This window comes from Anolis carolinensis, chromosome 1, assembly GCF_035594765.1.
Source record: "Anolis carolinensis isolate JA03-04 chromosome 1, rAnoCar3.1.pri, whole genome shotgun sequence".
Lineage (NCBI taxonomy): Eukaryota > Metazoa > Chordata > Lepidosauria > Squamata > Dactyloidae > Anolis > Anolis carolinensis.
In genome coordinates, this window is record NC_085841.1 from 329,181,592 (window position 1) to 329,253,680 (window position 72,089).

Sequence of the window (72,089 nt, forward strand, 5' to 3'; positions counted from 1 at the left end):
CCCATCTACACTGTCATATAATTCAGTTTCTGAATCCAGATTATCTGCTTTGAACTAGATTATATGGCAGTGTAGACTCATATAATTCAATTCAAAGCAAATAATCTGGATTCAGAAACTGGATTATATGGCAGTGTAGATTCAGCCTATGTTAGGGGCTGCAGTAGCGCAGTGGGTTAAACCTCTAGCTGCAGGAAATCTGTCGACCAGAGGGTTGGCAGTTCAAAGCCGCAAGTCAGGGTGAGCTCCTGACTATCAGCCCTAGCTTCTGCCAACCCAGCAGTTTGAAAGCATGCAATGCAAGTAGATCAATAGGACCACCTCAGCAGGAAGGTAATAGAGCGCCCTGTGCAGATATGCAAAACATGCCGTCAACAGATTGGAGATATATCTACAGATAACAGGCTCCTAGGCATGGAAAAATGGAACAAGAGCACCTCCCCATGGTCAGAAGTTGAGCATCGCCTCCAGACACCAGAGATGAAAAAGGGGAAAGACCTTTACCTCTGTTTGTGTATTGTATGTCGCTGTGTAAAAGGCATTGAATGTTTACCTCATATGTGTTCTGTAATCCCCTCTGAGTCCCTCTGGGGAGATAGAGCAGAATATAAATAAAGTGTATTATTATTATTATTATTATTATTATTATTATTATTATTAGGCACATAAATAAGTTGAATGTTATAAAATTTAGGGAATAGGAGAAGAAAGAAAGTTCACCACTTTTTGTTAGACTGTCATCTTTAAATGCTACTGTGAGTTGTCATCATCATCATTTATTTATATAGCATTAGAAAATATACATGAGGCTTTTTAGTAATACAGCCAAAAACAGTGGGTTCTGCCAAACGCATATAATCTAAAAATTGCATTTGCTGATCGCACAAACTACTTAATTTAAATTCCTATTCAAGTTGTTTTTTTTATTCCCTGTACCAGTTGACTTTTGTTTTTTTAAAAATTTCCTATACCAGTTGACATACTTCTTTGGAATAAATAACACACTGGTAGATATCTAATTGTGAATTGTCCTTTTCACACATCTGCTGGCCCCAAGGTTTATAGGACAAGGTAATGGACTCTCCTGCCTCTTCAGTTCAAGCACACCATAGCTGCATCTGTTTTGCCAGGAGACACTCCAGAAGTACCCTACGGATAAAGATAACATTGGAAGGCCTACCAGACAAGGTTTATATGCCTTATCTCCTCTCCCCAGAATGGGGCTATTATTTTACAATTCCACAGCATGTATGTCAGATTTGCCTGTAGGGATCCACACAGCCGGCAAAGCAGACAGGCCATTATCCTGTTAGTGTCAAGCATACTCGGGTTTGGTAAGCTCCAGCAGGCAAGAGAGATGTTACCACTTGTTGCCCATGAAAACATGATCCATTTTTGAAAAATGAAATAAAGAGTAAAGAAAATGCCCAGAGATTATTGATGAGGAGTGGGAATCTTGTGCCATCCAGGAGTTGTTGAATTGCAAATCCCAGCAGATCTAGCTAGTAGCCATTGGTATGAATTACTGGGAGTTGTAGTACAACACCTGTAGTTTAACAGTCCCTATTGTAAAATCTTTTGCATATTGGAAATTCCATAACCTATTGGAAAATAACGGCACCCAGTCTATGAGCACATATCCTTTTGGCAAATGTGAGTCTCCATGAATATGTGGAGACCACCTTTTGAAAACCACTAGTTAAGAAAAGCATGACCTTGTTAGTCAACTCTTTGAACAAGTGATATTCATAAGCATTCATGTAATGGCACACAAGTAACTTAGCTGTTAAACTGAAGAACCATGTCTTTAAACTGCCAAGGATAAAGACATGCCACTACAAAATATATTTGGTTAGCAGAGTTTTAAAGATTTTTTTTTGCAGTTGTATTTACCCAAAAGATGTACATTCCCTTTAAACCTCTTAGTTAAAATATGCACTGAGATTAAAAAAACAAAGTCTTCTTTGAAAAATAACGTATCTTGTTTACTCATAAATATCTTGCATTAATTCACCATACAGGGACATTTCTTATTGAAGTTATAGATAGGATGTAGCTTCTCTCTGTGTTAAGTACACAGGATATAATTCTTAATCAATAGTCCATAGTCTTGAGCATAGTTGTACTCACTGAAGACCATAAAGATACTTGCATCTGTTTGCATTGAAGGTCAAAACACATACATGCATCCACCTCCACTGAGGTCTGATGCAACACTAAATAGAAAATGGAGTCTTGAGTTTGAACATGCTCAGTACAATCACATGTCTATAGCTCCTCCCACAGCAAAGAGGTGCAAACTGGCAAATCAACAACACATCGAATACAGGTTAGCAAATATTCTTCTTCTTCTTCTTCATTCACTCAGTCGTTTCTGACTCCTTGTGACCTCACGGACCAGTCCACACCAGAGTTCCCTGTCAGCCGTCGCCACCCCCAGCTCCTTCAAGGTCAAGCTAGTCACTTCAAGGATACCATCCATCCATCTTGCCCTTGGTCGGCCTCTCTTCCTTTTTCCTTCCATTTTCCCCAGCAACATGATCTTTTTCAAGCTTTCCTGTCTTCTCATTATGTGGCCAAAATACTTCATCTTTGCCTCTAATATCCTTCCCTCCAGTGAGCAGCCGGGCATTATTTCCTGGAGGATGGACTGGTTGGATCTTCTTGCGGTCCAAGGCACTCTCAGGATTTTCCTCCAGCACGAAAGTTCAAAAGCATCTATCTTCCTTCGCTCAGCCTTCCTTATGGTCAAGCTCTCGCAACCAGAGGTTACTATGGGGAATACAATTGCTTTAACTGTGCGGGCCTTCGTTGATTGTGTGATGTCCCTCTTTTCACTATTTTATCGAGGTTGGCCATTGCTCTTCTCCCAAGAAGCAGACGTCTTCTGATTTCCTGGCTGCAGTCTGCATCTGCAGTGATCTTCGTGCCTAGAAATATAAAGTCTGTCACTGCCTCCACGTCAGGCCCGTAGCCAGGATTTTGATTCGGGGGGTTGCTGGGATTTTGCTTCGGGGGGGGGGGCGCTGAGTCTGGGTGGGAGAGGATCTACCCTAGCAAACCTTTTGTATCATTATCCCAATACCCCATGCATATGGGATATATTGAGCATGGTGATCAGATCATGATATGAATAAACATTAACAGTTTAAATAATAAATGTAAGGCCTTCTCGCGGACCACTCTGAGAATTTCGGGCTACATGCCTGCTCCACGTTTTCTCCCTCTATTTGCCAGTTATCAATCAGTCTGGTTTCCATGATCTTGGTTTTCTTGATGTTTAACTGCAGCCCGACTTTTGCGCTTTCTTCTTTCACCTTGGTGATAAGGCTCCTCAGCTCCTCCTCACTTTCAGCCATCAGAGTGGTATCATCTGCATACCTAAGGTTGTTAATGTTTCTTCCAGCAATTTTAACTCCAGCCTTGGATTTGTCAAGCCCCGCACGTCGCATGATGTGTTCTGCAAATACATACATTAACAAATAAATAGTGAGAGGCTTGGGAGGTTGCTATTTCCAACATTGCAACCTAAAGAATTGGCAGATCACCCACTCTTTGGCATACATATTTTCTCCCTCGTTTTCTTTTAGCTACTACATGATAAACAACTCAGTAGTATTCACCTCTTGAAAATTTTCTCTTTTCTCACAGTCCCAGGGTCTCTCATTCTTAAGGCACATCATTAGCCTATTAAAAGAATTCACATTCTGGACATAGCTTTCATTGGCCCTTGCAGGTGACTTTGTGTTGTTATAAGCTAAGCTTCTAACATGCAAAAAATGCAATGCTGATAATAAGTTTGCTATGCATGAAAAATGTAATTGGCAATATTGCATTAAAGGGAGAAATCTGCCATACTCCTGGAATGGTAAAGCTCTTTCATTCATTTTAATCATTCTAACTGGTGGCAGAGACCTTTATCAAATGATACACACCCATTTATAACCCCCCTTCCCTTCAACCTGGGAGTGCAGGACAAATTAAGCAAATATCCCTCTAACATTTGATCGGCCACTGAGAACCAGAGCTGGCAGCTCCGTGGCAACTTACAGCATAATGAACATGGCTAAAGGAAGCAGGGCTGTCACTGATAACACCAATATGCTGTAAGATTTCTAATGCTAGCTGTCTCCTTGTAAGCTCAATTCATGAGTACACCTTAAGGGAGCCGGATTAAGAGAAGAAACACACTTGAAAGACTCCAGAGGCAAGATAGCCCAGGGGGCAACCTGGTAACAATACAAGAGCTTTGGGACACGGAGTGGAGTAAGAGTCACATTGATATATGACAAATTGGCCATTTGGGTTTCTTGGCGACACTCAGAACTGATTCAGTACTGGAGAGGTGCCAATTACACAGCATTGGGGAGTGCGTGGGTAACAGCTTCTTTCACAGCAACAGAGAGGTAAGCCAAGGCTATTGTGAAGAGGTTATTCTAAGGAGAGCTTGCCAGGGGATTGGTTTCCCTTCAGATATTCAGCAACCACAGGCAGCAAGCCAACCATGAAGTCTATTAAACCGTCTGCATTTGCGATCTATTCTTGAAGCTATAATTTAAGTTCTATCGTTAACTACCCCAGCTTGATAATAATGGTTACAGAAGAGATATCATTTTAATTACTAATATACCAGAGTAGTCAGGACTGAATCAGAAGGGACGTGTTATTGCATTTCTCTTCAGGGTCAACCCCAGTTAATAGTTGGATGCGAGACCACCAAGGAATGTCAAGTACTGTCGGCTATATTTCAGAGGAAGGCAAGGGCAAACTTACCTAAGGTAACTTTATGAAATACATGGAGTTACTGTGAATCAACAGATGAGTTGAAGTTACATTAAAGGCACATGCATATATACATCTCCCCTCAAAGCAACCTCAGGTGGTTGTACAGTGAAGTGGAAGAATGAGAGAAGAGAGGCTACCTGACCCTTTCCTTTCTTGCAATTTCATTCCTTTACTTTGTTAGATGCAGAGGGAAATGTAAGAGAATCCCAGATATTCTCCAAAGAGAGAAAAACCACTGGCAATTTTGAGCTGGAATATGAGAAGTTAATCAGTCCGCTGTTGCTTTTCCAGTTGTTGTTGGAAGTTGTTGTTTTGTTCCTCATGAAATGAGGTCCTTGGTGAACCAGTAAATCTGGTGCAATGCAGACAAAATAAAATTTATATCTTTCCCACATAAATAAATTATTTTAAAAATTGAGAGTATTACAGACCACAATGGTGTTAACATGAGATCCATCCTCACTTTAACATTCAGGATGTCTTTAGTGCAGCTGTCTTTTACTACCTAACTGTCAGGTCAGCTCCTAATGATCTAGCCTAGGAAATATATTTTCACAAAAAAGAGATGACTGCAAATATGTGTATTCCTCTTCATACACATATGGTGGAGGCTCATATTCATGCCAAATTCATTATGTCCACCCTCTTAAGGCATGCGCACATGCCAGCTCATCACAAATGGGGGATATCTCTGGAGGAGAAATTTGTCAAGTGTAAAGAGGCTTTGATCAGCTTTGCAAGCACTGAGCTTTCACAGTAGGGCACCCAACTGGATTTCCAATCCAAGTCACTGCACCATGCCGAACATTGCTAATAGTGAGAAAGCAGAGCAGAAAATATCTCAGACTGTGCCTCCAAATCAAGAATGGCAGCATTGAAGGCATCTCTGGTTCCACATAATTGGGTAACAGTATTATTGGACCTGCAGGGACAGAGGAACAAAAAGCTCCAGCAACAGAATTTATCTCGGGCTTAATTCAAATATCCTTGTTCATACAATGCGTGAATGGATGTTCCATCACTTTTAAACACTGCCTTGCAAATGTACTGAATGTTCCCTTGTTCAGGTATTATTGGTGAGCCTAATTTACCTTCTCTTTGCCATGCTATTTATCATTTTGTATATCCTCTCTCATGTTCAGTTTACTCCCTCCCTCCATAAACAATCTCATTCTGCCTCCCCCACACAATTTATCCACATACACACAAAATGCTCATTCTCATTTCCAGGTCTGGTGCTCCTTTTGTTCTTCCACCAAATCCTTTTAGAGATAACGTGATTAACCTTGAATGCAGTATTCAGATGGCTATCAGCATTTTATTAATCTTTTTTTGGTCTCCTTTCTGACAGAAAGCGCTCCACAAAGCACTAATTAAAAAAAACCAAACAACCCTCTTATCTCAAATGTAGCTGGACCAAAAGACAATGTTATGTGGAACCCGGAGAACAAGTACTCAGCTTAATGTCTCTTCCACTTTACATATAGATCAAAACAGATAAACACTGAAGGGCCTTTAGGTAACCAGAAATATAACACCACCTAACAAAGCTGTGTCTGCTTTAGCTGTAAAATTAGTCTGCAGAAACATAGAGGCTGCAGAGGGAAAGGAGTTATTTTATTAGCTAGGTCACCTGGCGGCAAAACAGCAATGCAATTTCATTACAATCTGTAAATTAAAGAGGGCAAGTTTAGCTGCTCTGATTAATGCATAAACAGACAAGAAAAGCAGAAACAAACAAAAAGACCTCCTGTAAGAGAAAGTATCTGCTGGAAATGTATAGCCTGAGGGTGTAAGATGAAAGATTACCACAGTGAACAATAAATTGTTTCTGCTGATCTGTAGTGACTGCTATAAATCTAAATCACCTTGGGAATTTGGCAACTTGATATAAAGTACTACCAGCAATTATATTTATGTCACCATTGCCCCCTGCTGGAGAGGAAGTTAGATGTTCCCAAGACCACACATAAAGAGCCTTTCTAAAACAGTGGCTGAAGGAATGGCACACCTTTGCAACACCAGGGCAATTGGAAGAAATTTGTTCACCTTCAGCCCATGTAGCAGGTGGAATGAGATATCTTGGGGTTCCCTTTTGAAGGGCCCGAATTAGAACCACCTAGGGTTCTGTTTAATGAGGCATCTCTTGAAGAAAGTTCAGTTCAGGGACACTGAAAGCTCTGAGAAATAATTCAGCAACCATACAAGCCAAAGTGAGACTTGCATAACCATGAGTAATCATTTTGCAATGGTCAAAAAAAGTTTAATCCCATGTATACATGACATACATGACATCCTCTACTCCTGTAGAAAATATCAAAGGCAGGACAATTCATCTGGAGCCCTCACATTGGCTCCTGATTGCTGAGAACCTAAGGAACCACACAGTCAATGGAATAAGTAGAAAGAAAATATGGCTTGACAATGTATCTGTATCTGTTCTTCACCCATTTTAGCTTCAAAACTGAGGAGAGGCTTATCCACCCCCTTGGTTGTCTTTAGAGACCACTTTCGTATTCACTCCACTTGAACAGGCAAGGAATTCTCCTGCATCATTTGACATATTATCTTAGAGTCCATGCCTCCCAACCTTCTTTATGTCTCCAGGGAACTTCTAGGAATGTGGTCAGAAGAACTTTAAGTCCAGTCCTTATTTTCAGCAATCAGTTCATTGCAGGATAAAAAGCCAGACACAATTCCTTGGTTCCCCTTAACTTTTACCCTGCCAGCAATTCCTTTTGAGTTGTAATAGCTGTAAATAATTATGATTCTAACTTGTAAAATACTATGTGATTCAAATGTACTCATAAAGTTCTTTATGTGCATAAATAAAACCATCGTTTCTGCACATGATGAATGTGTGTCTTCACCTTGTATATCATAAACAATATGTGCTTAGGAAGGGAATTAACTGTAACTCCACGAGTCTTGCTGCAGGTATATATGGTGGCAACCGCGTATTGGTACAATGTATAGTACATGGGAATCAAATGGACCGATGGAGGAACTCCATGTACTATTTTGGATTATGATATTCCCTGTCCAGTCAATGAGCTTCTACATTATTGTTTATTTATTTAATAAATATTCTGTCTTTTTCCCAGCAAGGGAACTAAGGCAGTATAATGGTATAATGTATGTGTATCCCATTGAACACAGTAAATGATGAAGTAGGGACTGAAGAGATACATCTGTAACCACATGGAGGCAAATGCTTAAATACTACAGAAATGCAACTAGCTACAGTACCACAATGATGCCAAGTTGTCTGTATTTTTACAACATCCCTGCCATGCCTAGCGTCTGTATAGTGTAAAACCTATGTAACTCTGGAATCCATATCCACAACTTCACTCATGCCCAAGAGAAAATGATCTTTCCAGGAATTTGCTAGGTTCTCCAGCATGATTCTATAATAGGCTTCCCCCAGAAGTTACCATAGAGTCCTTCAGTGCAGCTCTATGGCATTCTGGGGCCAGAGATAACATAATCCACATGGATAGAATCATAGAATTGGAAGGGACTCAAGGGCCATCATGTAGAAACACCCAATAAAGGCACTCCTGGCAGATGGCCATCCAGCCACTATACTTATGAACTTTCAGAGAAGAAGTCTCCACCATACTCCGAAGCAGCATATTCCTCTGTCGAAAAGCTCTTATTGTCAGGAAGTTCCCCTTAACGTTTAGCTGGAATCTCTTACATGCAATTTGAATCTATATCCTAGTCTCCAGGACAGCAGAAATTGCCCCCCTTTGTGTCACCTCTTTCAAATAGTTAAACATGGCTACCATGTCCCTTTTCAATCTCCTCTTCTGCAAGCAAAACATACCCAGTTCCCCAAGCCACTCCTCACAGGGCTTGGGGTGTTACTGTATATGACCTACATGGACATTGCTGATTGAATTGTAACCTGTTTGAAAGAGAAAGAATTCCCACAAGAGGAAAGGGCTAAATTGCTCTTTGAAAGGAAATCTCTTCCTTGTCCACAGATAAGCTCTCAGTGAAAATAATTGAAACATCACTCTTAAATAATATTAACTGTTCCATATTGACTACTTCCAGGATGTAGGAGGCAATCAGTCATTAAGTACAAAAATCTTCAAGCAGAAATGTTTTGCCCACAGCTGGACATCCTGCATCTTGGCAACAGCAGTATTGATATGATTACTTCAGGTGGGTAATTGTCAAGTACGTTATTCCACGTTGTTGTTGTTGTTGTTGTTGTTGTTGTTGTTGTTGTTGTTGTTATTATTATTATTATTATTATTATTATTATTATTATTATTATTATATAAATATGTAAACAATTTATGTAGTAATAGAAAATGTATGGTCTCCCTTATAGTCAGTATTCAGACTTGCTGGGAATTCCTTTATCTTAAAAAACATGGCTTGAATGTTGAAGGGGCTTTCTCCACCTGAAAGCTTATTTTTAAACCTTTCGGATCAGTGAGCTGATTCATTCTGGACTTGTCTCCTTGCTGACTTTATCTCTGTTTTAATGGAATCCGAGTCCTAGGGCCCTTCAACACAGCCATATAACCCAGAATATCAAGGCAGATAATCCACAATATTTGCTTTGAACTTGATTATCTGAGTCCACACTGCCATATAACCCAGTTCAATGTGGATTTTATACAGCTGTGTGAAAGGGGCCCTAGTTGCAACCATGCTAAAGCATTACTGAAAATGTTAGCTAGAGGTCTTGCGTAGTTTCCTCCTAAGCTGAAATCACTGAAGTCTGAAAAGCATAAAAGGCTTAAATGAAACCTTGCTCAGTCTCTCCTTATCACCCTCTCCTCCAAATCCCAAATTTAGCCAGAAAATTCTGTTCACTTATTTTCTCTCTTAGATTCCTGGTTCTAGCCCAGAGGACCTTGATAAGTTTGTTCTTCTTTAAGTTTCAGCCAAGATCACAAACAGAATTACAATATTCCTCACCAGCTCCTTTGAACAATTTAATATGGAGAAGTGATCTTTATCTTCGGCAAATCTATTTTAAGGACTTTTTTGCACCGTGGATGCTTCCTCATCTTTTCCCCATTTTTTCCTTGATGAGTGTTCCCAAAATACCTTTACCGTCTTCCCTTTTTATGAGCCTTTCTTTCTCCCTTCACTTGTTAGCAGCTCCTGAATCTGATTGCTCAGTCCAAATTGTTGTATCTTGGATCTGAATCCAACTCTCTGTTTTACCCCATTTCCATGCTTTAACAACTTTGTTGTATTTGCTAGTGGTCTATGTCAATCATTCATTTTTTTGTCATTTATGAAGCTCTACCACAATATTTGCCATCGCCCAATGCAATATTTCTATATATTGTGATTCTTGCATGTTCACTTGTCTTTTTTTGGTCAGACCTCAAATGGGATACTGTGTCTGCTTTTGGATACCACGGTCCAAAAAGGATGTTAACAAGCTGGAACATTTACAGAGGAAAGTGACCAAGATGATGACAGGTATGGAAATCAAGCACTATGAGAAATGGCTTAGGGAGATATGTATGTTAGCTTGGAGGAGATTGAGAGGTGATATAATATAATAGCCATATTTAGACACCTGGGAAGATGTCATGTAGGGGTGGAACTAGCTTGTTTTCTGATGCTTCAGAGACTGGAACACAAACCAATGGATTGAAATTGCAAGAAATGTGATTTCATTTAAACATTAGGAACATTTCTGAAGCTGGTTAAAACCCCTTTGGAGGGAGAGAGGCAGGGTACAAATTTAGACTGCCTCAGAGCAGTGGCAAACTGGCCAGGGTGTCATCATGCCCAATAGCAAGTGGGCCCCTTTAGACATTAGACAATATATTAAGAATGTTAATGGCTTCTGAGTAGCTTATAAATATAATAGGAGTTCCAATATTATTACTGTATGCAACTAAAATGTACATTGTATTTGTTGCACCCCTAGGCTGCAGAGACACCTTAAAACCACACTGGAGCCCCAGGCTATAAGTAATGCAAGCTGTTTATTGAAGATAATATGTAAGCATTAGCAAAACAAAGTTCAAAGTCACTAAAACAAGGTTATAGTCCACAAAGTACGAGGCACTTAGAAATCTTGAAGCAAGGATCCATAGAAATCCAAACATAAGAATAAACTTCAATCAAGGTAGTCAAAATTAGCCCAAGGAACAGAGTCATGAACTGGAACAAAGAACAGGTTCATGAACTGGAATAGGAGATTCAAAATGCAAGGATTTTAGGAACATGACATGATAATCCAAAATACCCAGGAACAGGAACAAGAACTGGAACAAGGCTCAAGGCTTACAAGGCTTACAGGAACTTGGCATGAAAGTCCAAAGGAAACATGAAACAAGAGTCCATGAAGCAGGATCAAACCTCGCTATGAGCAAAGTTACCATCTCTGAACTCTCAGAAGTGGTTCCTTTTAAAGCTCAAGGTCCCTTTCCGTGGGAAATTTCTTTAAAACCCTTCTCAAAACCTCCCTTTCTTTTCTTTGTTGACATACTGCTTTCTTTCTGTCAACCTCATTACTCTTATCAAGACTGGAATGCCCATCTGCCAAGGGATAACTCAACCTTGACTCTCCCAAGGAACGCGGTTCAAGCTGCCGTTGGATGCCTGCTCCCAGAATCCTCAGGAACAGCAGACTCGTCTAACTCTGGCTGTACAGAATCGTCTACCTCTGGCTGCATGGGAATCCTAGGCCCCAACCCAGATTCATCTGACAGGTCAGGTGCAGGTACAATCACAGGCTGAACAGGCCCAATGCCAGGCTCACCTGACAACTCAGATGCAGGCTGGAATACAACAGTATTACTATTTCAATAATTTTAATTGTGCCTTTTTCCTACCTATGTATTTTAATTTTTTATTTCTTATACAAATTAAATATAGTTATATTTAAAATTAAACATAGTCTTATAGTTGTGGGTGGGCTTCCTTTGTCTCCTGGCAAACAACATTTTTAGACCAGTTCGCCACTGCCTCAGAAGATAGTAGTGTCTTCTTGGATGACCATCTCTGAGCACTGCTTTAGTTGTATGTTTAGTTTGTATGGTATGACCCCTATATCTATAGGGCAATGGTTCTAAACCTGTAGGTCTCCAGGTCTTTTGTCCTACAACTCCCAAAAATCCCAGCCAGTTTGCCAGCTGTTAGGATTTCTGGGAGTTGAAGACCAAAAACATCTGGGGACCCACAGGTTGAGAACCACTGCTATAGGGGATGTGTTCCTAGACTTTGTGTGGATATGAAAAAGTACAGATAATAGCAAACCCTATTAAGACGAAGAACTTCTGACCCAAAATACCACGGAGTTGTACTGGTGGATCTAGGAAATGCTTAGAGGGGACATATTTTGTTAGATGTGGATAAATGAAACCACAGGTACTGTTTCCATGAACATGGGCATTGTACTGAATATTTATCTGGGCAGCTGGACTAGATGGCTCTTCCGGTCCCTCCCACAATCTGTGATCCCTCTGAACACAATTTGTTTTATCACCCACAGGCATTGAAAGGATAGGACAGAATAGGTGATTATTTGGCTTTCCTCTACAGTACTGTTTGCACAGGCTTTGCCCTTATTTACAGCATCGCAAATGACCTTGTAAGAGTACCATAGGCCCACGTGACCATACGACTTGGCTTGATTATTGTAATTTTACTCAGCTGGTTATTCTATCACTCTCAACTTGTTCAGAAACAAGCAGCATGTTCACCCTCCAGCTTTAGCTACACTGATCGTATTAGCTTCACCCCAGCTGCCTATAAAGCATTGAATTGACTAAGCTGACCCTGTCATTCTTGAAAGCTCTTCACTGTGCAAGCCCAGGCTGTGCTTGAGAGACTCGGGAGTGCAGCAGCCAGATCCTGGTAGGAATGCCCTTTCAAAATCTATTTGTCAAGCTGCTCCTCACTCTTTGTTCAGATCATTCTTCCAAATTCACTCCTACTGCACAATAGATGAAGAATGTGTAGGTGTGAGCTTTCAAAACAAAGAAAAGTGGAACCTCCAACACATATTTTCTTAAGGTACCTGGGATAACCTTGACACGCTTGTACCAACCTAGCTCTTATGCTGAGCAAGGTCCTGGGGCTGCCAACAAATGTTTGACATTCCAGAGAGATTGTTAGTTAAATACCCTTCTATGCTTGCTGAAGTTGATTTTCAGACCCACTGTAATAGGTACTTTCCTTACCATTGGTACTTCTGTCAACACAGAGGAATTAGCACCAGCTTGCACAGCACAGGAAAAGATGCCAAAGGCCAGAGAGCAATGTCAAGTCAAAACTGGAGACCACAAATGGCTCATTCATTCATTCTTGCTGTGGCACAGGTTGGTGAGCAGTCAACTGCAAGAACTCACTCTGACCAAGAGGCCATGAGTTCGAGGCCAGCTCGGAGCTTGCGTTTGTCTCTGTCTCTGTTCTATGTTAAGGCATTGAATGTTTGCCTTATATGTGTGCAATGTGATCCGCCCTGAGTCCCCTTCGGGATGAGAAGGGCAGAATATAAATACTGTAAATAAATTCAAAAATTTTTTGTTCTTTTCTATATACAAATTGTTAGCGCAACATACAATAAAATCCATTTAGATATATTTAGAACAGCAGGAATAGCTTTAAAATATTAAAAGCATGGCAAAACATTTAACATTTGAAACAAGGCAATTTCAAACCAGTTAAAACGATTTTAAATAATGCAAACCAGAGCACACATGCAAATTGGATAAAACCAACTAGGCTGGAAAGGCTTTAATAAAAAAAAACATACTTTGACTTGGTGCTGGAAAAACACCATCATTGGCACCAGTTGGCCCTTGCTGGATTCCCTTTGCCAGAACTGTGTGCCCTGTCTTGTTGTGCAAGATAAATGCATAATGACATCATTTCTTCACATTCTGCAAAAAAAGAAGAACACCAAAAGAAGAAAAAATAGAGGGGCAAAGGATAATTTGACATTTCAGACAATAGGTAGCTATGTAATCAAAGTACAATTGTTACTCCATTGTCACTATGTCTTGTATTTTGGTTGCTTTGCGCTGATTGTTCAGCTTATGGTACCTCTAGATTTTGTAATATGAATCCAGCATTTTCATAAAGGTGCAGCTTTTAATTATCTGAAAAGGCGAGCAAATTGTATTAGATTCACAAAAGCAGAATGAAGAATTTTCAATAAGCCTTTAACAATTAATATAACAAATTAGCAATATTGCCAAGAAGGGAACATTGCTTTATTTTGATAAGAGATGATATATGCAGTGATTAGGTGGTATGTTTTGGAAGATGAGCACTCATACTGCCAGTCCCAAGGACCAGACCCAAAGGAAAGCCCCCCAAATGCTGGCAGGTCTTTTGATCCTTATCAGCAAGCCAGTTCTAGCTGTGTTTCATCCCATCAGGAAATTTTATAAAAGGTTTTTATTTGGCAACTGAAGAGCATGCTACGTCAAAATACTTGGAAACAAAATAGAAATAGCTTGGAGGAATCAGTGTCTGATTTAGGAGAAATGAGGCTCTGTGCTAGTTAAGTGATGAGACCCCTTCCTTGGGCCCTGAAGGAGGTACACCCGGTAGGCCTACACTGCCTGTTTTGTGGCGCATCCCATAGACTATCGTTTTGGCTGGAAACACGCCGAAACAGAACGCGTTCAAATTTAGAATTGCACCATATAAGCAAAATCAATCGTGTGTGTGTGTGTGTGTGTGTGTGTGTGTGTGTGTGTGTGTATATATATATATATATATAGCAAGAAGATAGGCTCCCCTGGCCAAGGAGACTTTGTTCTTAAGCACACCTAAGCAGAATGTGAAATCTGACACTGGGAAGAATACATTATTGTTGAGCAAATTCATGCATTCATCCATGACCACTACCACTCTACTACTGTAAATATATAAATCATAGATACTTGATAGATAGATAGCTTTACTGTAAGGAATGCAGATACATTAGGTGGAAATGAGGAATTTTAGCAGGAACAACAGGTAATAATTCCTGCTAATGAAAAAATCCTGGTGCTTTAACCCTGTGAAATCTGATGCTGGTGTGAACACCTTCAGCTTGCTACAATGCTGGATGCACTGATCTGCCTGTGAATCCGACAAATGAATTAAGACTGACATATACAGTAAAGACTTATATTAATAATCAAAGCTCCACATACTGTTTCATACACTGGATCAGGATCCAGTGCCAAAAACCATCTGGATACAATCTTTTAGATGTGTTCCATATAAATCACTCAATGATATCGAAGGATAAGCACCTTTAACCCTATTTTATTATGCCCATGGATACATCTCAAATTAACCTGAGCACTCCTTGACAAACTCTAAGAACCTATCAAATTCTACCAGGTCCTATAAAGACAGACAAGCTCAGGGACAAAGTGGGCATTAAATGTGCCTTTGCATCTAACTTCATTTTTTTTCAACTGCAGACTGTATCAGATGTGGGAGCGGAAGCTGAAAATTAACCTAAGCATGTTGTGAGAATTTAATCATTTCCTCCATGGCTGCAATTCAGACAATGCTGGTAGAATCACTTCTCCAAAGCACTGGTAGCAAATCATAGAATAGTAGAGTTGGAAGAGACCACATGGGCCATCCAGTCCAACCCCCTGCTAAGAAGCAGGAAATCGCATTCAAAGCACCCCTGACAGATGGCCATCCAGCCTCTGCTTAAAAGCCTCCAAAGAAGGAGCCTCCACCACGGCCCCGGGGAGAGAGTTCCACTGTCGAACAGCTCTCACAGTGAGGAAGTTCTTCCTGATGTTCAGGTGGAATCTCCTTTCCTGTAGTTTGAAGCCATTGTTCCGTGTCCTAGTCTGCAGGGCAGCAGAAAACAATCTTGCTCCCTCCTCCCTATGACTTCCCTTCACGTATTTGTACATGGCTATCATGTCTCCTCTCAGCCTTCTCTTCTGCAGGCTAAACATGCCCAGCTCTTTAAGCCGCTCCTCATAGGGCTTGTTCTCCAGACCCTTAATCATTTTAGTCGCCCTCCTCTGGACGCTTTCCAGCTTGTCAACATCTCCCTTCAACTGTGGTGCCCAAAATTGGACACAGTATTCCAGGTGTGGTCTGACCAAGGCAGAATAGAGGGGGAGCATAACTTCCCTGGATCTAGACGCTATTCCCCTATTGATGCAGGCCAGAATCCCATTGGCTTTTTTAGCAGCCGCATCACATTGTTGGCTCATGTTTAACTTGTTGTCCAAGAGGACTCCAAGGTCTTTTTCGCACACACTGCTGTCAAGCCAGGCGTCCCCCATTCTGTATCTTTGATTTCCATTTTTTCTGCCGAAGTGAAGTATCTTGCATTTGTCCCTGTTGAACTTCATTTTGTTAGTTTTGGCCCATCTCTCTAGCCTGTCAAGATCAATATAAATATCCCATTGACCCCAAACCACTGCATACTGGCAGACTATTAGGTTACTCAAATATTATATGCCTACAGCTAAAGACTAAAAATTTGAAATGCTCTGATGGTGGCTAATGTCAGCTTCTTCAAAGAAGCCTATTTTTTGTGACTATGTATTTAAGAAATGTACATGTGCCCCCTTGAGGAACTACCAGACAGACAGGTACACTGTTCACATATTTCATTATTTCTCTCCTTGCTGAATTGTCTGCAGAAACAATGATTGGCTGGAACATATGGAAGGGCTACATGTCTGGAATCATCTTGGGACATAGATGAATGTATGTCCTTTTAAGTTCATTGGACAAGGCAGTATCTAATGCTTGCTCATGCGATGCCAACTCTGCCCAAGCAAGCTTCTTTCAGAGGGAAAGTGTGTGCTACTTCAACCATTTAGTAGCTGTGAGGGATGATACATTCTCCCTGGCTGAAGATAAGTTGGGGAAAGTAACCATCCTTTTGGATGTCTGACACACAAATGCAGAAATGCAGCTGGAGCCTTGCCAGGTGCTCAATTTTTATTGGCAGGCCTGATTTCTCAGAAGTAAAACTATAGGTTCATCAAAGATTAAGATGTTGTTGTTTTTTCCCTGTTTAAGGGCCAATTGTTCTCTCCTTCCCAGATATATAATAGACTAGGATGAACTGCTTACTTCCAGGGCATTCCAACAATCCTAGCCCGATTCAAGAAATGGATCTACTGCAAATGGATCTACACCACACTCTCCTCTGCCCATATTTATTTATCGTCTCAGAAGCAAACCGAGAGTACAGTTGTAATGTAAAAACATAAAGTTTAAAAAAACTTGGCTTTATACTAAATGTCCTTTGACTAGTGCCTCTGTTGCTATAAGAAGGTCCTCCATTGTTCATGTGGCAGGGCTCAGACTACACTGTAACAGGTGGTCTGTGGTTTGCTCTTCTCCACACTCACAGGTCGTGAACTCCACTTTGTGGCCCCATTTCTTAAAATTGGCTCTGCATCTTGTCATGCCATAGTGCAATCTGTTCAGTGCCTTCCAAGTTGCCCAGTCTTCTGTGTGTCCAGGAGGGAATCTCTCATTCAGTATCAGCCAAGGCTTGAGGTTTTGGATTTTAGCCTGCCTCTTTTGGACTCTCTCTTGCTGAGCTGTTCCTGTGAGTATCTCTGTAGATCTTAGAAAACTATTTCTTGATTTAAGGCGTTGGCATGCTGGCTGATATCCGAACGGGGGATGGGCCGGAGATGTCACTGCCTTGGCCCTTTCATTGTTGGCTGCTACTTTCTGGCAGATGTCAGGTGGTACAATACCGGCTAAACAGTATAATTTCTCCAGTGGTATGGGGTGTAGACATCCTGTGATAATGTGAGATGTCTCATTAGTAGCCACGTCCTCTGTTTTAACATGGTGTACTGTAATGCTCCAGTGGGATTCCTTCACAGGTAATCCATGGTGCTTGTCTGTTCTTAAGGTGAAAAGCATTTGTGTTTTAGATGGATTAGGAATCAGCTGGTTTTCCCTGTAATAGGCAGTAAGGGCACCTAAAGCTTCAGAGAGCTTATGTTCAACCATTTCAAAGCTCCCTGCTTGGGTGGTGATGGCATGATCGTCAGCATAGATGAAACTCTCTGTCCCTTCTGGCAGTGGCTGATCATTTGTGTAAATGTTAAACATTGATGGAGTAAGCACGCTCCACTGAGGCAGGCCATTCTTCAGTTTCTGCCCATGTCATTAGTTCTCTGCCCATGAAATGGCTGGAGATAGTAAGCTAATGTTGGGCAGTACTGTATCTTTTGCATGGGGCAGAACTATGCTATTAAGGCAATACAATTCCTGTGGATTCTCTGCCATTATCATCTGGAACCTGCATAATATTCCATCAAAGGAACGGGATAAACAAAATAAAACCCTCTTCCAATAATACTTATAGTTTTTTATTATAGAAAACAATGGAATGTAATTAACAAATAGAGAAAATGTCACAACATGAACCAGCAATGTTTTTTGTTGAAATGTTCACTTCAGGTCACATTCACAGGGGTGGGATAGGGATGGGGAAAATAATTCTTTATTCCTTCAGAATGTTTTGTTTCTTGTGGTGTTGGATAAAAGGTTTTGCTGGAATCCTTCCAGGTACTCCCAGCCAAGCCAAATAATTTATATCATTTGAAAAAAGCAACTCTGAATCTCAGGGAAACAGCAAGGCAAGTCCGTGGTTTGGATTAACTACAAACTTGTCAGTTTGGGGAAGCAAATAAAAACAAGTATATCGGTATCAGGGCTTAGCTGAATTCATGTTATACCCATCTGTCCCTGAGCCTAGAGAACAACATGATGGCATTCTGTAAGAAAAGAATAGTACCTGTAATGCAAAGAAAATGGGTGTTAATAAACTGGGTGATCTTGCATATGTTCAACCTTAAAAAGGCAAACCAGAGAATCTGATATGAAGTACATAGGAACTCTGGGGAACTGTGATGAGTTTCTCATGTACAATGGAAGGACCTTCACGGAATGGCAGAACACATATTTTGCATGCAAAGGTTTCAGGTTCAATCCATTACACCTCTCAGTATGCTGAAAAAGACACTCACCTGAAATCCTGAAGAGATTTTTCCAGAGTCACTGTAGGTAGAAGGACTGAGCTACCAATAATCCAACTCAATGTAAACTAGCTTGCTAAAGGTAAAGGTTTTCCCCTGATGTTAAATCTAGTCGTGTCCAACTCTGTAGGTTGGTGCTCATCTCCATTTCTAAGCCAAAGAGCCAGCATTGTAGACACCTCCAAGGTCATATGGCCGGCATGACTGCATGAAGCCGGTGTGGTACCTATTGATCTATTCACATTTGCTTGTTTTCAAACTGCTAAGATTCAAACCACTGACCTTTTAGACCGCAAGTTCATCAATTCAGCAGTTTAACCCACTGCGCCATCGGGGGCTCCACAAACTGGATTGTTACAATACTATAAAATAAATAAACAGAGTTCCAGGCATTACAGCCACATAGAGGAGGCGTCATAAAAGATGTAATCAAGAAATCAGAGAAAGACTAAAAGGTACTAGCTATACATGAACTAAATATGGTCCTCAAGTGAAAGATTTGACCAATATTCATGTCATTCCTCTATACCATAGTAATTTCAATTTCTATGCATGACTGTGAAAACTGGACAGTACAGAAAGCTGGCAGGAAGAGAATAAATTCATTTAAAATGCAATTGTGAAGTCTGCCTTTTCCTCTCCTTTGTTTTAGTTCCTCCTGTTTATAGGTTTTCCCAATAGTGTAGATACCTCACTTTGTATTAGTTTTGGGTGAAGCATAAAATCTCACTACAGGCCAGCTTTAGTTGGTCTATTCCATTCACCTGTATAGAGCTCTGTGACTAGACTCCTTTTTTTCTGCAGTAGAGCTAGAGAGACCTGAGGCCTGGTCATTGTCTAGAACCCTAGGCCCAGGCAATCCAAAATAGGCATCCTTAGCAGTGTTAGCACGAAACACTGCATTCAGCAGTATTTATATACCACCAGTCCCAGAGACAACAGAAGCTTTTGGTCAGCCTAAGTTTTACAAAGAAGATCGAGACATCTTACAAGTACCAGCGTGTAAACCATCGCTTTGCATCAGAGGCAAAATACTTTCAAGAATTCCAGAGAAATTACTGCAACCAGCAAAATCTCCCTTCGTAATGTATTGTTCTAAGCTATCTTTATCCATCTTGTTTTCAGTAAACTCATTTTGGTTATCTTTTCACTTTGCCTAAAGTGCCTCTTTATGTTAAGGGTCTTGATCTTAACAGAAGGTATACAGATAGCCCACGAGTAAAGCCAGACACTACAGTTTTCCCAAAGGCTCGGGTGTGCCATCACAGCAGTGCTGGAGAAGGGTTCTATGATACCACGGACCACTAAAAAGTCAAATGAATGGGTCCTAGAACAAATCAAGCCTGAATTCTCAGCAGATGACTGGAATCATAAAATCGTAGCATTGGGACACACAAGCCGTTGAGTCCAACCCCCTGCTCAATACAGAATTGTCAGTTAAAGCACTTCCATCCCATTGCATCCTAGCCTTTTTAAAAGACAGCCAAAGAACCCCCTCTCTAGGGAACTGGTTCCATTGTTGAACTGTTCTTTATTTTCACAATAAGATATCATTTTGAAGTTAGTCATGTTGCATGTTTTTTTGATTGTATTCCTTTCTAATCTGTTTGATGACAATATGACAGGATACTAGGTCTTACCTTTAAGCTGTGGCTCTAGAGCAGGCATGGGCAAACTTGGGCCCTCCAGGTGTTTTGGACTCCAACTCCCACAATTCCTAACAGCCTCAGGCCCTTTCCTTTCCCCCCTCAGCCGCCTAAGTCCAAAACACCTGGAGGGCCGAAGTTTGTCCATGCCTGCTCTAGTCCATTGAACATGATCAGCACTCCTTCCCGTGATATGTCTTTAACAAAAGGCAGCAGAATTCAACATTCTTCAGGAGTGCTCTGCTAGAAGCCTATAGAGGAAGACAGGAGAAAAAGAAGATTGCATTACAGGTGCCTTAATTCAATGAAGGAAACCTCGGACCTTAATTTCCAAAACCTTAGCAGGGCAATTGATGATCAGCAGACTTGGAGCACTTTCGCTCATAACGGTGCCACAAATAAAATATATTGATGGTAAATAACAACTCCAATGAGGAGGTATTATCTGTAATAGAATAAAAGCAGAGACTGGACAAGTTCCTTTATTAAACTATAATTCCCAGAATTCTCCAACCTATATGAAAATGATGCCTGAGGGAAACTTTTCCAAGTCTAGATATGGCTTGTTTATTGTGAGTATGGTGTTGTCTGTAATGCTCACCAATCATTTTTGTTGGCACCCTTCCTGCTGTTGGCACAAGATTAGAAGAATATAAATATAAGCCGATGTAAATTAATGCATTTTAAATAATATAGAGAGCACATTTTTAGTGCTCATTGCTCCTTCACATTCACTCTCTCTCTCATGCACACACATTCTGTACTATTAACATAAACAAAGGGCATTCTCAGCACACAGTCTATCAGCCAACCAAGGCTACAATAGTGACGCTTGCCCCTTTCTCTGCTGAACCATCCCATTCCCCCACAGCACATTGCACCATCTGTCCTTGCACCTTGTGTGCTGGCAGTCTTTAATCTTAAATAACAGCAAACAACAATGGAACATTCACAAACATTTCACAGCACTTCACTAACTGAGCCAACAGCTATAGAAGACCAAAACCGCAGGCTGCCTTTCCTTTCCATTCCCCTGCCCCTGCTGTTGCGTTTTCCTGGTTTCGTGCGTAAATTAGCAAAATGATTGTTTTTCTATCTGGAGCTCTGAGAATTATTTTTGCATCACAACAGAGCTTTCCAACTTGAGTGACACATTAGTGTGTCACCTGCTGTGTGTAGGTGTGTCATAAGAATGTAATGAGACACTTCTGAGTCTATGTGAAATAAGCAATAAATCATATGTTTTTAAAAATATAAATGACAGGTTTTCATGAGATGTGTTGTGTCTCTATACATTTTTTATTACAGTGTATGCTACTCCCCCCCCGATATTTATCCTCTAGACTGGTTCACTATCTGATGTCCCGTCCCTCGAGGTTTTATTCTGATCCCTTTCTCACCCAGAGTTTTAATTTTTAATCTAGTTTTTAAATGTAGTATTCATGCGGCCCGCTCGTGTTATATTGCTGTTTTGATCTTATGTTGTACTGTTTATTTTATGTAATGTATTATTTAATTGTATTATGTTATGGTTTATTGTATTGTCTTGGGCATGGCCCCATGTAAGCCGCCCCGAGTCCCCGTTGGGGAGATGGTGGCGGGGTATAAATAAAGTTTTTTTATTATTATTATTATTATTATTATTATCATGTGTCCATATCTCTTATAAGGGGTTGGTTAAAATAGTTTGCCAGTAAAACTGGATCACTGTGTTGCAAAATGATGCATATCTAAAAAGTGTGTGACTAAGATGAAATATTTGGAAAGCTCTGCATAACAACCTCCACTATAAGCCATTTTGCTTTAAACTCCAGAAAGCGAAATTGTTCTGCTATATTTCTGCATAACTTATTAATTTTTGCTACTTTTTGTAATTTTAAAAAATTATTAGAACTAAAGAGATGGATGTAAAACTTGAAAATTCTGCTCAAAGCACTTGTAAAATACCTAAAATACCCAAGCATACTTTTTATATACTTGTGCATAGGTCTAGAAATTTTAGCAAAAAAATAGACCCAAAAACCTGATGGATCCATGTAAGTACTATAAAGGTAATGGTTTCCCCTGATGTTAAGATGAGCACCAACCCCCAGAGTCAGACATGACTAGACTTAACGTCAGGGGAAACCTTTACCTTATATATAGTAATAACAGAAAAGAGTACCACGGTCCATATCAGGAAATGTATGCCATTCCACTCATCACATTACATTTGAAATATAATCTTACTTCACCTTGTTACCCCTATTAAAAAGAAATGAGTTACCTGTAACAACATTCCTTGAAACGGATTCATTCCACACTCCAGAAATCTATGCATTCTAAACTTCAAATTAATATTTATAAGGCTGATTGACAGCTTTGACTTCACAAATTGATATGCAGCTATCCAGTTTCAGTATTCTATTGTTCTGAGACAACAACAACAACAAAAACACCACCATTTGCTTTCTTAACTTTAGATGCCTATGTATAAATATTAATTTTATGGATAGTCATTAAACCTGCTATCAAATACGTTTTTTCACATTTTCCTAGTTATGTCTCATAACAAAAAGTATTGCAACTCATAACTCATGTCATGTAATAAAAAGTATTGCAGCTAATGAATTTCTATAAAATATTCCTCAAAGATAGAAAGTGGACAACAAGGGAAGAAAAGGAGCTCAGGATATAAAATAGTAACAGCTTTCCTTTCACCCACAGGGAATGGTTGCGATAAGTGATTAGCAAGTTTTCTTTTCACAGATATTTTTTATAATATGAAATGTAGGCAAATATGCAGCACCACAAATTTAAGTATTATAACAGTGAACAGAAGTGGTACTATAAAATGCTATTTTGAAACTGGAACAATTTTCAATGAACTACAATGCATTACACCGACTCCAGATAACAAAACTTATGAGAAGAGGTTGAAGAAGTTGTGCATGTTCCGCTTGGTGAAGAGAAGATTGAGAGGTGGCATGGTTACAGTCTTTAAATTCCTCAAAGCTTGCCACGAGAAGTGGGGTTCAAACATTTTCTCTGTTGTCCTAGATTTAATGATTTTTATGATACAGGAGGCTAGATTTAAATTGAGCATTAAAGGGATTTAAACAGAGGCTGGATGGCCATCTGTGGGGTTCTATGAATGCAATTTTCCTGCTTCTTGGAAGGGGGTTGGACTGGATGGCCCACGAGGTCTCTTTCAACTCTATGATTTTATGATTCTAATAAACTTCTTGACAGTGAGAGCAGTTTGGCAATGGAGTCACTTTCCTAGAGAGCTGGTGAAGTCTCCTTTTCTGGACATCTTCAAAAGAAGGCAGGATATAGCTACCTGCTGGGGATACTTCAGGTGGAGATCCTGCATTGAGAAGGGAGTGAGACATAATGGCCTATGGGACCTCTTTCAACTCTATGATTCTGTGTTGTTTTTCCAATAAGTTGTATTGAGTGAATTGAATCAGAAGTACCCTATATACTCCTGTATATGTCTAGAAATTACATTTTAAAAAATCAACCCCAAAAACCTAGGTCCACCTATTCAGGATCAATATGGGTACTGTATCTTAACTCCTATATATATAAAAAGGAACCATCCCTATCACTGAGTTGAGGGGTGAAATTTAGTCCATCTGGCACTAATCACTTCTACTGTTTTCCACCTTGGTGCCACTTCTGAACGTTTTGAATGGGTGAGGAAATGGCTCTGGAGGACATGGGCAGCTCCCCCCCCCCCCCCCCCGAGATGACATTGATGCTTTCTCCTCTCTAAGGAATGGCCCTTGACATATCCATGAGTCATATCAAAATCCACATTGTTGGCTACAAAATCTTCCCTTGGCTTATACATGAGGTCTGTTTATCGATGTGTACAGTAACTTAATTAATGCAGCAAACTACTAATGTAAAAAAGCAGAAATATTCTACTTCAGTGTTTAAAGAAACAAGGCTTTCCTTTTGCAGACAAAACAGACGGAGAATTGGAAAAACCTGACAAAACACAAGCATAAATAAAATTACACTTTTTTTATTGAGATGCCTTCTATTTATAAGTTTTTGAATTACACACCACACTCTGATGAATTGAAAATTTGAATATGCGTTTACCATCAAAGAGTGTTAAAAAAGAAAATATCAATCAGTCCCAAGGTTTGAAAGATTAAAGAGGGAAAAAAGTTCAGTTAAACACTCTTGGAATAATTTGTGCTGCTGCTTCACAAGCCCATGAATTATGAATGATCAAACAAGGTGACAACAGCAACCTGCTATTTTGCTCAACGAGGGAAAGAGAGCTGAAAGGTAGAAGCATCATTGCCAATTTGAACAGATAAGTAGCAAAAACTTTCAGTCACTGATATTTCCTAAAGACATATCTGTCATTAGCCTTTCCATAGTCTCAAAGAAGACATACTTACAGCAATGAGGAGAAAGCACTGACATTGCCATTAACTTTTGGCATTAAAAGTGAAGCTTTCTACAAGGAAATATTTTAAGATGGATATATATATATACAAATTGGCAGTTTTGGTAAGCTATGGTTCTTGCATGGTATTCCCATAGATTTTGAGCTTTTTTATTCAAAATTATTTGGACCAGAAATGCTCTGGATTTCTTTTTTTATTTTTGAATACCTTTCATTTGCATATATGTATATAATGCAATATCTCAGAGATGGGACCTAATTCTAAAGACAAAATTCAGCCTGGAGGTGATTTTATACCATATTTTAAATAATTTTGGCCATAAAACAAAATTTGCATACATTCAACCACCAGAAAGCAAAGGTGTCATGATCTCAGCCATCCATGTGGACAATTTTGGCTTTTGAAGTATTTCAGATTTTGGAATTTTGGATAAGAGATGCTCATACTATATTCTCTCTATATAGCTCTCTGGAGCCCCCGGTGGTGCAGTGTGTTAAAGTGCTGAACTGCTGAACTTGCAGACTGAAAGGTTCAAATCCGGGGAGCAGAGTGAGAGCCCGCTGTTAGCTCCAGCTTCTGCCAACCTAGCAGTTTGAAAACATGCAAATGTGAGTAGATCAATAGGTACCGCTCCGGCGGGAAGGTAACGGTGCTCCATGCAGTCATGCCAGCCACATGACCTTGGAGGTATCTACGGACAACACCTGCTCTTCAGCTTAGAAATGGAGATGAGCACCAACCCCCAGAGTCAGACATGACTGGACTTAACATCAGGGGAAACCTTTACCTTTTACTATAGCTCTCTAGTTAGGGATGAAGGAGTTAGTCTAGTGTTCCAGTGAGAAATTTGTTAACTCCTATAAATTGTCTCAACAAGGCAACTTTTTTGCTGGTGCTGGAGCTCTTCGTTTGTGTATTGATTTGTTCTTAACTAACGGCCCAGGGCAGCATTTACTTTGGAAAGGAACTTTATCACTGAAGTGAATGAGTAAGTGATTGAATGTATAAAACAAACGCCTGGGCTTCAGTCGTTGCCAATAATGGAAAATGCTGAGATTTCACTGTGGAGGAGCATCACGCTCCCTTGACATGCTCAATGGGGGAACTAAAATATTTCTTCTTTCTTTTGTTGCTATGTCCCTATAGCAACAAGCACCAGTGGACAGAGCTGGCCTGCAGTTCTGAACAAAAAACTGAAGCTCCAATAAGATGCTAGCTTTGGCTCTCCAGTTTTATGGCCTCTCATCTCACGCTTCGCCTCTTTGAAAATGAAATTTATGAGCAGAGCTGTGAACTTTACCACATCACTAATTTTATGGTTGCCCTTGTCCAACTGCTTCCTGCTGTTCATTAGCAGCACATGGAAAGGAGGAGGACGGTGGGGAAAACTTGTGGCACCTGTGCATAAGGGTTAGCAGGTCCAAAGGTGGTGGAGGAGGAATAGTAACAGTATGATACCGGAGAAAGCAGCAATTCACAAGAGAAAAGGGTGCCTCCTGCCTCTCACATATCTGTGGAAAGTACCAAAGAAAACTACGACAACATTTATCATTGATTCCAGTTATTTGTATTTTCCCTTTCAGGATACAAAGCCTTCTAAGGCAGCTTAGGTGGAACTTAAAAATATAGAAATAAACTTACAGAACAGTAATACTGAACTATAACTGTTAACAATGAGAAACAGATGGTAAAAGGAAAGAACAGAAAAAGCCAGAAAAAGCTCTGCAGTGGTTTTGCCAGATCTTGGAGATATGAATTTTAATGAATCAATTAACCAATTAATTAACTGGATGTTGTGGATGGAGATTCTGGGAGTTAGCATCCAAAAAGTAGTTTTTTTCCAAATATTTTCTGCTTCCCTCTCTGTTCCAAGAATTTAACTGAGAGATCAATTGCTGTTAATGGCATTGTAGGAATAGAGTGATGGATGGGCAGACCAAATTATGCAGGTGCCTAAATTATTTTTTTGCTAGTCTCCTAAGCCCAAGTTCTATAGGGCTAAGTGGATAAAATGTAGGGTTAAGTATGTGGTTAGGCACACTGGTCTTGCTCTCAACTTTTCATACATGCAAAGCCAAATTCCTTCATTTGCTCAACTTACTGATGATGCTGTGAAGTTTGAATAAGGTTGCAAAGAGATCTTGTAGCACTTTCAGGTATATCTACACTGTAGAATAAATGTAAATTGACACCACTTTGGACCTCTCCATAAGGGCCCTGGGGCTGTGCCGTTTTGCTGGGGAAATGGCAGATGCACCGGGCACCTTGAACAGATCTTTGCAAGATGAGTACACACAGGGCAGTGGTAAGTGTAAAATGTGGAGGCAGATTTGGAGATATGAAGACAGCCACAGGTGCCATTCTGAGCTCAGAATAGGCAGAATAGTAATGGAAAATAATAATAATAATACAGTTGTGAAAAAGAAAAAGGTTTGGATCATTGATGTTGCCATCCCAGGTGACAGTTGCATTGACGAAAAACAACAGGAAAAACTCAGCTGCTATCAGGACCTCAAGATTGAACTTCAAAGACTCTGGCAGAAACCAGTGCAGGTGGTCCCAGTGGTGATGGGCACACTGGGTGCCATGCCAAAAGATCTTAGCCGGCATTCGGAAACAATAGACATTGACAAAATTATGATCTGCCAACTGCAAAAGGCCACCCTGCTGGGATCTGAACGCATCATCCGAAAATACATCACACAGTCCTAGACACTTGGGAAGTGTTCGACTTGTGATTTTGTGATATGAAATCCAGCATATAGTTCTTGTTTGCTGTGTCATATAATATAATATAATATAATATAATATAATATAATATAATATAATATAATATAATATAATAATACTTAGTCACCTCTCTCTATGAATAAAATGAATAAAATAGCAAGTGCAATATTTAATCATGTAAATATAGAAATTTTAGTCAAAAAATCAACCAAAAACCTGGGTTGACTTATCTATGGGTCAATGTAAGTATTGTACCTTAACTCTTATCTACTTCTCTGAGTAGAATGGCAAAAGATGACAGCTTAGCCCAACCTGGGAGAATTTAAAAGAAGCATTAACCCTTCTACTGTCTCTGCTGTAGTACCATTTCTGGCCTTTTTGAATGCCTGGGTGCGAAAATGAGGTGGCAGCTAGGACCCTGAGGCAGTGCTGAAGCTTTTCCATCTCTACAGAATGACCATTGACTTATCCACAGATCATATCAAAATCCATAATTTTGGCCTTCAAACTTGTCCTCAGCTTATACATGTGGCCGATTTATACATAGATATATAGGATAAGTAGATAATATCTGCATTCGGCCCATTCAGTTATGTGACTGTGTAGGTTTGAGTTCTTCCTCCCCACCACATTCTCTAAATCAGATCCTCTAACACATCTAGCTGGCTGCTGTGCAAGATTGGCCCTACCATTAGGAACAGCAGGTTACTGCCTCAGGCAGCATCCTGCAGGGAGAGAATCCTAGCTATGCAGCTGTTTCTGAGGCATTCCCCTCAATTGCAAGACAAACTTTGGGCACTACACAATCTGGGCCTCTGTCCCATATCATCCAATTGACCTGATTTGGCAGAGATAATACTAATAAATATTCTATCATTCCACTTTTTCAGCTGTCTTCAAAACATCCCCCTTTCTCTTCTTTTCTCAGTCCCTACACTTTGTCCTAGCTTACTTCAATAGCTGCAAAGTGAGTTTAAACTACAAAGTAGTTTGCACTCAACTCAGCTATAGGGTGACGATAGAAGAGGGCAGAATCTTTCCCTTCCCTGTAGATTCAGGCAAAAGCAAAGTATTGCTGTCTGTCTGAGCTTGTCTGCTGTTCCTCATTAATAACACTGGCCAAAACACTTTTTGCTGCCTCAAATGTAAGACCTATTTCTGGGTATATTTGACTTGGTGATTCAAAAAAATGGCACCAGTTTCCCCTCTATCAGCTCTAGTTTTTGAGCTATGGAATATAAGCCCTATATCACTCTTCACTCTGTTTGCCCATAAAAACATCATGACAATCATATCTGAGAAACCAGAACTGGTGTGGTCTATCCAATGCAATTTTCTGAATCAGCATCCCAAATAACCCCAGGAACAGACCTAAAACTCAAGACACCAAGACATTTCATTTTTAGTTGGATTGTGTAATTAGCAATAATATCCATGTATAAATATGTGAGGAGAAGTCATAGGAAGGAGGGAGCAGGCTTGTTTTCTGCTGCCCTGGAGACTAGGATGCAAAACAATTGCTTCAAACAACAGGAAAGGAGATTCCACCTGAACATTAGGAAGATCTTCCTAACTGTTCAGCAGTGGAACTCTCTGTCCCGGAGGCTTTTAAACAGAGGTTGGATGGTCATCTGTCGGGGATGTTTTGAATGTGATTTTCCTGCTTCTTGGCAGGAGGTTGGACTGGATGACCCATGAGTTCTCTTCCAGCTGTATGATTCTATGATCCTTTCGAGTCCCCTTTGGGAGCGATAAAGTGGGGATAATTAATAATAATAATAATAATAATAATAATAATAATAATAATAATAATAATATTTTGATCACACTCTAATGTCGCTTGGCAATATGTGTCTGACTTTTCATCTGTGAAATGTTGGAGGGCACGCTATTCCTAAATTTGATTGCTGCCTTTGGCTATGGTGAAACACTTACCCATTGCCCATGAAGATACAAGGTTCAATGGCCAATCCAATTGGTATCTATTCACGGAACAGAGATGGGGTGCCAACTTGTTCCTTTGTCTGGAGCTGGTACTGTGAGAAACATATGTCTGGACTAGACGAGTCTGATCTAGCAAAGGTTTTTCTTATGTTCTTATGGCGGCTCTGCAGACTGTGGTGGAGATCCTTCTCAACTATGGCAGAACATAGTATAGGAATGCAGGAGACCCTTACGTGGTGGGGACGGGCAGGCAAAGGACCTGGAGAGTGACAAATCTGGAGGGAGCTTTGCATTCAACAGTGAACCTTTAGACCATTCTGCTGCCATTGCGCACAGGGAAGAAAATGTTAGACAAAGAGATGCTGGATATCTCCTTCTACCATGGTGTAAAAAGGAGTTACTCTTCATTATGCAAGTGTAAATATAACCAAGACCTTTCCAGCCATATATTTTTCCTAGGAGGAGTCAGGATTAACTGTTCTACATTTAGAGGTTAAGTACCTCCATTGTTCGCTATTCTACATCTAGAGGGAAATATGTATCCTATTCATTTTAACTGTTAAGGTTTCACTGCCTTTATGGAAATAATAATAATAATAATAATAATAATAATAATAATAATAATAATAATATTTTGTCGAAGGCTTTCATGGTCGGTATCAATGGGTTGCTGTGAATTTTCCAGGCTGTATGGCCATGTTCCAGAAGCATTCTTTCCTGACGTTTCACCCAATCAGGGCCAGCTAACACCTCCCAACAAAGGATTCCCCCAGGCAGGAAGCAGCCAGGCTTTGAAGCTGCAAGGCTATTCAATGTTACTCAAGGCCAACTGAACATTCACACTTGCCTCAAACAGACAAGAGTTCTTTCTCTCACCTTGGACATTCCGCAGGTATATAAAACTCACTTGCCTACAACCTCTGCCATAGATGTGGGTGAAACATCAGGAGAGAATGCTTCTGGAACATGGCCATACAGCCCAGAAAACTCACACCAACTCAATAATAATAATGATAATAATAATGATAATAATGATGATAACAATAATGATACATTTTATTTGTTACCAGGCTCTCCTAACGGCTTGAGCAAGGTACAACAAAATCGAAACATATGAACATAAAATGCATACAAATAAAATACATAGATTGCAGGAAAATGTCTCAGAAGTCATTGAAAAGGTGTGTGAGGGATTGGTATAAATCTGGAGAAAATAGCAAAAAAATGTGGGATAGGAGATGTCAAATTTGAACTGCTTCAGTGACGTGGAATAAGGGGTGTTCCTGTGGGTGGTCTCCCACCAAACATTGACAGTTCTCTCCAAAAATCCTGCTTCATAGGCCTGGCATAGTAATTTTTTTAACTGATTTAATCATTCGAAATAATGAAATGTCAAAATATATTTTTTTCCTGTCTGTACTGCTATCTTTTTAAGTTTTGGACTTCCACAATGGAGAGTACTGAGATTGGGAGGAAAGCCCAGTATCCCCAAATTGGTGTCTCTTTAAGGTCAGTGCCTGGGATCTACTTCAGAGCACCAAGATTGAAGGGCAAAGCCCAGTACACCTATTTCTCCCCAAAGGTTTTTTTTTTAATGGAGTGGGAGGGAAATGCACTTACTTGTGTGATAAATCTGAAAACTGATTATTTGGGGAGAAAAGGCAAGAAATAACATGCGATAAGGAATGACAAATGGAACTATGTACTTTGTAACGCCACAGCACAAAATGCTACGGTAATATAATGCCTCCCCCCCCCCCCCCAACATGGTATGTCCTAGATTGGCATCTTACATTGCAATATACATTTCATTATTCCTCCTAAAATGTTTATAAAATAGAACTAATCATATCAAATCTCCCTTCAGAGAAGGCCTGCAATACTTTAAAAACAGCAGGGTCATCTTTTATCCATCCTTAGACAACATAACTACAATTTCCCTGTTTTGCTGTGCAAGTCAATATCAAATTTTGCTATTCAAATGGGGATTTTACAGCAGGGAAAAGACAGTGGACAGTTATCAACATGCCATCTGAGTTCTGCACAACGGTGAAAGATGGAAAATTGATCTGAGAAAACATCACAAACCACTGAGCTCAGGGAAATATAGCCAAAATGAAATTGAATTGGCTCTACATTGTGAACTTTGCAAATTAATCTCCACTTTAAACTAATTCAATGACATTTGTTGTCTTGCCTGTATACTCTCCTTCACAGAAATGATTTAAAAATGAAAAGATAAGCACATCTCGGTGAATCCAGATGTTGGTGCAGCACATGGCTAAGCAACTGCTTTATGGAAGGAGGCCACTGTTGAGGTTGGCCAAATACTTGAGGGCCACTATTTTGTTTGTGCGGGTTAAACTTTTTCAACTAAAAATGCACAAAATATTAATTTTATGTAAAATGATTTAAATGATTTAATAATTTAAATATTTTTCCTTCAGTATAATGAAATCTAAAGAACATCCCCATATTATCAAATAAAATTGCCGCACTCATAACTGGCATGTTATTTTATTCATTTATATCCCATCTTTCTTCCAGTAATGGGACTCAATGCCAGTTAAAATATATTTTTAAATACTCCAGATTAAAAACTATACACAGACTTCAATAAAATTTAAATATAAACATTATGTAAAAACATTTAAAACATTTTAAAGATAAAAACATGAAAAGTTATTTAAAGATTTTGCAAACCCTACAACAACACAGCATTAAAACCCATCTCAGACAGATTCTAAAAGTCTGAATGCACAAGCTGTTTTAAGCAGCCCCTTGAAAGAAAGCAAGGACAGCACTACCTTAGGCTGCATCTGCACTGTAGAATGAATGCAGTTTGACACCACTTTAACTGCCTTGGCTCAATGCTATAGAATCCTGGGACCTGTAGTTTGGTGAGGCACCAGCACTCTTTAGCAAAGAAGGTTAAAGACCTCATAAAACTACAACTCCAAGGATTTTTACCTCTAGGAACTCTATAGTATGGGATCAGAAGTTGGGCAATTTAACAACTTTTGGTCATATCCATAGTTTCAGCCTCAAGTAACTATGTAAGGTAAAAGTTTCCCCTTGACGTTAAATCTAGTCATGTATGACTCTGGGGGTTGGTCCTTACCTCCATTTCTAAGCTGAAGAGTCGGCATTGTCCATAGACACCTCCAAGGTCATATGGCTGGCATGACTGCATGGAGTGCTGTTACCTTCCCGCCGGAGCAGTGCCTATTGATCTACTCACATTTGCATGCTTTCGAACTGCTAGGTTGGCAGAAGCTGGGGCTAACAGTGGGAGCTTACCCAGCTCCCTGGATTTGAACCGCCAGTCAGCAAGTTCAGCAGCTCAGCGGTTTAACCCGTTGCACCACCGGGGCTTCCAACCAAGTAACTATGGTCCAGTTGGAAATATATTTCTTGGTGTCTTACTGCATTGCTATAAATATCATATTCAATGTGTACCTAATTGTCATTATGATATTCTTGAATTTATATTCAATATGTACCTAATTGCCATCATTATAGACAATATCTTTCTTCACTTATTTTAATGCCTTTAGTAGTTTACTGCTAAAAAAATTTCATCCAACTATTATAAAATAGTTTCTGGTTACTAGGAGGGGTGAAAATTATACAAAAAACAACTCAAGGGCTTAATAATGTTTTTGCTTTACAAAAGAAAAAGATCTAAGATTTATTTTTGCAATATGCTGTGTACTAGCATCATATAACTTATTGTTATTTTACTTCTGTTCTTAAGACACATGCTAAACATAACCTCTGGATAAGAAAAGACTGCAACATTTTGAAATAACAACTTTGATCTCATATTTTCATTTATCCTCATGTATTTCATCTTTCAGAATAAAAAAAATGTTTGGTCTTGCTTCACATCATTTAAATGCAACGGTTCTCAAACTTTTAGTACAGTTATTCAGATGTAAGTTGCATCAGCAACAATGAAAACTCTGAGTGAGGGTTGGGCAACTGTGGCCAGCCAGTGTAGTAACTGGAGAAGGATTATGGGAGTTGTAGTTGCGGTTCATCCTCGGGAGAGTCATAATTATTCACCAGTATATGGACTCAGTGAGGAACCATATTGCAAACCAAGCAGAGCCAGTCCTGGTTAGTACTTGGAAATGAGAGTGCCAATGCGGGATGCATTTCAGAGGAAGGAACTGGCAAAAACTACCTCTTAGAGTCCCTCCCCTCCCTGTTTAAAAACACTTCTAAAATGGGGTTGCTGTTAGTTTTTCGGGCTGTATGGACATGTTTGAGTAGCATTCTCTCCTGACGTTTCGCCTGCATCTGCAGCTGGTATCTTCAGACGTTCCTGAAGATGCCAGCCACAGATGCAGGCAAAATGTCAGGAGAGAATACTACTGAAACATGGCCATACAGCCCGAAAAACTCACAGCAACCCAGTGATTCTGGCCATGAAAGCCTTCAACAACACATTGAACAATTCTAAAACTTTTAAGAGATTAAGTGCAATGGGGCCCATCAAAGGACACAAAGAGACTTCTGCCTGTTGCTTGTGATACTTCATCAGGGAACTGTATTCAAAATGTCTAGAAACAGGGAGGGCATGAGATGGAGAAAAATCGTCTTCTGAACTCAGGAATCACTCGGAAATGGGAGGATGCAGGAGAAAACACATGGGATGGGATCTGTCAGATGTGCCTGCATTGAATAGTTTTGGTGATGTGAGGGAATAGGCGTTCCTATGGGCAGTGTCCTACCAAGCATTGCTGCCCCAGTAATCTCCCAAAATCCAACTGCATGATCCTTGCACAGTATTTTTATTTATTTAATGTATTCAGAAGAAATTGTGCAACTTCTACTTTGCTTTTACTTGATTCTTATCTTTCAAAATTGTGCTTTTGCTGCCTTTTAATTCCCCCCTTTTTAAAACCAGATGTAGTGATCAATAAAAAGCTCTGAAACAATAAGTACTATTATTCTGCCTTACATTTTGAAGAATCACAAGTGTCCATATTACTTTGTTTCTGAAAGTGATGATTTCAATAGTGATCATTACACTTCAGGGATCCAAATCTCGGTAACGTGCAAGATTTTGAACTTTTACAATTTAGAACTATTTCCATGTGTTTTTTTAAGGGGTGGGCGGGAACGGCACTCACTCGTGTGACAAATCTGAAAATGGATAATTTTTTGAGAAAGGGCAAGAAATAACATCAGGTGATGGGTTCTGAGGAATGATACGATTTGCTTTAAAACGCAGTGGGGTGAAACACCACAGTAAAATGACATGCCCCACCCAGGGGATGAGGTCCTAACTTTCCATTTCTAAGAAAATGACAATTGGGAGTTTCCACCGCCTCCACAGTCACCTTTGGAGAGATGCTTTATTTGAATGATAAATTCTATGTTATTCTCTCGCGCTGTGAACCTATGAACCAAAGATTTCATATAAAACCTGTAATTTTTTCTTTTGGGGGAAACAATATGCAATGTGTTGTTGAAGGCAACTGGGTTGCTGTGAGTTTTCCAGGCTGTATGGCCTTGATCCAGAAGCATTCCCTCCTGATGTTTCGCCCACATCTATGGCAGGCATCCTCAGAGGTTGTGAGATATACCTCAAAAAATAGTTACATCATACCACTACCCAGCCAATCTTTAAGCATGAATTTTAAATGTGTGTCCTTTGTTTAATCTGTTTTGTGTATTTTAATGTGTATTTTATAGAAATATGTTTTAATATATAGCTTTTATAGAAATAGAAATACATTTTAATATGTGTATTTGTAGTATTTTTACAATGTTTATGTGTTTTAATTATTCTGCAACCCGCCTTGAGCCACGAGGAGAGGCAGGTGAGAAATAAAATAATAATCCCTTCCGGTAGTGGCAAGATGGCGGATGCAGCAGAACGCTGAAGCTCCGGAGAAGTTCAGCGCTCTGACCTCTCTACCCACTCTATAGAGCTGTGTCTCTACCCCCAAATTGCTGGGCATAAGCAGAGGGGGGCAAAGCCGAAAACCCTGGCATCTGGAAACGGTGCTGGCAGGGAAAAGGCGGGCAGAGTGAGGAGAAGGTACCTTTTCACCTGATAGGTGCAGAACGCCGCCACTATTTTAAATGTAAGAACGTTGGGAAGGAACTGTAAACAAAAAGAAAAAAGTGAAGCTGCTCTGTAACAGAGAAGGCATCCGACTGGGAAAGTTTGACTAAGGGTAGCCTCAGAGTGGAATAAAGACAGTTGCAGGACTGGAGAAATTACAAGGAGAAGGCTGGTCAAGGCTGCTGGAGAGGAGAGGAAAGGAGTCCGGAGAAACTCCCAAGGGGCTGGAGCTGTGAAAGTTGTGAAACGAGAGAGACAACAGAAAGCCATGAAAGCCTCTGACAATACTTTAATTCTGCTTTTCCTGCATGGCAGACAGTTGGACTAGGTGTTCCATGTGGAGAGAGACAACAGAAAGGAAACAGGAGGGCTGCTTCTCAGCACCTACTTGAAATTGAAACAGACTCCATTTAAGTATATAAGTCTACTGCTGTTAAGCATAACAGGAGGAAACAGGAGGAAAGTCTCATCAAAGGAAAGGCACAGTGGGAACGACAGCGGAGAAGAGAATAACATACTGTGGGGAGATTGGATTACCTGGAGACATCAAGAAGAAGAAACGCGGCACAGTTCCCTACAGTTTTCTCCCCACGGCAAGGAGGAAAAGAGAAAGAGAAAGAAAGAAAGGCAAGAAGGCGAAGGAGGACGGCGGGAGGCGCGCGCCCGTGTGGGCGTGCGTGCGGGCGCGCGGGCGCGCGTGGGCGCGCGGGCGCGTGTGCCGCATGCACCGCATGTGCGTGTGTGCGCACGTTGGTGTGCATTGCAGGCGCGCGCAGAAATAGAGACCAACAGTGACCAACAGTGAGCAGTACGTTCATCTGAAGTGGATTGTGAGTAACGTAGTTCAGCTGATGAACAGCAAAGGACACAAGACTGCACACCCAATGGGGGGGGAAAATAATGGAGAGCTGAAAGGCAGGTAGTGCATTAACTGCAAGTGAGAATTTGTACACAGGTACATTCTGTACAGCATATATCAGATTGTTTGTATGCAAGGAGATGTATGTAATGAGATGGTTTGTAACTAATGAATGTTCAACTTCTTAAAATGCCTAAGGTCATAACAGTGGCAAAGGATTGGGAAAAAGGAGGGTAACAACCCCATGCTCAGATTTTGTTTATCAAAGTTTATATATTTCAATTCGAAAAGGGGGTGTATCTGAAGCGTAGAGATGAGTGTTGTAAAGAATAAAATGGAGAAAGAGAAAGAAAAGGAAAAAAGGGGGGTTGGGAGAAAAGACTCACTTACAGAGGACTATAGTCTAAAAGACGTAATGTTTGAAATTTTAAAATTACAAACAGAGGTAATTAAATTACAGGAAAAACAAGATATACAATTCAATAGGGTAAAAGAAGAGATGACGATTATGAGGAAAGAATTGAAGGAAGAGATACAAACATTGGTAAAGGAAGAAATTAACAAAATGAGAGAGGAAATGGAAACAATAAAACAAGAGGGATCAGTGAGAGCTGAGGAAAACAGGGTGATTCACAATAATCAAAAAGAATTGAGGAAAGATATGAAAATGATTGACAAAGAGATAAAAGCAATTAAAAACCAACAAGAAATTATGGAAATAAAAGAAAAAGAATTGCAGTTAAGATTGCGGAATGTTAAGGAAATGGAAAACGAAAATATCAGAGATACATGCACTGAAATAATTGCCGAAATAATAAAAAAAACAAAAGAAGAGACAGACTGTGAGATAGAGAGAGTGTATAGGGTACACTCCAAACATTCAAAAAAATACAGCACACCGAGAGATATTGTGGTCCTTTTCAGTAAGAAGAGGACAAGGGACGAAATCCTGATACATAACTCTAAAGTACCAACATTGTATAAGGGAGAAAAGATAGCAATTCTAAAGGAGTTCCCAATCTCGGTTTTGGAAAAAAGGCGGAAATATTATTTTTTAACTGACGAGCTGAGAAAAAGGAATATAAGATTCAGATGGGACAGAATAGAGGGACTGATGCTAACGTGGGAAGGGTACAGGAAATGGATTACAAATGAACATAGCGCAAAATCTTTTTACGAGAAATATCTGGAAAATGACAACAAGGAAGATAGGAAAGAGGATAGGAAAGAAGATAATCAAACTCAAGGGAAGAGTGAGGAAGGACACCGAAGTGAATGGTTTCTGGGTGATAAGGAGGAGATGGGGAGACTTAAGAAAAGACTCAGAGAAAAGTCCCCGGAAGACATCACAAATTTGAACAAGGAAGTAAAGGAGGGAGAAGAAATTAACAAAGATGATGATGACTCAAAGGCTTAAAATATACTCTAACAATGTAAACGGTCTTAATTCACCGAATAAAAGAAAAAAATTTTGGCACCACATAAAAAGAGCAAAATATGATATAATTTGTTTACAAGAAACACACATAACACACAAACACGTGGCATACTTAACACAAAACAGTTTAGGTAAAACCTACTTTGCGTCGGGCCGGGAAAAAAAAGAGGGGTCGTGACATATATAAACAATAAGATCTTATCGAATATGGCGTTTAAAGACCAGGAAGGGAGAATACTAGGCATAATGACAAAAATAGGAGGCAGAAGAATATTAGTATGTAATATATATGCACCAAATGGTTGCAAGACGGAATTTGCAAGTAAATTACAGCAAAAGATCTTAGAGCAAGAGTATGAGGACTTAATATTGTTGGGGGATTTCAACGGGGTTTTAGACACTGAAATAGACAAATCGAACAAAAAGGGAACATCTAAAAAGGCGGGGAACGGAAAGCTGCCATTAAGATTTATACAAATGAAAGAAGTATTGGGATTACAGGACATCTGGAGACATAGAAACGGAAGGGAGAGGAACTACACATTTCTCTCACACAGACATTCGACCTGGTCTCGGATCGATATGATCTGGGGGACAAAACATATAACATCTCAAGTAACGACAATTAAAATTCTACCAAGGCTTCACTCTGATCACGCACCCATGGAGGTTTTAATAGAAGACAAAAAGAGTATAAACAGAGAATATAAATGGAGGCTAAACGATATGTTGTTAAAAGATTCCTCAGAACAAATAAGATACAGGGATTTACTGATTGAATACTTTCAACTAAACAGGGAGGAAGACACTGATATAGCTACTATCTGGGATGCTAGCAAAGCGTATATTAGAGGACAGTTCATCCAACAAAATATAAGGAAAAATAGAGAGAAAAGAGCAAAGCAGAAGGAATTAGAGGAAGTAGCTGATAGCTTTGAAGAAAAATTAAAGAATAACCCAAGAGATAAAGAAACAAGGTTCAAATTGGACGCCCTGAAAAGACAAGTAGAGGAACAACAACTGGAAGAGATTGGAAAGAAAATGGCATATGTAAGACAACAAAATTTCGAGAATGCAAATAAAATAGGAAAGTGGTTGGCGTGGAAACTGAATAAAAGAAAACAGTTACAATATATTGACAAAATTCAAGAGAATAACAACACATATTTTGATAGAAAAGAAATAGAAAACCAATTTGTCAGATATTATAGGACTCTATATTCAGAAGATAACATTCCTAAGGAAAAGGTAACACAATATTTAGGAGAACAGGATATAAAAAAAATAACAGAAAACCAGCGAGAAAGATTAAATAAAAAAATAGACATAGAAGAAATAGAGAAAGCAATAAAAAGACTACCCAACAATAAAACGCCAGAACCGGATGGGTTAACAACTAAATATTACAAAATATTTCAGGACATCTTAAGCACATCTCTACAAAAAGTAATGAACAAAATTCTTGAGGGCGCAAGGATGCCACAAACATGGGAGAACGCTAATATAGTGGTAATACCAAAAAAAACACAGACAATTCTAAAGTAGTAAATTATAGACCAATCTCATTGTTAAATGTAGACTATAAAATATTCACTAGCATCCTTGCAGAAAGGTTAAAAAATGTACTGGCCGAAATAATACACGAAGACCAATGCGGATTTTTACCTGGAAGACAACAAAAAGAAAATATAAGACTCATATTGAACGCAATTGAATTCTACGAAAAAAACGGGCAAAAGGAAGTTGCCTTCTTATTTTTAGACGCTGAAAAGGCATTTGACAGCGTAAACTGGTTCTGTATGTTGGAGACCCTCTCAGAAATGGACATAGGATATTATTTCCAAAATGCAATAAGAAATATTTACTTACATCAAAGAGCTAGAATAATAATAAATGGGCAACTGTCGGATACAATAGAAATAAAGAAAGGGACAAGACAGGGATGTCTCCTATCACCTTTACTATTTATTTTAACATCAGAAATTCTACTGGACGCAATAAGGAAAAATAAAGAGCTGAAAGGGCTGAGAACTAAAAATAACATCTACAAGATACGCGCATACGCAGACGATATCGTGTGCATTATAGAAGAGCCAACAGAGCAAATCAAATTGTGGTTGGAGGCAATCGAAAAGTTCGGGGAAATAGCTGGAATAAAGATAAATAGAGGCAAAACCAAAATTCTGACAAAGAATATCTCACAGTCACGGAAAGAGGAGTTACAATACAAAACAGGGATAGAGGTAGTTAAAAAAGTTAAATACCTAGGAGTCGAACTGACAGCAAGTAATGCCCAATTGCAAAAAAAAATTACGAAAAAAAGTGGAGAGAAATAAAAAAGAAATTGGAAAGATGGGAAGGTTTACATCTTTCCTTGTTAGGGAAAATTGCGGTCATAAAAATGAAAGTTTTAGCCGAAGTGCTCTTCACCTTTAGAAATCTACCCATTCTCAACAACAAAAAAATATTGAATGAATGGCAGAGAGAAATCAACAAATTCATCTGGGGCAGAAAACGTGCGAGGATAAAGTTTTTATACATGAAAGACGATATACGGAGAGGAGGACTAGGAGTTCCCGACCTTCAGTTATACTATGATGCTGCAGCACTGGAATGGGTAAAGGAGTGGGCGATATTGCGGAAGACCAAGATACTAGCATTAGAAGGGCAGGACCTAAATAAAGGATGGCACGCATATTTATGGAAAAGAAAAGGGCATAAAGAAAGGAACTTCAACAATCACTACCTGAGAAAAGCATTATTAACAACATGGGAAAAATATAAAACTAGATTTTACAGGAAAACTCCTTTATGGCTTTCTCCCCTTGAGTCTGATCACATGAGAGAGGTCCCCAGGGAAAGATGGCTGACATATAAACAATTGATAAAAATAGACAATCAAGAAATAAGTTTAAAATCATATGAGGAAGTAAAAGAAATACAACCATCTATTACATGGTTAAACTATTGGCAGATTAGGGAAGGCTTTAAAATAGACAGCCAAGTAGGATTTGAGGGGAATGACAATATATGGGAAAAAGTTCTAAAGCTAGAAACGAAAGTAATCAAAGTTTTATACAAACAGCTGCTGATTTGGGAAACAGAAGAGACTTACATAAAAGAAAATATGATTACATGGGCAAGGGAGGTTGGACATACTATAATGCTGGAGGAATGGGAAAGATGCTGGCAAAAGAAATTAAAATATACGTACTCAACAATGTTAAAGGAAAGTTGGTATAAAATTTTCTTTAGGTGGTATATTACACCGGTTAAATTGGCAAAATTTCATAAGAATAAGAACGGGGCGGAATGCTGGAAATGCAGAAAAGAGAAGGGAGATGTTTTTCATATGTGGTGGGGGTGCAAGAAGATCAAATGGTTCTGGAAAACAATACAGAAGGAAATGGAGATCATAATGCAAACAAAAATTGTTATAAAACCAGAATATGTTTTATTAGGTCTAACGGACTTCTTCAAAGACTCAAATGATGAAAAACTGTTCATATACATGATAAGTGCAGCGAGAATGACAATTGCAAAACTCTGGAAAACTGCGGAGATACCATCACTAGAACAATGGACATTAAAATTGATGGACATAAAAAATATGGACACATTAACGCAGATAATTTCAAAGAAAACAGGGACAAAAACGGACTGGAACAAATTAAGCATTTATCTAAAGGGGAAAAAAATCTGGATATATAGAGGGAATTACTGCTAAAGAATAGACACTTTGGGGCCTTAAGAATATTGTTGCGGGAAAGAACTGGCAAAAACAAGACCTAAATTGCAGAGCAGGGGATCTGGAAGGAAATGTAAAGAGAAGAGAGGGTCGAGGGGGGTTGTGTGGGATTTGTTTTTCTTTCTTCTTCTTCTTCTTCTTCTTCTTCTTCTTTTTTTTTCTTTTTCTTTCTATCTGTACAGGTGGCCAACAAATGACTCTCTCTTTTTATTGTATCATTAAAATCACAAATAAAAAGTTAAAAAAAAGAAATAAAATAATATAATAATAATAATTAGTATGTTGTTGTTATTATTGTTGTTGCTGTTAACAGTATAATAATTTTAAAAAGGTATTTCCCCAACTGATTTTTATCTTTCCTAATGGATCGAATAGCTACTTTAACTTATTTATTTGCTTATCATTTCCTTTATCCATATCCACATACTCCTTTCCCTTTTTTGCAAAGACTGCAGAACGCACACTGATTTCGCATCCTTCATGCTTCCTGTTTTTCTGCATCTATTACAATGTCTTTACTTCTCACCCAATGGGAGATGCGTGACCCTTATCCACTGCCTGTTCAAGTATTACGAGCGCATAATGATTGGTATTGTGCAAAAAAGGGAAGAAATACGCAAGACAGCAGTTGTTTCTGAAATTACCAGCATAACCTCCACCTGATTGTTCAACAGCCATATAAAATCACTGAGCTCAACATTACCTTGGAAATCCTTTTAGTCAAACACCTTGCTCAGTGGAGGATTCAAATATTGCGTTACTCTGCCTATGCCATAGCTCAGCTCAGTACCAATTTGTATGGTGATGTATGTGCTGGCATCAGTATGAGGTCGGATAAGTTTTCTGTACCCGTCTCTGATGTTACAGCTTCAAGATATACTGCAATCGTGCACTCTGCTGCCAGGTAGCAATCTGAAGAGGATATGAGCACAAAAACACAACAAAGTATTATTTTGTAAATCTTCTTGCAGTGTTGATAGTCTAACCCACACTTCAAGTGAGTACCAGAAAATATATGACAGTTCCTAGTTCTCCTTAATGCATTAAGAGAGAGCATATGAAAGTCATTGTTACTGTTGACCCGGTGCAGACCTGGGTGAGAAGAAAGTTCAGGATAGTAATGAGTCTGTTGCACTTCCTCCAGACTTCATCTATATGGGTCGTTGCTGCCTATTCAAGCGGATGAAGTACTATGCTCAGAAAAACTATGTCTAACAAAAGCAATGGCACATAACATACAGAGTCTCACAGGGTAATGTCAGGGCCATCAGACATCCTCACTCTGCATTCATTGCAGGTTGTCTCAGAGATCCTGAGCAATTGGTGTCCTTTTCATTACTACAGGATAAATCTTAGGGAAACAGATTAGTTAGAGGAGCATCAGGGAGATTTCTAAAAATGTGAAAATGGCAACACCAAATTTAAGGAGCAGAGAAGCCCCGTTTAAGTGTAGAATCATAGAGTTCGACTAAACCACGAGAGTCATCTATTTCAACCACCTACCATGCAGGAATACACAGTCATACTGGAGAACCTAGAATTTCCTGGAGACATGTACTCACAGATTAAAAATATAGTGCTTTTTTATTCTTTTTGTAGTGGTTCTGCAATCCCAACCCCAGTGACTGTGGAGGGCCTACTGTATATTCAAAAAACAACATTATCACATTTTGATGCCATTTCAACAGTCATGGCTCTATTTTACGGAGCCTTGGACTCTGTAGTTTATGAGGCACCAAACTATAAATTGTAGGATTCTAAAGAATGGAGCCATGACAGTCAAAGTGGTATTAAACTGCTCCTGTTTCATATATATTTCCTTTTTCAAAGCACTCAAGCCACATTATCTTCCAATTAAGAAAATATGATGCTTCCACAGTTAATGTGATCATAATGTTGTGTGGGATTTTTGTTGTACAAGAATGACTGGTACCTATATGTTAGAATCAAACATCTTGTTTGAGAGGTCTTCATTGTCATGACTTCAGCCTTCACAGTTTATTGTCCAGCCTATCCAGGCTACAAATCTAACATAATGAGAAAATGGAAGTTTTAAAAAATATATATGTGTTAGTAATGATGTAGAAAATGTTTACTTATTTTACAGATGTGTCTAACACTACAGCTGAGACTGAAAGTTTGTAAACAGTAGCGATAGAAATAATAGCAGCTGTGGACAAAGCAAGGATAGGCAACATATTCCAGGTGCCTGGACTGTTTCTCTTTCCCAGAAGAAAGAGCTGACTTGCAGGAGCATGGCTTCAGAATGAGTTAAAGCTTCACTCAGGTCCTCCAATGATCCATATAAACTGCTTCCACTATCTTACCAGCAGCCAATTGACTTCATTCACAATCTCTACATACTCTCACTCATAGACTGGTTTCTATATGCATAATTCTATGTCACCGGTATCACATTGGTAATATCGACCGTCTCAGCTTTGAGTGGTTTCAGCATGGAGTATGGACCCATTTAGGGGGCAGAGGAAGGTCATTGTAATTAGTATAGGAGATCCTCTGAAGTGACTCTGAAGATGTTACCAACCAGGTCCCACCTAGTTTGGGAGCAGATGGTCCTGCCTTACTTCTGTCTGACAGGGGATCTGTCATTACCTGATTTTCACTGACTAGCAAATCTATCTACCAATGCATGGGTTGTTGTCAGAAGGCAAGCAGGTCAACTGATGCCTGAATCTGTACTCATGCTATGAACAGGTTTATTCAGCTATAACCAAATCAAGTTGTGGCCATTTCCATTTCAACAAAATGTAGTTTATATTAATTCTTGCTAAGCATCAAGCCCCTCACTTGCTTCTAGGCCCATACCTCTCAGTATTGGTATATTTCTATTCCTTGCCATGCACAGGAAGGAAAATAGCAATTCCAACTAAGCTTGACACTTCTAGCTTCAATCTAGAATTGCTCAAACTGTTTCTTTTCTACCACATCCAGTAATGGGGTCATCAAGTGGCAGGCCTGAGACAGAAGACGTAATAAGGCCTTTTCATCAATATTAATGCACAAATGGGTAAGAAAGGAAACTGCTGATGGTAAAGCAAGGGACAAAAGGAGGGCAGAGTAAATATGGCTTGGCATTTTCCACCTGCTGTCCTTTCTCTTAAGGCCTCAGGAAAGTGGAAGGATATTGATTCTTCAGTCCACTTCCCCCAATCCGAGATCTAGAACGTGTGATCCTCACATGGCCTCTTCATCTCTCATGTCCATTAGTGTCATTCACTCATCTGATAATTAGCAAACAGCTATCATCAGTAGTGATTTTGGAATGAACATTGAATTGGATGGGTGGAAGTGATGTTGTGTGGTATAGCACTCAAAATTGTCTGGATGTCTTCATTTACGGTATATTCTATGTATCGCTTTCACTTTTCTAGCCATCATTGTAGAATACTGCCCCTTGAATTCTGGTGTTTTGTAGGCTACATGCTATCTATAAGCACAATTTGACTTGAATATAGATTCTGATCCATTGCCCAGCATCATCAGCTCTACAGGTTGAGTATTCCTTATGCAAAATACTTGGGACTGAAAGTTTTGGAACATCTGCATTTGCATGTGTGTGCATGTACATCATATAAACAAATACATATCTTGTAGATGGGATTCAAGTCTAAACACAAAATTCATGTATGTATCATATACACATAGCCTGAAGATAATTCTATACACAATCTTTTACATAATATTGTGCATGAAACAAAGTTTGTGTACATTGAACCATTAGAAATCAAAAGTGTCATCTTAACTGTTCAGCCATTGGCAGGACGAACCCCGGTAAACACGCAGGGCGGTATATGTTGCCCGGATCCGTTCCCCCCGACAGGGTTTCGGGGGTCGGCTCGACGGGATGCTGGAGCCTCGTGTTCAGCTCCTCAAGTTGCTCAACTTGTATTTTAAAAAAAACCCTGAATCCTGAAAAAAGCCTTTCAAATTAGCAGTTTGCTGCTGTCAGACACAGCAGTCTCTTTTAGCAGCCAGTGAGCTGCCTACAAAACTGACTGTCCATCACTGATGCTATCAATTCAGATAAAATGCTGCAAATTTGCTGAGAACAAAAAAAAAAAAGACTCAGAGGATAGAAAAGCAAGAAAGAAATTGAAGGATCTTCAGGTGAACCTTGCAAAATATCATTTTTAGAAATAACTAGCTGTGCCCGGCCACGCGTTGCTGTGGCGAAATATGGTGGTATGGGAAATAAAGCATTGAGGAATTGGTGGTAGTTAAGGTAAAGGGTAAAGGTTTTCCCCTGACATTAAGTCCAGTCATGTCTGACTCTGGGGGTTGGTGCTCATCTCCATTTCTAAGCCGAAGAGCCGGCATTGTCCGTAGACTCCTCCAAGGTCATGTGGGATGACTGCATGGAGCGGCGTTACGTTCCCGCCGGAGCAGTACCTATTGATGCACTCACATTTGCATGTTTTTGAACTTCTGGGTTGGCAGAGGCTGGGGCTAACAGTGGGGGCTCTCTCCGCTCCCCCAATTCAAACCTGTGGCCTTTCGGTCCAGAAGTTCAGCAGCTCAGCGCTTTAACACACTGCGCCATCAGGGGATATTATTTCCTAAAGGTTTTGAATATACAATATTTCTGTTGGACGCAAGTATGAATGCTGTAATTAGGAAAATGATTAGGATGTAATGGCCTTGCAGCTTTAAAGCCTGGCTGTTTCCTCCCTGAGTGAATTTTTTGTTGGGAGGTGTTAGCTGGCCCTGATTCTTTCCTGTTTGGAATTCCCTTGTTTTCAGAGTGGTGTTGTTTGCGATATTTTATGTGCTTCTACTGTCTGTGGCCCTGAGAAAACAGAGGATTTGCCAGACTTTGATGATGGGAATACTTTGTTGGGAGGTGTTAGCTGGGCCCTGATTGATTCCTGTGTGGAATTCCCCTGTTTATTTACCGTCCTGGTTTTAGAGATGATATTGTTCTGCATTATTCTATCCCAGTAATTATTTCATATTAAAGTAGAATCTCACTTATCCAACATTCACTTATACAATGTTCTGGATTATCCAACGCAGTCTGCCTTTTCATAATCAATGTTTTTGTAGTCAGTGTTTTAAATTCATTGTGATATTTTAGTGGTAAATTTGTAAATACAGTACAGTAGAGTCTCACTTATCCAACATAAACGGGCCGGCAGAATATTGGATAAGCGAATATGTTGGATAATAAGGAGGCATTAAGGAAAAGCCTATTAAACATCAAATTAGGTTATGATTTTACAAATGAAGCACCAAAATATCATGTTAGACAACAAATTCGGCAGAAAAAGTAGTTCAATACACAGTAATGCTATGTAGTAATTACTGTATTTATGAATTTAGCACCAAAATATCATGATATATTGAAAACATTGACTACAAAAATGCATTGGATAATCCAGAACATTGGATAAGCGAGTGTTGGATAAGTGAGACTCTATTGTAATTACTACATAGCATTACTGCGCATGGAACTACTTTTTCTGTCAAATTTGTTGTATAATATGATGTTCTGGTGCTTAATTTGTATAATGATTACCTAATTTGATGTTTAATAGGCTTTTCCTTAATCCCTTCTTATTATCCAACATATTCACTTATCCTGCTGGCCTGTTTATGTTGGATAAGTGACAGTCTACTGTTTATTGATAATCTTATATTATCTGCTTAGAACTGGATTATATGAGGCCCCTTCTTCACAGCTGTATAAAATGCCCACTGAAGTGGATTATATGGAAGTGTGGAGTCAAGATAATCCAGTGCAAAGCAGATAATATAAGATTATAAATGGGTTATATAGCTGTGTGGAAGGGCCTTGAGTCTACACTGCTATATAATCCAGTGCAAATTAGATAGCCTAAGTCTGCCTGTCCCCTAACTGAACCCTGGCTGTCCCTTGGCTTGCTAGGAGTTGGTTGCTAGGAGACGAAGTGGGCAGAGATTAGCCCTCTAAACTGGCAGCAATTGGATAAAAAAAAATTATTGCTCTCCCTCTAATTAGGACTTTGTTTTTCTTTTCTTTTCGTCGTATCAACCTGGTGGCATGGATGATGGGTTGTGTTGTCAAATTTCGAGGTTGCGGGGCCTGTACTTTTGTTGTTTTGTGAGTCACCGTGATGCCATCACTCTTTTATATATATAGATAGAAAGTTCTAAGTGAGGCTGCCTGAACAGTAATGAATATATCCATACACATTGAGACAGTGAAATAAAATGCACTAGGAGAAAAAACGCAAAGGTAATAGCAATAGAACAGATCTCCATAATTTATCCTACAAACAGAAAACTAAACAACTAAGTATTCTACTGCAGTTATGAATTTTAGGACTGTCATTCTGTCCCCTTTTCTTGCCCAAAAACTGTATAAACATTGATGTTCTTTATGCTGAAGTCTACCAAATAAAAGATAAATCTGCACCAAATGCATATTATTCAGCCTTTGGCAGGTTATGTTTTAGCTGACCGATTATAGTTCTCATTCCAAGATTTTGTCAAAAGACACACAAGATTGCTTACCAACTTCTCAATTCCGGTTCACTTTCAGAGTGTCTTAATACATAACCAAATGCCAGAGAAATGCTAACAATCCGTACACAAGCATTCACACAACATCATCTATTGACAAGTAGTAATTCTGAATGTCACTGTATTCAGAGATAATACTCAACTCTGCCATATTCTCTGGTCATACCATCAGCATTGCATTGCACTGAAATTGCTGTTATTCCTGAGAAAAGCAGTGTCTCACTGAATCCACCTTTGCTATGTTCCCTGGGTCAATAATCCATCAATAATCTTGGGCCATCTAACTGAGCCTCTGCCTGTTCATCTCCTTTAGAAAGTCTCTCTCTTCCCTGTTACATCTTTCCTTCTCAGCATGCCACACATTTCCATCTTTTACTCTTTTTTTCCTTTTTAAACACTTCCAAAGTAGGTCACTGTTCCCTCTTGCCCTCTCATTTATTCTTCTTTTGCTAATCGGCACCCATATTTCCCTCCTTTCTCCCTTGTTCAGTTTATTCCATCTTTCTATTTAAATTTACGAGCTATTCATTTCACAGACAGGCTCAATAAAGAAAATATATGTAGGCAAAAAGAAATAGCACGGACCTTCTATTTCTCTACAACAAACTGAATTTATTTTGTCCACTCTCATTTTTAAAAGCATCCAGGCTTCAAATGAGGCGTGTAAGCACAAAGAGAATTAACATTACTGCAGATGCTAAAATGCTGATGAGGAAGATTGTCATCGAGTAAGATAACCAAACCCTCATCTTCCTTTTCGATAACCTATCATGAAAGTTAGCAAATATAGTAACAAAATATCTCAAGTTGTGCTTTTCCTCCCACATTTTAGATTTAAAATGAATATTTTGTTTGAGCAGCATTTACTTTGAAGTGCTGCCAAGAATTTTGAATCATTCTTTACTCCCCTAAGCAGCAAAGCAGCTGGTGGATTTGTCCCATTGGCATATCCAAGCTATGACTTGCCTTCTTTGACATATCCAAAAGATGTTGTTTGGCTGAGGATTTTTTAAAATCAGAACTTTCCAAGATTTACAAAGATCTCTGAAAGTTTGGAAGAAATTAAAAACTTTCAAATTTAGGGAATCCAGACAAAAGATTTTAGGTCCAAAGAATTTGGCTATGAGTACAGTACTTGTATATTCAGTTATGTGCATTCATGGAGCAGCTAAATGGCAGGTAGATAAAACATGATCCTTAGAACTTGTTGTTGCGGTCATGTTTCTTCAAGTGAACTTGACTTAGGCCAACCTTATCCTGGGTTTTGTTGTAGTTGCAAGATTTATTCAGACATGGTTTGCCCTTGCTGTCTTCTGAGGTCAAGAGAATGTGACTTGCTCAGGATGACCGAAAGAGTTTCCTTGACTAAGCAAACATTTGAACCATGTTCTCTCTAGAGTCTAGCACACAAAACACTACATTGCACAGATTCATGCTTGCTATACCAAAATGATTAAATGTGGCAGTCACAATGAACGAGAACAATTTTTTTCAGTTCATTTTTTAATAAGCTTTCCCTAATTTCGTCATTAACGCAAGGGAAACAATTAGATTTTAAAACTATTTGAATGTAGATGAAAGTGAAACTGACAGATTCATTTTCTTCATATTTCATCCAATGTCAGGAGGTGATAGGAATATGGAAAGCACTCTTGGGACAGGATTCAGAAAATACCTAGGCTCAGGATTATAGCAAGGTCACTTTGGGACAGATTTTCAGTGGTTCACTTGGTGTAGTTGCTCCATGCTCCACACTGTATAGGAATGCCAACTCATTTTTGGCATCTCTGAATCCCCTCAAAGTTTGTAGATCCCCCAGAAAAAATAGTTAAAACTTACATGTGAAAAAGGAGCTCCCGGTGACGTGGAAGGTTAAACCACAGAGCTGCTGAATTTGCTGACCGAAAGGTTGATAGTTCGAATCTGGGAGAGGGGTGAGTTCTCACTGTTAGCCGCAGCTTCTGCCAACCCAGCAGTTCAAAAACATGTAAATGTGAGTAGATCAGTAGATACCATTCCAGTGGGAAGGTAACAGCACTCCATGCAGGCATGCCGGCCACATGACCTTGGAGATGTCTACGGACAATGCAAGCTCTTCGGCTTAAATATGGAGTCTGACAGAACTAGACTTAATGTCAGGGGAAAACCTTTACCTTTACCTTACATGTGAAAAGCATCCCTGAATTGCCCCCAAATCACTCCAAATTCTTTCAAACTTGGCAATGTGCCTTTAAAACCCTGGTATCATCATAGCATATCACTAGTGGCTGAAGTATGATCGTCTTTCAGAAATAGAGTCTTTGTGGTAGGTCCATAAGTGACTGTAGAGACTTATTCTGGATCCACAAGGTCTTTCACAATGAGGACATCAATTTCCAGATGGAATGTGGTCCTGACAAGGGTTTGCTTCATGTGCCGCACTCCTGGCATGTTTCTCACTTTCTCTATTTGAGCCTCTTCAAAATCCACAGCACTGTTGGTAACAGCTGACCTCCAGGAATTCTAAGTTCTCAGTGTTTATGCCACACACTGGTATCACTAAACTGATTAAGGGGTGGGGTACAAAATGCAGCCTCCCAAGAAATACAAAGCAGAGCTGATTTCCTGTCTCTTCTGGACTGTATCTTCAGAAATTGTTGGTTGACAATGTGTTGACATACAACCTCACCTCATCACACAGGTTGATTGTCTGTCGTACACTGCTCCCCCTCCATTTTCAGCACGGAGCCCTTCACACTATGCACAGACACTTCCGTCCTTGCTGAAAAGGGAGAGGAAGCCAGGTAGCAACACTTCCCTCCAAGGAATGAGGGGCACAAAAAGGCAGCCAATGCAGGATGTGGAGCTCTGGGTTCTCCATGCCCCCTGCCAAAGTCCATAGATTTGTCACAATGCATGGTGAATCCATAGGCCTTTATGATGAGGCCCTACGCCCACTGAAGAGGCAAAAAGTAAGCTGTCCTCCCAATATACTTGCCCAGTCCAATACAGACTACTAAGAGAAGGGGACGGACCAAGGTCGTTTGCTCAAGGACTACACGAAATATGGAGTTTATGCTGGCTAGTAAATCTTTTGTTCCATACTATATGAGGGTTAGAGGAATTCTATACATATAATTCATTGCGATGCTCTGGTTTAATTTACAACGGTTAAAAGAAGCACCTTTGGGTTACATCAGGACTGATTTTTACTGTGCTAGATGCAATCTGTAGGCCATCCAAGACTGTTCCAGTTTCCTGTTTCTGCTTCATCAATATGACTTTTATACTGCACTTGACCCAAATCAGCTATACCAGTCAAACTGTAAAACTGAAAATGCCCAGATGCCTAAAATACCTTTCAATATAACATGCTAAAGTCATGCCATTCATCTGAAGGAAAAAGCAATGGGGAGGCAAAAATATTTGTTGTTGTTGTGTGCCTTCCAGTCATTTTCAATTTATGGAGGCCTTGTCATAAGCTATTCTTTGGATTATTTTGTTAAAGGGAGTCTGCCTTTAACTTTTTCCAAGGATGAGAGAATGTGACTTCTCCAAGGAAACCTAGTAGGTTTCCATGACCAAGGAGGTTTCTGTTTTTGTAAACATGTCTAGCTTAGGCCTGGTGGCTAGTCCTTGTTGTAAAAGTGCTGTGAGAAAGCTAAAGGCACATTTAGCTTACCACAGCTGCTGGAATGTAACTCCTTCAAAACTGTGAATTCCCTATCTTTATCCCTCCTCCCTTTTTTAGTTTGTGTGTGTGTGTGAAAATTACACAACTCTTGAGGGCTCAGAATCTGGCGAGACCAGGCTTTTCTTTCTGTAAGAGGTTTGGTACTGCACACTTCTGTGCTTCTGTGTTTCCAACAAACTGAAGCACCATACCTACAAAAATTTGAAATGTAAATGGAAAAATAAAGATGCCCTTTGCAATGAAAAGTGTTTTTTCTGTTTTAGTTATTCTGCAAAGCACAGTTCTGACTTGGAAACTTTGTTACTTTGTACTACCATGCATGGGCAGGATATCTTCCTGCAAAATGATCTTGCAAGAAAAGGATCCATTGAATTTAGGTGGGAAATCCATATCAGTGAACTTGGTATAGCAATTTGAATTTAAAAAGAAATCAGAGAGAAAAGGGAAAGTAATGACTTCTCAGGAGACATCTTCTCTGTCTGCCTCCAGGAAGTGTAAACGGCAGCAGATTGGGAACAGAGAACTGTAGAGGTCTGAAGGAACACCCGCAACACGACCACAACAGACTGCACTGGTTCCAAACTCGCTGTAGAAGCAGCTTCAGATTACTGCATGGATGAAAACACTTCTGAACACGTACCCAGTTACCTTAAAACACATTTCCCCCATTTTCTAAAAACAACTGCTTTAGCACAAGCAGAAAATTTGTTTTCAATGAGTTTAGGATGACATGATGTGATGGTATGTTTTTTATTCATGGTAATGAGCCCCCAATCTGAGTTACAAGCCTCATGCAGTAATGTCATTGTTTTATGATACCACATTTTTTAAAAAAATATTTTTTATTAAGAGAGAGAAAAGAAAAAGTTTTTAACTACTGTTCCGTCCCCCAGGACGATGGTTTGCCTTACTTATTGGTCGTTTGTTTGTTTTCCCTCCTTTGCATTTTGTTTCAGCCTCTGGCTGCAAAAGCCCAGGAAAGGTGGCTTGAAGTCTGCAAGAGCTGGCTGCAGTTTTCTTTGCAATGATTGGTCAAAGAGTACAACATCTTAGGACCGCCCTTTTTACCAGGGTCTAGTCTCCATTTTAGAGTTTCATTCTGGCTATAGTCTTCCAACGTGCTGGAGCTGTGCAAGGCTAACTGGGACAAATCATCCTCAAAACCAGGCCAATCTAAGCCTATCCAAATTAGATAAGTATTGAATTATACTGATCTGGAATAGGAAATCTAGTTAGAGGAGCAGGGTTATTCCATCGCTTCTAGAACTAATCTTTGCTGTAAAGATAGGGAAGGAAAGAGTTTCTCCTTCTAATATAGACAGCGTGATTAGGGTATAGTGGTTTTATAATCACCTTTGCCTTCTGGAACCAGGGATAATTCTGCAACTAAAACCTATGGAAATTTGTTTCATTTTCTGCAACTTTAAGATCTGTGCCAGGTTTACAACCTTGTATGAATAAACATCCTTTTTTGAAGTTCTCCAGACTCAGTCGTTCAATATTTTAGGACAGCTTATAGGGATTTGCAGTTCGCCCGGATAAAGGACGGCACGTTTCAGCTGTATAGTTTTTTTTTTTTATTGTCTGGCGGACCGCACAGTTTTGAGGACGATCAGCGGTTTTCCGCTTGAGCTAGCCTGCACGGCCATAGAGACTTTGATTTTGTTGGTCTGTTGCAGTGAAGCTTGCTGCCATTCCTTCAGCCTCTGCAGTATCCTGCTCTTCAGCTGCGGCTGTTTCTGCAATTGCACGGCTGTGCAAAACCCAGCAATCTACCCCGAGCTCCTTCGGTGGCTGGTATCGAGCCGCGGAGCTCCAGCAGCAGTCTTTGGGCTCACACAGAGGTGGTGAGTCCAGAAGCACCAGGCCGGGACCCAGATAAGCCTGGCAACTCCAAAAGAAAGTTCTGGCTGAGTCTTCACAGTGGCTAGGATCTCGGCCGGGACAGTCGCCCGGCGGTGGTGACCTGCCTCATGGTCCGGCGGTGGTGACCTGCCTCATCATCCTGCGGTGGTGACCTGCCTCATTGACCTGCGGCGGTGACCTGTCTCATCATCCTGCGGTGGTGACCTGCCTCATTGACCTGCGGTGGTGACCTGTCTCATCGTCCTGCGGTGGTGACCTCCCTTCACAGCGGGGAGGAGGCGTCTCTTCTCTCCTCCTTTCCAAAGCCAGCCTCGGTGCTCCTTCGGCGGCAGGCCTCGAGCCGCGGAGCACAAGGTGCTTGAAAATTTGGCGAAGTCGCCATTTTGGCAGTTTACGTCACTCGGGCAAGGGAGGTATCAAGTGGCAAGTTGCTGTCAGTTGGCATTTTGCAGCTTGCCTACCAAAGTTTGGCGCCAAAGGTCACAATCTTTGTAAAGTATAGTTACTTAGTGATATATATTGCTATGGTTAAGTGCTGTGAATTGTATTATATATTGAATTTGCTTTTATTGTAAATTTACTTGCTATTAAGAATACATAATGTCTATGCAATTTCAAGATGATGCAGATGGTATACCTCCTTCTGAGGCTGAAAGTAGGAATGAAAGGCCCCAAAGGATAAAGCACCCTTCAGCCAAGATGCTAGCCCATCTAATAGATGAAAAGGAGCTCCTCCATGTGAGGTTAGGTTCGGCATGGGAGCGAATTGTAACATTAATGGACAGAATTGAGAGCTTGGGTATTACAAGGGTGCCATCCATATTACAGACAGACCTTGAAGAGACCTTCGGTATTTGGAGGGGTTTGGTGTCTAAGATAGTCCAGGTCCTCGAGCGCATTAACGCCAAGGATTCAGAGTTAGAAATAGTGAGTGTCTTAGCTGACACTAATGAGAAAGAAAATAAGGTGAGGGCAATTCTAGATGCCTTGGAATTTAGTTCTCCATCTGTTAATCTAAGGTCTGAGCCAAAAGGAAATCAGTCTTCCTTATGCAGCCATGAGACCAATCTTTTAAAATCGCCTGCTGTGGCACTTAGTCTTAAGTCCAACCGCTCTAGCCAGGTATCTAAACTAAGGGAGTGTGCATCATCTAAACATAGCCACTCTAGCAAGTCTTCTGCTGCTGGGAGTGCCATCTCTTCCCTAGCTGCCTTGCACATTAAGGAGGCTGCACGTCTAGAGCTAAAGAGCAAGGTAGCGGGGGCGGAGGCTGATGCTAAGGCAGCTGATCTCACCCTTCCCTTTAAAGAAGAAGAGCAACGACTGCAAATAGAACAGGCCCGTAGACAAAGCGAAATGCAAATAGAACAGGCCCGTAGACAAAGCGAAATGCAAATGGAACAGGCCCAAAGGCAAGGTGAAATAGAAATGCTTAGAATAAGGATGGATGCTACTGCCAAAAAGGTAAGGGCTGAGACTTTGGCCAAGGCCCTAATTGAGCCACTCACAGAAGAAAATGTAAGTCAGTTGCCGAAGCAGGACCCTTCTTCCAAGGTGCTTGTGCATCTTAATAGCTTAAACAGCCAGTTTTCGGATGAGGAACAGGAAGACTTCTCTCCTTACCCAGAGCAGGGCCCCAAAGTCACTTTTGAGTTTCCTGCAGAGCAGAGCGTCATAGCGGGGAGCTCACCCTTGCCCGAGCTACCTGTGCCTCCTGCTAAATCCCTAGGTCAGTCAATCAGGGCCTCAAGGCCAAGTGCTAGTTGGCCCTTACAGACAGCTGCACAGGGAGCCACCGATTCGTCAGTGGTCGATGTCATCCCTCCAAGAGGCCAAAGGTTGACGCAAGGTGCACGGTGGGAGTCCACTCCACAACAGCAAACTCCTCAATTGTTCCCTTCGACGCCAGAGTCCCAGCTTGTCTCCATCATCAGAAGCCCCAGAAGAGATCTTAAGGACAAGGGTGTCGAAAAGTTTTCGGACAAGCCTGAGGAATTTCTTCTCTGGAAGGCCACCTTCCAGAGAGCAATCAGAGACTTAAAGTTATTGCCTGAGGAAGAACTGACTCTTCTGGCTGCATGGTTGGGCCCAGCCTCATCCTCACAAGTTAAGAAGATCTACGCAGCCCACGTAGCCGATCCCGACAAAGCCCTGGAAAAGGCCTGGGCCAGGTTGCAGCAGAGGTATGGGGCCAGCACAGAGATTGAAGCATCTCTTATGGACAAGCTCCAAAGGTTCCCAGCTTTGAAACTCAAAGACTTCAAACTCTTGTGGGACCTCAGCGATCTCCTTATGGAATTAGAGTCGGCCAAGGAGAATCCAGAACTGCCCGGTTTGAAGTGCCTCGATCAGCACCTGTCCCAGAGGCAGATCTTGACCAAGCTGCCCATCACTTTGCAAGAACGCTGGGGACAGGAGGTCTTCAACTACAAGGAGGCCCACTCCCAGGCATACCCTCCATTTTCTCATTTGGTCCAGTTCATCACCAGGGCGGCCAGAGAAAGGAATGATCCGCAGACGGGCCTCCCCACCTTATACCAAGGGACCCAGCCAGAGAAGGCACCTAAAGTGGAGAAAAAACCATCCAGAGAGGCCAAAAGACCGGTTAGTGTTAAGGCTGTTGAAACTCAGCACAGGGCCAACGAATCCAAGTCAGAGGTGAAGGAGGTGCTCTGCCCCATTCACCAAAAGCCTCACAGTTTGGCCAACTGCCGGGAATTTGGCAAGAAGCCTTATAAAGAAAGACAACAGATTGTACAGAAGCTGGGCATATGTTTTAGGTGCTGTGGAGCAACTCCTCACTTTGCATCCAACTGCAAAGAGGACGTCAAATGCGCAAGGTGTAACAGCCTTAAGCATTGCACCGCGATGCACAACTCTGACGCTGTCTCCCGCGCCAAAGGGGACACGTCTTCCAAAGAAGGGTCATCTACTGAAGCCACCAACATGCAGACCGCGTCACGGATGCAGGAGGATGCTCCATCGGTCGCCTGTACTGAACTATGCTCTGACGTGCACCAGTTCAGAGTCTGCCATCCCATCTGCCTAGCAGATGTATATCCAGCCAGAAGACCTTGGCTTAAAAAGAGACTTTACGTGGCTTTGGATTCACAAAGCGACGCCTCCCTGGCGACTCCAGAGTTTTTCCAACTGTTTGACATAAAAACCCAGACGGTCGACTACACCATGTCCACCTGTGTAGGGAAGAAGAAGTTGCAGGGTCGCATAGCATCCGGCTTTGTTGTCTCCTCTTGTGACCAGAAGAGACTGTTCGAGTTACCAGACCTCATTGAGTGTTCCTCTATTCCCCGGAACAAAAGGCAGATTGTCACCAGAGAAGTCGTGGAAGCCCATCCTCACTTGCGAAAGCTGAAGAACGCCTTACCTGCTTTCCGTCCAGATGTGGACATTGCCCTTCTGCTTGGTGCGGACTGTCCGAACTTGTTCTATGTGAACGACCAAGTTAAGGGACCTCCAGGGGCGCCCATTGCTCAGCTGCTACCACTAGGCTGGACAGTTACAGGCCCAGTGTGCATAAATAGGATGCACCCTCCATCGTCGGTGGGCACTCGTCAAGCGCACGTGCTTCAAGGCAGTCGCCCCACACTAATGCATAGCTGTTTGAGTCATATCTCGGTCTATTGTCAGGGGATAACACCAGAGTATTCTTCCATCTTTGAAGTCTCCGAAAGGGATGAAACTACAGCGCTTTCCAAAGATGAACAGAGGTTTTTAGAGATCATGAACTCTCAAGTTTCCCGGAGTCCCGAGGGAAATTGGATAGCCCCTCTGCCTTTTAAAGCAGAAAAACCCACTTTGCCAAACAACAGGCATGTGGCAGAAAATAGACTCTGGTCACTGAAGAAGAAGATGCAGAAAGACCCCAAGGTAAAGGAGCAAATCGTTGGCTTTATGGAAGACATGTTCCAAAGTAACTACGCCGAGGTCTCTGATCAAAGTGAGGTCAATGAAGAAAACTGGTTCCTGCCTTTCCATAAAGTCACGCATCCCCAAAAGCCTAACAAGGTCCGAATTGTATTCGATGCCAGTGCCGCATGCCAAGGCATTTCTCTTAATAATGTTTTGCTAAAGGGACCAGATCTTTTAAACAGTTTGCTCGGAGTCATCTTGAGATTTAGAGAGAAAGAGTTTGCTGTTATTGCAGACATCCACAAGATGTTTTACGCCTTTTTAGTTCGTCCTGATCATCGCAGGTACCTCAAGTTTTTGTGGTACGCGGACACTCAAAATTTGTGTGACGTTCGGGTTTTTCAGATGCGCGTACATGTCTTTGGAAATACCCCGTCTCCAGCCGTTGCAAACTACTGCCTCAAAAGAACCGCAGATGAGTTTGGGCACCAGTTCAGTCCAGAAGTCGCCAGCATAGTTAACCACAACTTCTACGTGGATGATCTTCTGGTTTCGTTTGACTCCGTTCATCAAGCCATCCAAATAGTGCATGAGCTGCAGGCTTTGTTAAAAGGTGCCAACATTCGCCTGCACAAACTATTATCCAACAGCAGACAAATCTTGCAAGCCTTTCCCTCCGAAGACTTAGCGGAAAGCAATGTTCATGAGTTATTCAAAGGGTTAAGCTCCCAGTCTAGTTTAGGACTTCTCTGGGATGTAAAATCGGACCATCTTTCGTTAAGAGCATCTAAATTTCAGTTTGTGAACACTAAGAGACAGATGCTTTCCGCCATCAATGGGATATTTGATCCCTTAGGCATAGCTGCTCCTGTCCTGATCACTGCTAAACTTCTGTTCAGACAGGTGATCCAAGAAAAAATAGGATGGGATCAAGAGCTGTCTCAATCAATAAAAACGGCTTGGTCAAACTGGACTGCCCAAGCTGAAGGCCTGGAAACCATCGCAGTTCCCAGACAATTTGCGCCCTGTAAGGTAATGATAGAACCCACCACAGAACTTCACATCTTCTGTGACGCATCTGAGCGAGCTATAGCAGCTGTGGCATACATGCGACAAAAGGACAGAGATTTTTGTCACGCAGGATTCATCATGGCAAAGGCTAAAATAGCTCCTATGGGAACTTCAATACCCCGGCTGGAATTGTGTGCAGCAGTTCTTGCTGTCCAGCTCTGGCGCATCATCCAGCAAGAGATAGGAGACTTGTTTCAAGATGTCCATTTCCACACGGACAGTACAGTTGTGCTTGGTTACATCAACAACACAACCAAAAGATTCAAGGTGTATGTGGCTAATAGAATCAACAACATTCTATCCAGTTCTACGCCTAGCCAGTGGCACCACGTCGCCACCAGCAACAACCCAGCTGACATCGCTTCCAGAGGAGCTTCAGCTCAACGAGTGTTAAGTTCAAGTTGGCTGACAGGCCCCAGATGCTTGACCGAAGTCAATTTTCCATCAGCCTTTTCTCCCACCGATAATACAGAATTGCCCGAGTCCGTTCCAGAGGTGAAAGTTTGCAAGATGACCACAGAAATCAAGATGGGCCAAAGATCTTGCCTGGAACCACACCGTTTTGAATGTTTTTCGGAGTGGCACAGTCTTCTTAGAGCAGTTGCTAGGCTTATACATCGTTTAGCTTGCAAAGATAGTGAGCCTTTACAGGTCCAGGATATGATAAAGGCTAAGAGCGTCATATTCAAGTCAGTACAGAGATCTGCTTTCAAGCAGGAAATAGCTAGGCTAGAGCAAGGGCTCAACATCCCTAATCAAAGTCTTCTAAATGAGTTAAACCCATTTCTAGACAAGGAGGGTATTTTGAGAGTTGGAGGAAGGTTAGCCAAAGCTAAACTCAAGGCGTGCATAAAAAACCCCATTATCATACCCCCTAATAGTCACACTGCATTGCTGCTCGTTCGGCATCACCATGAAAGGATCCATCATCAGGGTAGAACTCTAACTGAGGCAGCCCTTAGAAATGAAGGTCTGTGGGTAGTTAATGCCAAAAGGTTGGTCAACAGTTGTATTTTCAAATGTGTTAAATGCAGGCGCCTTAGGCGAAACTGTCAAAGTCAGTTGATGGCAGAACTACCTCAGGATAGGACTTTGACAGACCCACCCTTTTCCCATGTGGGGATCGATGTGTTTGGTCCTTGGGAGGTTGTCACTAGGAAAACCAGGGGTGGTGTTGTAAATAACAAGAGGTGGGCAGTTTTGTTTACTTGTTTAGTAATACGAGCTGTCCATATAGAAGTCATAGAAGGGATGGACACTTCATCATTTTTAAACGCATTAAAAAGGTTCATAGCCCTCAGAGGGCCAATTAAGTCAATTCGGTCGGACTGTGGCACCAATTTTGTAGGTGCGACCAAAGAACTCAATTGTGTGTCTAGGTTTGGGAGAGACCCAAAGGTTCAGAACTTTACGAATACTGAACAAATTATGTGGACTTTCAATGTTCCTCACGCCTCCCACATGGGTGGTGTTTGGGAGAGGATGATTGGTAGTAGTCGCAAAATCCTTAATGCCATGCTTTTGAGTCATAGGTCATTGACGCATGATGTTTTGGTGACACTTATGGCGGAAGTTACCGCAATTATCAACAACCGGCCGCTGGTTCCCCTTACCAGTGACCCTGAGAACTTACAACCACTGACTCCTGCACTTATTTTGACACAAAAGGTGCCAGGATGGAAGGACATCATGTTGCCAGTTCCGGACGGAACTCACCGTGCCCTGTGGAAACAGGTGCAGTCCTTGGCCAACCACTTTTGGAAAAGGTGGAAAGCTGAGTACTTAAGCCAGCTTCAAGCTAGAAGAATCTGGCAAAGCCCACAGGACAACATTGAGGTTAACAACGTTGTGTTGTTAAAGGACAAAGACTTGCCTCGCCATGCATGGCCCATGGGCATTGTATTAAAGACCTTTCCTTGCCCGGATGGTAAGGTCAGGAAAGTTCAATTAAAGACTTGCAACAGAGACAAAGTGTCCATTTTGGACAGACCAATTAGTGACCTCGTGTTGCTTATTGGAGATGTTTAAAGTTCTAGTGTTTGTATTGTCATATGTGCAAAGGTGTTTGTATGTTTTTGAGTGGTAAATTCCCACATCCTGGGAATTTAAGCGGGGAGTGTTCCGTCCCCCAGGACGATGGTTTGCCTTACTTATTGGTCGTTTGTTTGTTTTCCCTCCTTTGCATTTTGTTTCAGCCTCTGCTGCAAAAGCCCAGGAAAGGTGGCTTGAAGTCTGCAAGAGCTGGCTGCAGTTTTCTTTGCAATGATTGGTCAAAGAGTACAACATCTTAGGACCGCCCTTTTTACCAGGGTCTAGTCTCCATTTTAGAGTTTCATTCTGGCTATAGTCTTCCAACGTGCTGGAGCTGTGCAAGGCTAACTGGGACAAATCATCCTCAAAACCAGGCCAATCTAAGCCTATCCAAATTAGATAAGTATTGAATTATACTGATCTGGAATAGGAAATCTAGTTAGAGGAGCAGGGTTATTCCATCGCTTCTAGAACTAATCTTTGCTGTAAAGATAGGGAAGGAAAGAGTTTCTCCTTCTAATATAGACAGCGTGATTAGGGTATAGTGGTTTTATAATCACCTTTGCCTTCTGGAACCAGGGATAATTCTGCAACTAAAACCTATGGAAATTTGTTTCATTTTCTGCAACTTTAAGATCTGTGCCAGGTTTACAACCTTGTATGAATAAACATCCTTTTTTGAAGTTCTCCAGACTCAGTCGTTCAATATTTTAGGACAGCTTATAGGGATTTGCAGTTCGCCCGGATAAAGGACGGCACGTTTCAGCTTTATAGTTGTTTTTTTTTTATTGTCTGGCGGACGGCACAACTACATAAAAAGTGGGAGAACATTGTCGTTAAAAGGAAAGTAGGAAAAGAAAGTGAAAAGTGAAAAAAGAAAAAAAACAGGAAAAGGAGAAGGGCGGGGTAGAAATATTGGAAATAAATAAATAAATAAATAAAGGGAAGACGGGTAAAAGGGAGTAAAGAGGGGATAGTTTGTTGCTTCCATTCTTCTTTCTTCTGTTTCGATTCTCAAAGTGAGAGAGAAAAATAAAAAAACGAGGTCTCTAATAAAAAAAGTTTCTTTCCCCTTCGGATCATTTTTTCTTCTGCAAATATTCTTCAAAGGTAGACCAGTCTGTCCTTTTAATACCCCTACTCTCTTTCAACAGGAATGTTAATTTATCCATATCCTTTATCTCCATAACTTTGAGTACCCAGGACTCTGGTATTTTGTCTGTCTTCCATCCTTTTGAGAAAACCATTCTTGCCGCTGTCACAAAATAAGTAAATAATTTGTCTTTATTCCGATCCGCAAAAAGCTCAGTGTCAAACATTCCCAGTAAATAATATTCCAGTTTTATGGAAAAGTCCTTTTAAAGAATTTCTTGACATTCTTTGTGAATACTCTTCCAATAGGCCATTGTTTCTTCTCAAGACCACCACATATGGAAGTATGAGCCTTCCCTGGTCTTACACTTCCAGCATTTGTGATCTGTCTCTTTGTACATCATTCCCAGTTTTTTTTGGGGTCATGTACCAACGGTGTAGCATTTTTAACCAGTTTTCCCTCAAATCTGAGGCGTATGTGCATCTCATTTTATTTCTCCAATTTTCTTCCCATTATTTAAGCTGTATCAGTCTGCCTATGTTTCTGGCTCATTTTATCATTGAGTTTTTTATTTCTTCTGTTTCCGTGGCCCAGGTAAGCAATTTGTTGTATATCCTAGTTATTGATTTCTTCTCAGATTGTATCAGTTTTTCCCAAAAATCATCTTCAGAAAACCCTATTTTCCCATCCGAATTGAATTGCTCCCTGATTTGTAAATAATGGAGCCACGAGACATCCTTGTATCTTTCTTGAATCTCTTGATGGGGTTTTAAACTAGGCGAGTCTAACTTCCCTACAAGTAGATTTTTATAAGGTGGCCATTTCACCCATCTGAGCAGTCTTCTTTGGTTGGCTTCAAGTGGAGAAACCCATCGTGGAGTTTTCATATAAAAATTCCTTTTGTATCTGTCCCAAACTCTAATTAGGGAGGACCTGATAAAATGGTTTCCAATTTTTTTCTCAATATTGGTTTTTCCATACTAAATATATGAATGCCTTCCCTTCCTGAGATCAAAGTCTTCCACTGTAAGTACTTTTAGTTTATCCAATTTTATCCCATCCTTTATCCAAACTAAGGCACTGGCTTCGAACTAGATTTTAAGATCTGGAACTCCGAAACCTCCCCCTTTTTTTTACATCTGTCATTATTGCCGCTTTTATTCTCAGTTTTTCCCCTTTCCAAACAAATTTCATCACATCATAAATTTGTTTATGATACCATATTAATTGCCTTTCAAAATGCCTCATGAAACTACAAATCTCAGGACTCTATAGGATGGAGATAGGCTATTGAAGTGGTATCCCTGTCCTACAATTGACTATCACAGGAGTTGGTCGTCCTCTTGTCCACGCAATTCCAGTGGTAACAGATCAATTTATTCAATGAAGGGGCTGCAGCCCTGATGATTTTTTTTATTACCATATCTTCATCTTGAAAGGCTTTTTGATGTTTCCAAGGGGAGAAGTAAAAAATCTGCCTTTAGGGAAGGACCCATTTGGCTCTGATAATCCAACTGTGAATGATATCACCTGCAGTTATTGGAATTTGCTATTTTTCATTTGTTTCCCATGTTGATATGCCTGAATAAATTTGAACATTCTGTGTATCACGCTGCATGATCATCGTTTCAGTAAATCAAAGCAGTTCGCTGACTGTCGACGGAGCTTTTGCCATGCCGGGATTCCTCTTGCGATGGCATGAGCTGTTTCAATAAGATAATGAGAAATTAGCCAAGTGTTCATGAACAGATGCTCTTCCCTCCGAGAAAAGCAGGGCTCATTTTGTTGTTTGAACAAATATTTCACCTAAGCCATTGCTGGCTGTGATGGTGCTGATTTGATGTGACGCGCACCATTCATCTTCATAAAACTTTTACGCTCAAGAGAGACAAACTGCAGTTTGTTGTCACTTACGAGCAGCTCCGGTGAAACATGACAGATGAACACCATGTACCTCTTCTTCACACTAACACAGTCCTGAGGAGCAACACAAATTCCCTGAACTGGTCCATAAAGGGACTGCTTTGCCTCATTCACGTTTCTCCTAAATATCTCCAATACCGGAAAATCTGAAAGAAATCACCAGTGAAGTTAATCTTAAATGTGTCTTCTCAGACTGATAACGCTTGACAGAGTATGCATACAGATTATGAATAAGACCCCATACAAAAAAGGCAGTATGTATGCACATGTGTGTGACTAAGAGGAGATGGTTTATGCATTAAATAATATCCACCTTTAAATACGCATTTCAATTTTCTACAATGGAATCCCTCCTCTATGCAAATTGCCTTGGATCTTTGAAGGTTAATATTAAACATACAATTCTGGGATAAAGAAGTATGTAGTACTCCCACCTTGTGCTTTTATCACATCCCCCATGGAAGGACTCAATGTATTTCTTTAATCTCCACAGCTCTGTGATGTCTGGTGGCTTCCATTTCAGTGGTGTGATAGATTTTAATGTGAACTTTAAAGGGGTTGAACTGATCTGGATTCAACACTTGAAATAATTCTGTTAAAATTAAACCTGGAGTGGATTCACTGCCTATTGATATGGAAGCCATCAGCTGCTAGGACTGAAGTCCATCTCACCAAAGCCTGAAAGTTCAATTGGGGGACCACGGGAGGAGCTGTTAAATTATAAATATAGCAATAAAAGAAAAATTAATAATTAATATTTTGTTATGTTATTCCAGTATTGTTGTGATAGTCTATGGCAGTGGTTCTCAACCTGTGGGTCCCCAGGGGTTTACCAGCTGTTAGGATTTCTGAGAGTTGAAGGCCAAAACATCTGGGGACCCACAGGTTGAGAACCACAGGCCTATGGTGTCCTCTTCCCTCTCTAGTGGTCCACAATGTTTAAAATCTCCCTAACTATTGACATGTTTCTCCACTTCATCCCACAGGACTACTAAACGACATGTCGGTGGTTCGAATCCAGGGAGAACAGTGAGCTCCCTCTGTCAGCTTCAGCTCCCCATGACGGGATATGAGAGAAACCTCCCACAAGGATCAAACATCTGGCCATCCCCTGGGCAACGTCCTTGCAGACAGCCAATTCTCTTACACCAGAAATGACTGCAGTTTCTCAGGTTGCTCCTGACACAACAAAAATCCCAGCCCAGGGTCAAACTTTTGGTCTTTGTGTTTGGGGTTCTGTACTCTACTGCCCCTCAGTCCTTGACAGCTCCACTAGCACAGTATTTACCATCCAGGAATTCAAGATCTACAGGTAAATGATTGCTATCTGTTCCGCTAATGGATATAGACTTGTCAAGGCCCTGATTCTTTCAAGATCTGGCTCCACATCTGTGGGACAGTCTTCTTTGGACCTCCAGCTGCAGGAGGATATTACCTGTTTTCATAAGAAGTTGAAGACCCTCCTCTTTAATTTGCCAGATTTAATGGCTGACAACCTCATCAGATATGCAAAATTGCCCATCATACAACGATCCCTCTTCACTTTTGTCATGGACCCCACTGGCTCCCATCCCACTATATGCATCTACTTCTGGCGGGGCTCCATGGCAAAAGTGAAGAGGGAGTATCATCACCATCATCACCATCATCATCACCATCATCATCATCATCATCATCATCATCATCATCATCATCATCATCAAATGCAATGTCACCAATTGCAGCAGCAATACATTTATTTTTTGGCAGGGTTCAGCATTCTTCCTGTGGCCTTCTGCCTGATGGTCAGTTTTGTTTTCCATAAAATTGCTTCTCACCATATAAGCTAACTCTCAATGTTTCAACCTCACAGTCTCCATTTCAGGTGCCAGATCACTATGGCTATTCAGCAACCATAGGCAATTTGAAAAAAGAAATCCTGAAAAGTTTTCCATTCTCTCTGAGAAGTGGAGCTCTGATTTCCATTCGAATTTTGAGAAATGTAATGTCATTAATGGACTGTATGAGCTCTGCTTATCTAAAGACCTTTTCTCACTCTAATTTCCCCTGTTTGCTTACCATCTTTGTATGCTGGTAAAACAGAGGCCAACTCATGACACACGGCCACTTCTAGTGGCTGTACGTGGAAATGCATCTTGCTAGCATGCGAAGATGGAGAGAGGAGTCCATTTTCACGATTCCTGATTAAAGAAAGCAACGGGAAGCAGATGAAAGTGTGAAGAGGATGGGGACATGTTGTGGGATGGCTGGCCACCCGCACAGACAGATCTTGCCGGGGTAAGTCGGGTCCCCACTCTTAAGGATGCTTTCTCCTGCTTTCCTCTGGTTCTCTCTTCCCTCCACCTCCTACTTTGCTCCTGCCTGTGGGATAGAGTCCTAAGTGGGCTTTTGGTGACTCAGTTGATTTGCTTCAGAATGGGATTTTAACCATATGGTACCATTTTATTTCCTGTGCTGTTGTTTTATGCTTTAAACAATCTGTTTTATGTTTTCATTGTTTTATTTGATTTTACTGCTAGCTCCCTTGAATTCCACTGTAGAAGGGAAAAAGCCGTGGTAAACATCAAATAAATAAATTGCAGTTTCCTTAAAGAAGGGATTTTTTTTAGTCTTGGTGTAATTAAAATAACTAAAATTATTAAAGTAATTCCTTGCCAAAGAGGTCAAAGAGGAGACCAGAGACAATGTTTGAAAAAATATTGTGTCAAAAGTCCAGTATCTATGAACTGATAAAATAGAAAGCCATGGGAAGAATGCTGAGTCCATCAAGACAAAAAAAATCATCTGTTACTACAGAGAGGGAAATGCAAAATGAGCTTTATTGCCTGGCTTTTTCGTCATAGCAATATAAAAACACTTTCTCTCCTCCAAGAACGTTATATGTGTTGAAATGCGTGACTAGGAGATAAGATTGCTTAAAAAAATGTAGCACGCTGCTCATAGGCCAGGGCAACATTGGTAAATAAACAGTAGGAATTGCATCACAAACCCAAATGTGCTCTTATCCACAAATTTGGGCTCACATTTGGATCCAGGGGTTACAAATTGGGTACGCTCATAAAAATATGTGAAGCCTATGGATTTGTCGCCCATTGCTACAGGCAATACTTGTTCCCATGTACCTTGGAATGCAAGCGGTGAAACATGGGAGCTGGGAAGGCAGATAAGCAGGAAGGAGGGAAAGGACTGGAAATGAAAGAGGAGGAGAAAGGAAGGAGTAGAAGTGAAAGACAAGCGGAAACAGTGGGGTGAAGTGATGAAAACTGAGGAGAAAGCAAGGGAAAGGGATAGAGTGCTGAAGACAAAGATAAAGAGACTAATGAGGAATGGTAAAATAAATTCATCCGCAAGTGCCAGCAAAAAAAAAGGTAGTTCAATGAGAAAGTACCATGCATACTCATGTCCATGTAGACTCATGTATAAGTTAAGGGCAGGTTTGAGGGACAAAATTGTTGATTTTGATAAGACCCGTGGAGAAGTTGAGGGTCATTCCATGGAGAGGAAAAAGCACCAATGCCGCCTAGCTGCTCTGGCCATTTCCACTGCCATTTTCCTGCCCAAGCATACAAAAATACCAGAAGCAGTGCCATGGCAGAGAGATTGCAGTGGTTCTCAACCTGTGGGTCCCCAGATGTTTAGGCCTTCAACTCCCAGAAGTCCCAACAGCTGGTAAACTGACTGGAATTTCCAGGAGTTGTAGGTCAAAACACTGGGGGACCCACAGGTTGAGAACCACTACATTAGAGAGTGTTGGTGTTTCTTTAAGGTTCTCTGGGTGAACTAAGCTCTTGCCTTTACCACTCTGATAGGAATTAAAACAAGTTGCATGAATTTAATACTTTTTAAAAACACAAAAATAGTTAAATCAAGCATTAAAACATTATGAATTCATATACATTATGACAACAACAAAGGTTCAGCATGCTTACATCCCATTAAAAGCCTTTATGTGCAACCTAGTTGCCAAATAAATGCCTTTTCAAATAAAATGTCTAAATTTGTTGGCACAAGGAAGTTCCTTGCCTAAGTCATCATAAATAGTTGACAGGTTTTTAAAAGACAATAAGAAATTGAGTACATTCAGTGGGCCTAGAGTTCATGATCAGGTAGCGACTATTGACCTAAATACATAAGAAAAATTGTAATTTTAGTTAGCCATGCATTTCTCTGAAAAATCAACATATCATCCACATTAATAATGCAAACATAAATTACATAGTGCACAAATGTCCATGTTTATGAGAATCTATATTTGCTTTTTTTTTGCATGCATCAATGTATCCTGAATCTATTTTTATCTGATCAGAAATTGTAAATTTATAAAGTATCTGTTCCTCAAATCACTTCTTTTGTTTATTTGTTTTTTCTAAGAATTGCACAAAACTTTTATATGAAAGCCTGGGATGTTCCAAAAGAGCAAATATTAAGTTCCAGCCAGTTATTCTGAAGTTTAGGTCATGGGAAAAGTCTTTGCCTTGGAAAGAAAATATTTCAGCCCTCTGACAATTCTGTTTGCCTTTTCTGCAACTTTCCAGCTCTAAAAGAGGTCTGAGGAAAGTGTGGCATGTGGGCCACGTGTTGTACTTGAACCCTACTCTTCTGCTTTCAAAGCCCCCCACCAGTGTAAGGTAAAGTAAAGGTTTTCTCCTGACATTAAGTCTAGCCATATTCAACTCTGGGGGTTGGTGCTCGTCTCAATTTCTAAGCCGAAGAGCCAGAGTTGTCCGTAGACACCTCCAAGGTCATGTGGCCGGCATGACTGCATTCTGCACCGCTACCTTCCCGCCAGAACAGTACCTATTGATCTACTCATATTTGCATGTTTTCGAACTGCTAGGTTGGCAGAAGCTGGGGCTAACAGCAGGAGCTCACCCCACTCACCATATTCAAACCACTTGGTCAGCAAGTTCAGCAGCTCAGCAGTTTAACCCGCTCCACCACCAGGGGGCCCAGTCTAATATAGCCCAATTTTTTAAATATAAAACCAGCACAATTCAACCCAAAATTTCCTAAAAATTGTACCCAAAATCTCCCAATGCATGTAAACACATAATCACGACCCCCACGAAAAGCCCCCACCCCCTCTCAAATATTTTAATTCTACTCCATTTCTCCTTCAAAATAGTCACAAGAAGTGACACCATTGGGTAGTTTCCCGTTACTGCTCTACAATAGGTTATTTGGTCCTTGGTGTGAAAGAACAGAACACAAAATGCGCCATAATATAGAAATATCCATTTACAAAATGGCCAGAGTGAGGTCTTCTGGTCTCCCAGAATTCTTTGCAGATGCTCTACCAGCCTCTTTATTCTTGTTCATTTTTTGAGGGGGGAGCCATCAAAAAACCTAGACAGAAAAAGAGATTACAATTCCTCCAAAATTACAAAAAGAAAATCAGGCAAGATGTAAGAATAGATCTATGCAGGATAAATCAGAATCAGATGACAAACTGCGTTTTAAAGCTGTCATCTAGCATCCCTACCTGCTGAGAAAACCATTAAACAGAGACAGAAAGTGGTTATTTATCTAAGGAGGAGTATTCTTTGCTGGAAATCATCCAAGCGTTCTTCAAAAAGAAAAAAAAACTTCATCAGATTACAACTTGATAAAATAACATACAGTTCTGATGACACATACATAGACCAACTGTATATTGGCATTTAATATACAATACTGAACCTGTTTTCTCAGGACCAGTACTCGCAGTTTCATTTTTCCATGTCCAAAAAATATGTTGCTTCTATTACGGTATATGACAATACACAGGTTGGGTGAATGGGATAATTAAGGTCAGCAAGTTTGGGCCACTCCCAAAGAGGTATAACTGGGGAGTGTTTGTAATTCAACTTTGGGCTTACTAAATGGTTGCTCCTGAGCTTAATCTGCATTAGCTTCTGGCTTGCTGCCTATTTGATGCAGGCAATTTTATCTTCTCTGCTCGTCTCCTTGTCCAAGAAAGGAAGATTGGAAAAGACATAAATTCTGTGGGAAGAACTGCATGAGTTAAATGTAAGGACTATACGTGAGTGTGCTACTCCAGAGGGACTGTGGATCTGTATTAATGCAATAGTGGAAGTTTGTGTTGAAGTTACTGGTTTTTTGAACAATGCTGCATAAGAGTAAAATTTATGTTTTCCTTCTTCTACTTGTGTTGCTTATATGAAAATACAAAAGTACTAAACTTCTGCTGTTCTGCACCCATTGTCAACCTGTAACAGCTTCTAGGTCGTCCAGACTCTACACTATTCTTGCATATCCACACTTAGTCCAGGAACATATCCCCCATGGATACAGGGGTCACACTATACATGCTGTACATCTTTATGGTGAGGATAGAAAGCAATCCAAAGTGGAGGGAATTTCCAGATAAATCATCCTTTTCTAGGCCAGAATTATTTTGTATATGTTTGTGCGCTGGAGTGGGGACATCATTGCCACTCTGAAAATCATATTCGTCTCCCTTTCTCTCTCTTTTGAACTACAACCCAAAATACCCCTGGATTTATGGAAGATGCAACAAGAATTTTTTAGAGGTTTTTTTTTATTTTTCTCACTTGCTATCTTTTAAGGCACTCACTCAGGTTGAAAGAGAACCTGTGACTTGTTGCTTTGTCCTCAGCAGTCTCTGCCTGGTTAGCTGCTCAGCCAACTTCTTCCTAGAATTTGCACATTTGGCCAATGTAGTATTCTATGTAGTATTGTTTGTTTGCTTGGTTTAAGTCTAGTCTAGTTTATATAATGTTTAAATTTTATGTTTTCTCCCTTCATCTTATGTATGATTGTAGTTTTATAAGAAATTGAAAGATTTTTGAAAAACAAAGAAAACAGGTAAGTCATAGGGAGGAGGGACAAGCTTGTTTTCTGCTGCCCTGGAGACTAGGACACGGAACAATGGCTTCAAACTACAAGAAAGGAGATTCTACCTGAACATTAGGAAGAACTTCCTTACTGTGAAAACTGTTCAGCAGTGGAACTCTCTGCCTCGGAGTGTGGTGGAGGCTCCTTCTTTGGAGGCTTTTAAATAAAGGCTGATGGCCATCTGTCAGGAGTGCTTTGAATGAAAAGGGGTTGAACTGGATGGCCCATGAGGTCTCTTCCAATTCTATAATTCTATGAAAATATTTTTGTGTATCTTTAAGCTCCTTTGTACATGGAGCTGCCTGGAGACGCCTGAACCCACAATTTATCTCCACTTCCTAATGTTCCACCTTGAACTTTACCACTTTGGAACATACTCTGTTTATATCAGTATGCATCCCATATTTTTTAGACCTGTATGCAGACAAGATGCATACTGACCCCATCACATCCAATTCTTACATTTTGAGAATACTGCATGTTGACTCATCATAGCACGGAAGGCTGGTTCCTCCCAATCCATTCAAATGCCTCTCTGTTAATTTAAAAAAATATTTTTTCTAATATTGCACAGTGATGTAGCCTGGAAGTCTTGAATTAACGTTTTTGTGAGATTTTAGCTGATTGAATGCATATTGATTTTACTATCACATGTAAAAACAGCGCCTCAGAACCGTATTGAATCAAAAAACATGGTTAGAATCGCATGTGCAGTTATTCCATTTCTGCAGCCTTTTGCAGACAGAGTCCAATGGATTACTGACATTTAAACAAAACTCATGTGATAGGACCCATTTAGAATTGTGTACAGAGTGTCTCAAAAATGGAGTATATCCCAATGTGACAAGGTTTGAACCATGTAAATGGAAGACACACTTTTTAACATACAGTGGGTTTGTCTACACAGGCTTAATAGTCCAAAGACACAATATATTTGCTTCTGGAACTTCCAGTCCTTATTGCGGGGCAAACCAGGTTTATCCCCAAATTAACAAAAGTCAGGGAATACTCTGGACTTTGATCAAAAAAGCAGTCTTGCAGTCTGTGGAGAGCAGGATCTGGTCTGATATTGGACCAGTTTGTTATCCACTATCCAATATCAGACTTGATCCTGCTCTCTACATGGTGTCCAAACTGCAGCTACAGTAGAGTCTCACTTATCCAACACTCGCTTATCCAACATTCTGGATTATCCAACGCATTTTTGTAGTCAATGTTTTCAATACATCGTGATGTTTTGGTGCTAAATTCGTAAATACAGTAATTACTACATAACATTACTACATATTGAACTACTTTTTCTGTCAAATTTGTTGTATAACATGATGTTTGGTGCTTAATTTGTAAAATCATAACCTAATTTGATGTTTAATAGGCTTTTCCTTAATCCTGCCTTATTATCCAACATATTCGCTTATCCAACGTTCTGCTGGCCTGTTTATGTTGGATAAGTGAGACTCTACTGTACCACCATCCCTTTACCCCTGTGCTCATCAATGCAGGGAAAGGAGGATGGATTGGGTCCTCATTGCCACCGCTGCCAGGTGACC

At 40.4% G+C, this 72,089-nt stretch overlaps 2 long non-coding RNA genes across 4 annotated transcripts in view; one reads left to right on the top strand and one right to left on the bottom strand.

Moving 5' to 3' along the window:
- Window positions 1–16,914: 16,914 nt before the first annotated feature.
- Window positions 16,915–36,263, bottom strand: LOC134295514 (uncharacterized). The gene is made up of 2 exons (XR_010002114.1): window positions 36,125–36,263; window positions 16,915–20,670 (listed from the first exon to the last, which is right to left on the bottom strand). It is a non-coding gene; the product is annotated as an uncharacterized LOC134295514 (long non-coding RNA).
- Window positions 36,264–69,301: 33,038 nt separating this feature from the next.
- LOC103282063 (uncharacterized) overlaps window positions 69,302–72,089 on the top strand; it is an 18,615-nt gene continuing 15,827 nt past the window's right edge. The window contains exon 1 of one of the 3 annotated variants that reach the window (XR_010002115.1): window positions 69,302–69,690. This is a non-coding gene — a long non-coding RNA (uncharacterized LOC103282063). The remainder of the gene's footprint in view (window positions 69,691–72,089) is intronic. The other 2 variants (XR_001729943.2, XR_001729942.2) reach the window with 2 other exon arrangements.